Consider the following 72,089-nt stretch of genomic DNA (forward strand, 5'->3'; position numbering starts at 1 on the left):
TGCTCTATATAAATAAAGCACTGATTGGCCAGTGACCAGGCAGGAAGTATAGGCGGGACAAGGAGAGAAAAGAATTGAGGAAGGAGGAAGGAGAGGGAGACCAGCTGGAGCCACCGCCAAGACAAGGAAGATGTAAAGTACCGGTAAGCCACGAGCCATGTGGCAAAGTAAAGATTAATAGAAATGGGCTGAATATAAGAGTGAGAGCTAGACAATGATAGGCCTGAGCTAATGGCCAAGCAGTTTAAATAATGTAAGAGTCTGTGTGTTTATTTTATAAGTGGGCGATGGGAGCTGGAGAAAAATTATCCAGCTACAAAAAGTAAAATATACAATACTGGAAAAATTAATGAGTGTTTAAATCATTGATATTTCAGGGAAAATCAAATCACATGGAGTTCATATTATTAATGAATGTAAATGGGAGGGTAATTGATGAACTTATTTTTGTAGTTAGAGTATGAGAAAAATAAATAACCAAAAAATGGAGGAAAAGTTTTTGATCAATCTTAAAATGTACAATTTTTCACAAAAAGGAAACATAAAAAATATTTGAAATCAATATAACATTGTGAGAATTTTTAGAATAGTCACAAAGCAAATGTTATGTCCTTTAACATGAAACATGTTTATTAGGAATAAAGGACCTAATTGAAAACATTATGAACTCCAAATTATCAAGGAATATATTCTCCTGAAATTGAAATTTTTCTGTAAGGCAAAGAACACTGTCAAAAGGACAAAAATGGCCTCCTATGGAATGGGAAAATATCTTCACAAACTCCATAGCTGAAGGAGGGCTGATGTCCAAATTATATTTTAAAAATTTTCAGAAACCTAAATATAAAAAAACAAATATTCAATTAAATATGGGGTACAATCTAAATAGAAAATTCTCAACAGATGAATCTCAAATGGTTGGGAATCACTTAAAGAAATGTGCAACATTCTTAGCCATTAGGAAAACACATAGCAAAACAACACTAGTATTCTATCTTAAACTTTTCAGAATGGCTAAGATCAAAAACTCAACTGCAAGCTTGTAGCTAGAGTTTTTCTCTCCGGTCCCGCCAAGGCCCGGCAGTCCAGTAGCCCACTTATAAAATAAACATACAGATGCTTATATTATTTAAACTGCTCAGCCATTAGCTCAGGCCTACCATTGTCTAGCTCTTACTCTTATACTCAGCCCATTTCTGTTAATCTAAATGTGCCATGTGTTCCATGGCTTTACCTGCTGCCTTTACATGATGCTCCCTGGACAGCAGCTTGGCATCTCCTCTGCCTCTGCCTTCCTGTTCTCCTAATTCTCCTCTCTGCTAGTCCCGCCTATACTTCCTGCCTGGCTACTGGTCAATCAGTGTTTTATTTATCAATCAATCATCCACAGAACAAGCTCAAGCTGGTGAGGATGTGGAACAAGGGGAATTGCTCCATTGCTTGTTGGAGTGCAAACTTGTACAACCATTTTAGAAATCAGTATGGTGGTTTCTCATAATTGGGAATAGATCTACCCCAAGACTCACCTATAACACTCCTGGAAATACATCCAAAGATCCTACACTATATGACAAGGACACTTGGTTAACTATGTTCCCAGAAGCTTAATTCACAGTAGCTATGAACTAGAAACAACTAGATGTCCTTAAACTGAACAACAGATTAAGAAAATGAGGTACATTAACACAATGGAGTATTATTTGGCTGTTAAACAGAAACATCACGAAATTTGATGACAGATAGATGGAACTAGAAAAGATCATCCTGAGTGTGGTAACCTGGACCCAGGAAAACAAACATGGTTTGTGTTACCTTATAAGTGTATATTAGCCATAAAGGATAACGATGCTACAAGCCACAAACACAGAGAAGCTAAGTAACAAGGAGGGCTCAAGAGGGAAGGTGAGAAATATGCATTTGTTTCATGTTCTGAACACAACAAATACACTCATAATTGTATTGTTAAAATTGCATTTGACTTGTCATGTCAATTGTACATTGAAGTAAATATGAAAAAAATGATGCTCACACATGAGTAGAGAGATTGTCTGTTTGTAATCACTTAGAGGGGATATTATCATCCATTTACAAAACAACTTTAAAATGTACCTTAGCAGAAAACTAGGTGTCCTGCTCATTTTCATAACCAGAATTAATCTGAAAGGATATATATTTCCTTGAAATACATATATAATGTATATAAAATTGGAAAGATATACATAAGTGTAAGTCTTTTTTATATATATATATATATACACACATATATATATATCACTTTGTATGTATATATACATCCTGTTTACTTATCATTTTTAAAATTAGAACTACATGAAAGTAGAATAAATGTAAAGAATAATTCACAAAAATTACTCTAATGAGTTATATTCCTGGCCACACTTTCTATGTTCTTTTTTTTATGATTATCAGGAAGAATATGCACATGTGCATCCTATTAAAATATGAGGAAAATTAAACAAGAGGGCAAAACAAAATATTAATACTTTCTTCATGTAGTCACATAGATAGACTCCTATAAATGGATATTGATCACCATATTTGCTTTATCTGTTTCAGAATAAGTTGTCAAAACATAATATAGCTACCAACTTTTCCCCTCTGATTATTTCTCCTATGCTACATTTGCTGTGGTGAAGTCATAGCACTTCATCTAGCTTTCAATAAAAACACAATCATATCACAAGGACCTAAATTCATCATCACTCCTAATTGTCTATATTCTGATTCTGACTCTCTACCTGAACTTTGCTTCTGCATTTCCATTTTACAGCGTTGTGTTAAAAATTAGTATAAGCCATCTTCCTCCATTTCAGATCCCATGAATCTTACAGCCACAGAAAAGTATGCATGCAATAAAATGGATTGTACTTCCTTCACAAAGCATTATGTGTAGGCATTTCCCTTCAGCAGAGTCCAAGACCTTCTACTAACTTGCCTGCCACTGTCCTCTGGTCTTTACAAAACTAACTTAGATACTACCCACTGAGGTCACCATCAGCATCTATGTGACCTCTGGAATATATCTGTACCAGTTGTAAATAATTACAAACATAAGAATGAAATGGAGGAAATGGTACACAATTGACAGAATCTAAAAGATTACTAATCAAAATTATAGATAAAAACTGTAAGTCATTTTGTAAGCATTTGAAAAGAAATAGACCAAACTCCAAATTCTCATATTCTGACTTGCTAATCAGCACTAGCTACTACAGGCAGTCCCTGTCACTCTACCATCACAAAAGGACTCTGTAGTCACTGAAATGAATGCCATCATTTCTTCTCAAAGGAGAACAACTACCCTTGAAAATGGCCTAAAACAGTGAGACAAATTGTAAGATATTCCATCTGCATAGAAAGCCATGAGAATGTCCCACCATTGGACAGATAAAGGCACAGCAGAGGAACACAGAGAGGTTCAGAGCATCAAATGGGTAAAATAACATTAATTAAAACAAACTCTTTTTCTTTGAGAGAAGAATAAAGTGAACATGAAGACACACCTGGAAAAGAGTTTTATGACTATGAAAGAGGGAATGTCAGAATGGGAAAAAATTAAAGTCTTGTGAAATCAAACTTACTTGAGGATGATAAAATCTGAAAAATGAAAAGACATACATATTAAAAGTACTTACTCGCCAATACTCTCTGCTTCAGGTCTAAAATCAATTGTTTTACTGTCAAAAACATAAATAATTGGAACAAGTACAGCAATCAGCGCATTTCCATCTTGATATAAATAACTTTGTAATTCTGAATTGCATTGAGAAGCATCGAAGGAGGACAAAGGAACAAGATACTGCAGTAGCCAGAAAAGAAAAATCAAAGAGACCATTATAAAATAGACATGTCTTCCACACTGTAAGCATGGGGGTCAGGGAATCCCAATGTGTTCAGCAGCTACATATAGAGCTCATATTTTTGGGAAAACAAAAGTTTGTAATATTGTAGGTGTGTGAAGTCATCACTCTAATCACATACACTTTTTTGACATGTTCCATCTACACTCCATGGAGAATTTGAAAACCTTTCTTCTCTGAGACTTTCCATCTGAGACCTGGCATTCAAGATAAAAACAAGCTTCAAAAGACATTTGGGATCTTTTTTAACCACAGGCCCCATGATTTCATCTAAGAAGATAGACAGCAAGACCCCAGGGATGAAGCTTCTTGAACAGACTTGCCCAGAACTCTCTACCACAAAAGTTACATGAGACAGTGACTCAGGATGATGCAAAGACATTGCAAGGGAGGATGTCAAGGGAGATGAGATGAGAAACATCTTAAAAAATGTGCCAAACAGAATGGCCCAGTGAAAAGCAGTAGTGCATCCTGTTCTTTAAAACTTTTAAAATTGCCAGTCTAACTTGCCAATCTCCTGGAGGAATCTAAAAATATTTTTTATTTATTTTTACAAATCTTGCATGACTACGTACCAATATTTCCTCCATGTCTCTCTATACTCCAAAATATTTTTTGTCTCAATCCTGGAAAACTGACAGGCTGAATTCATGAATTCCTAATCAATGGTTCAATCAATGATGAGATTAGGTTTTCTGTTTACTTTTTGAACTCTGACCTATTGTGCTGTTGTGTGTTCTTTTCAATGTTGAATCGTTCAGTTAATATAAAATACTGATACCCCCTACATCCAGAGAAAGAGATTCAGCAACTGTTTTTGCTTTTCTATGAATGTGGAGTACTGAAAACACCCCTCCACTTTCCATTATTAATTAATTAATTTTTAGTTAATTAATTATTTTAATGAGAGTTTATATACTCACTCAACATGTATAAAATGTTCATTCAGAATACTTTAAATGAAGTTTATCTGAAGAGCAGAAAGTTCAATAATTGTGAATATAAAGTCTGAAAACATTATCATCCACACATTTACCTAACATCTCACCCATAGCTTCACATGGGTTCCATTCTACTAGTTTACAGATCCTAAGTGGCAAAGTTGAATGTATCATCTAGCTTCTAACCTGAGCACTGCCTCACACCTCTGCTATACAACTGCTATGTATTAAGGAACAAGTTCTGAATACAACAATGTCATTTATGACTGTCACAGAGGCCTGCAGTTTCATTGTATTGAAAATGGTTATAAATGACTCTAGACTTGTGTCTCCCAGATGGCTCGGTTAAGCCTCTAAGCACTAATACCTAAGACTCCTGATTGAAAATGGTCTATTTTATGAGGTGATCACTGTGTATAAGGCCATTATTGTTGGACTTGATGTGGTTGGAAAGACAAATAGGCCAGATAGAGAACATGGAGTTGAGAACTGCTGATATTTCATGACCTGACTCACAGAAAAACATAATGACTTTTACTCAGCGTTTCAGAGTATAAGCATGCCAGTTTGAATTTCTGTATTCCTGAGCTGTGGGAGAATAGATTTCTCACATTTTACAACACTCATATTTTGCTTGGTATTGGGCTGGTGCAAATTATTTTCAGCAAACATACTCCTAGATAATTTAAAACAAGCCATATTATTTTTCTTTATTACTGATATATTTTTTATTCTCATTTATTAGTTTATTATCTGATACTTGGGGCTTCATATTAGCACTAGGACTTAATATCCCTTCCTTTGATCTTACAACATATATGTTTATATTACAGTTCATATGTCAGTATTATAGAAATCAAAACAACTTACATTTTCATTACAGGTGGAAAGAAATGGGAAATTTGAACAAAGTGGACATTGAGATGAGAAAGAACTTAGAATCCCTGATGGAGAACAAAGATCTTTAGTTAGACTGTATCTAAATTATCATAAGTTTTTTATTAGCTTATAAAGTAATGAGTTTGCCTAGACTATTTCCACAGGAGCTTAGATTTTACTGATTCCTCTCCACGTCTTATATCCCTCTGCACATTGTTGGAACACTATTCTGCCCCATTATACCTATGTTATTCCATTTTAAATCTGTCCTGTTTCCACTACTTTCCTTAAAGATGTTTGATGTTCCATAGGGAGACTATTTCTTCTACTAAAAAAATTACTTAGTTACCATTTCTCCCTTTGAAATTTAGATAACAATTTCTCTTATACTTCAAGGACAGTATAAGACAGTGCAAGACTTCAGGGAGGAGATTTTCAAGATAGTTTTAACTCATGAGTCTCTAGAACTATTTCCAAAGTGTATGCTCTTTCAAGCAGCAGGAGCTTAAACTTGGTATTTTTGAAGTCTGTGGACAACACTGAACAACAGCTCAGCAATGTGTTTCTCATGGCAGATATTACAGCTTTTGTTAGGTGGTCTGTTACTCTTCAGAGGAGCCTTCCATCAAATGGAAAATTTCCATATGAACTACTTTTATATATTTAGATATTGACTTATATGCATTATGCATAGTTTATACAGATAGTTAATAATATGATTTCTTTTGAAGTTGGCAGAGATCCTAAAAATCATTTAGCCTTCTTCCTGCCCTTCTCTATTTGCCTCCCTGCCCATCCCAACTACAGCTCCCTCATCCCAGGTGAGCATATGAATTCACATTAAGTGCGACAGCATGCAGAAGCCTAGTACAAACACAGGAGCAATGAAATCCTTCCATCAGCTCAGGAACTGCTGGCATTTGATACTTGCTCAGGGAGAAGTAGTGTGAATTTTCTTAGGTTTGATATCCCCAGTACCTCAACTATTTTCCATGGGATTGCCAAGCAACCCAGACATACACGGACAAGTAGGGCAGAAAGTTAGGCTGGTGAAGATGGGGTTAGATCTAGAGTCCCTAGATCTAGATTGAGAGGATAAAAATTATCAAACCCCACTGAACAAAATTCACAAAGGTAACTAATAAAAATAAATAAGGAATTTCTTGATCTAGGTCAAATCTGGGGAGTTAAAGATGCAGTCACAGATTGTGACAAAGCTCCTGTCATTGGTAAAGAGATTAACATCATTAAACAGAAAACTTAAGCTCTGCACAATGAAAATATTTAGGGTCATGACAGAGTAAAACAGCATGTATAGAAGACACAAAATGAGAAAATGACAATTTCTTTGAAATATATTTGACTGAAAATTTTGATCATATAGGTAGATCCTTTCCAGAGAGTGATAAAATATACACATATTCTCAAGGATTATCACAAAGAGATTACTGTAACTTTGACCTATGCATCATTGTACATTTGAAGATGGTGGCAGGACACGTCAGAATTTTAGAAATGGTTTTGTGTTACAGGAAGCAAAAAGAGTTGCAAACATGAGGGATCCATGGAAGCGTGCAGCAAGGGTTCGTAATTCACTGACAAGTGGTGTGAGGAATGCCCACAGTCGTGTAATGAGGCCCTGAAATGATATTGCCTCTGGGATGTCTTTTGCTGAGGAAACCCATATGAATGATGTGGTGCTGATCCAAGACTGGGATAATGTGTGTTACAGAAGCTGATCTGAAGGTATAACACACACTAGTGGGGAATAGATCATCTCAATACTACTTTTTGGATGTTAGATGTAGATCTGAAATTCAGGGTCTTTGCTCAGTGGTGGTTTTCCTATCTTTAATTCAATTGTTTGTGGAACCCAGGTTCTGGAGATATATGGAGGCTCTGGGACTTTTAAAAGTTTGGACTTATGCAATGCACACGGTTACTATTCACAGACATTTGGAGAGTCTGTTGACCTCAGGCTCTGGCCTTCAGTCTCAGCTTTCTTGTCTTCTGCTACGTGAAGATTTGATGCCTCATGCTCTCACCACCTCGAGCTCACCTGCATCCTTCTGTGTCTACCCTGAAATAATGATATCTCTGCTAAAAAGGAAGCAAGATAAGCTAGCTTCCATTATATTGTTCAGTTCAGATATTTTTTTTTCATGAGAGTGAGAAGTAACTAATACAAATGAACAATTTTTTGCCCATATGTCTACAGAATCCTTCCATATGTGAACTGATTTATATGTAGCATTCTGTGAATATTAAAAAACTTGAATTCTAGAAGTGAATGTAGAAAGAATTTCCTTAACCTTAACCTTGGCATCTAATAATATAAATGCTTTGTTACAGCTGATGTCTCTCACCAAAGTAGTTACATGTGCTGTTACTAGATGAATAAATTTGTACATTGTTTATTTCATTTAGAGCTACAAATTTCCTTCCAGGGAGATAATTTTTCTAGATGTGTCTGTGCCACTACCGAGTGTTTATTAAATTTGAAAGTAAGAACATGAGTTTACTTTAAAAACAATTCCTACTTCTCTTGGTTCAAGTTTTCATAACGTTGGATACTTTTTTATTTATTTTATATTAATTAATTAAAAACATCAGATGCTTTAAGAAGAAAGAGAGAACTTCTTCAGCAAATCACTGCAGAGTCTTAGACATGCTTAGTAATTGAAAGGAAAATTTATTTTCTCCAGTAGAGTATCCCTGGGTATACAAATTGGGCCTCCTGGCTCTTGCACCTGGTTCCTCTCTGTCCCCTCTCCACTTCTGCCTTCTGCCTCTCCTCACATGGCTCAATCTGGATATGTCCACTCTGGACTCTCAAGATGTCTCTGGCTCTGCCCAGATTATGACCCCCAGAGAGACCACTAGAGACCAAGGATGTCCAGAATGCAACAGCAAGGTTTACTGCAAGGGCGCAGTACAACCCAGGCAGGGAACTCATCCACACATACTCGTGGCAGCAGGACTGAGAGGAGGACTTGCTCATCCCTTTGCAAGCTTAGCTTTTAAAGGTAAAAACCACAGAAACTACAAGGTTAGGGGTGCTGGTACGAGGACAATTCTGATTGGCTCAAATTCAAAAATTTAGGACTAGCTTTTTCCTCTGATTCTCAGATAAATTTTATTGGGAGATACAGTATATTGGGGGGCATAATGCATCACCACATTTCCCCTTTTTGTCTTAAAATAAAAAAGTTATAACCAATATGAGAAAAAATATGTACAAGATGTACAATAACTATATACACTATATTCAAGCAATAAATACATCAACAATGTCTAGTCCATTTGCACTTGACAAATTCAGTGAAAATATTCCATTATCTTTCCTGTTTTGGTGAGTTCAAAATGTACCTAATTCACTTTCTTTCCTAACTAATCTTCAACTGTAACTAACTAATCTTCAACTCCCTCAGAGACCCAAGAAGGAAATAATATTACCTAACAAAAATAAAAACAGGAAGTACATGCAAGCAACTTCCAAAATATTGTGAGTTGACAGAAACAGCCAGCTGCCTGGACAGTCACCTGAGGTTTCTCTGCAACATTGGGGCATCATCTTCGGCCTACAGACTTAGTATATGTGACAGACTCATTTGTGACGCAGGAGGTACACAAGGCCTACAGCTCAACCACACATTCAGTGTGGCCACTTCAGCGTGAGTATTCCATGTATCAGATAAACTTGAATTCTGCCAGTGTCCTGTCATCATTCGGGAATTAAATTCTAGAAATTGCTGGTATTTTTGGAATTCTGCTTCCCATTCTTCTCAGCTTGTGGGTGTCTTCATCTCTTTTATTAATTGCCAGTCTACCATTGAGAGGCCAGACTCCACCAGTCTAGTTACTCCTTCAAGAATAACTGCTCCAGCTACTGTTCCACTGCACACTAGGAACCATCAGCCCACTGCCTGTTCAGCTGACTTCAAAAGACAAGGCATTGTACCTTTTCTGGATTGCAAAGCCACTTCAGCAATGGTGCCATGTTGCCCTGGCCTCAGAGGATACCTGTTGCCAAAGCTGCAACCACACTTGTCTTGGCAAGGATCAGCAGTCTTTTGTTTTGTGTCCTGCTTGTCCATTTTGGACCGAATGCTGTCAGCTGTCCATGCAAACTCACTTTGTTGCCCAGTGGCTACCTTTTGCCACAGTGAAAGTAAACTCCATGTGGAGGTTCTTTAATGCCCATATCTTCTCTGAAGTAGATTGGTGCTGCCAGAAGCAGACAGGTTAAATAGTCATAACAAAAAAAAAATCTGTTATTAAAACATCTTAAATGCCATTTTCTGTAGATCTCTGAAGGGTTTGAAGACGACCTGTCTCTCTAAAATGTATCTCTGCTTGACCTTGAAAGCATACCTAATATGACTACAGGTTCAATTGTAATGACTAACTACTAAGTTCTATTTTTCATATAATAATTAGTTGGTAATAATAATTTTCAAAGATTAGCAAATTGCATTGCATTGTTAAATTAACTGTATAGGTATAATATCTTGAACAAAATTAGAAACATACGTACAATATATCAATCTCAAATTGGTATCAATATACATAATTTGTATACAATATACAAAAATCTAATTCAATGTAAAATATTTACAACTAGATATGATGTCAGGGACAAGGATAGAATCTCTAGTTAGTTGAAAAATACGGACCCCCATAAGACAGGGAACTAGATCATCTTACAGTCAGGTTGCCTAGCAACAGGACATTGAGGCAGAGCCCATAAGACAGGGAACTAGATCATCTTACAGTCAGGTTGCCTAGCAACAGGACATTGAGGCAGAGCCCTTGACCCTTTCACCCTGTAAACATCCTACACAAATATCCTGTTAGCTTGCCCCACCTTATGCAGATGACAGCTTCTTGCTCCCCCGCACCCTGCAGGAACTATATAAACCCTCTTGGAGAAAAATAAAGTGGCACCTTGATCAGAATCTAGACTTGGTGTATTTCCTTGTATCTCCTGTCTCTACATTCCGTCCTTAGGGTGGTCGAGAACCCGTTGTAGCCCTGCAGGGGGGGTAATGTGATAATCTACCTTTTATCTATATCGTATCTATATCCTCTCTTTTTTCTTTTCAGTGTAGACTCAATAATCTGCTCTTCATTCTATCATTACTATATCTTTTTTTCAGAGAAGACTCAATAATCTACGTCTTATCTATATCCTTTTTTTTTCTTTTTATTTTTTTTCCAAATCAGAACCTTAAATCTAATCTCCTTTGTTTAGCCTTTTTCCTGATCATTAACAATAACAACTTGTACACAATCATCCTAAACAATGACAATTATCCAAAATCCATAGAAAGACCAAAAACCACCTTCTCTATCTCTTGGGTTTGTGGGTGTCATGTTCTTAAAATTACTTCCTGCTGTTTGGGGGAAAGGCATTTTTAGGGGATCCTGAAAAGAAAAATTTTAGGTTAATTTCAAGTCCTGGGGGAGGTAGCTGTATCATTTGTTGTCCAGTATCTGCATAATGCAAAAGTGCAGGGCTTATTTCAAGTCCTTGTTCAAGTAGTCCGTGAGGCTGGATCATCTCAGCTAGCCTTCTCAAAATTATTCTGAGCAGTTTGTAGTCCACAGCTGATCTTTGGGTAATGTTTGTCAGCTTAATATTATTATTATCCATGTGGAATCAATACTGTGGGGCCCCAACATCTTTTTGGAGACTTTAAAGTCACTGTTATGTGTGGTCGTGATTCCCTGCAGAAAACTGATAGAGACTCACACAAAAAAACATGTACAGGCAGCTAGATTAAAAAACCTTTTTCTAGAATTAGTTATTACTCTATATGACCCGTAATATTATGACAAAAGTTTAGATAGATAGATAGATAGATAGATAGATAGATAGATAGATAGATAGATAGATATAGATATAGATACAGATATAGATATAGATATAGATATATTGATATACATTTCATACCTTAAGAAAAGTTTTAAAGAATCAAAATAGAACCAAAGAATTATGAGGTTAGTGGTAATAGAATAGTTACTTAATTTTGATTTTATTCTGTTCAATATCAGATGGCTCTTCTGACAGGATACAGAGATTTTGTGCTTTCCTTTTAACAAACATGCTTGGGTTTAGAGAAGGAGAAAGCCATTCTCCAATTCCAAACTCAACTTTAATTTTTAACTGAACTGGGACTACATAAAGACCATTTGTGTTAAAGTCTGTAGAAAACAGAAGAAACAAACATATAAGAAGACTTAAGAAATTTTATATGTGATATACCAAAAGGCCATTTTACTCTTTTTCTTAGGATCTTTATTTCTGGATGATTCATCCTTTTTCTTCAGATGTCTCATTTGTCCAGTGTTCTTCAGATTCTTTAGCCTTCATTCTCCTAAAAGACAAAAAGAAAAATATTTCCCCAAGCCTAACTTTTGGGAAGTTATATCTGATTAATTGAAAAGCATTTGTTTGTGATATAATTTAAATTAATTTAATTTAACTTAATTTAAATTGGATGATCTTGCTGGTTGATGAACTATCACCACTTTTAATTAAGAGGTCTCTCTTGTTCAAATCAAACATTTATCAATTTTGATGGTATCCATAGCTTTTCTTCTCCTGTAGAAACAAAAGAAAAACCCTGTCCCCAACATAATACGTATCCTGGTTGCCATTTTGAGGTCAGCACATGTATAAAGTATATAGGCTGATTTAATTCCATAATTTTTTCTATTGTCCAATATCTCTCTTCAGCTGTTGTTCTTTTCTCACTAGCATTGAGAAAATTCAAAGTTAATAGAGTATTACATAATCTATTTCTTGGGGGCTTCGTTATCCTTTTCTGTTTACTTAACATATCCTTTAGAGTTAGATTTGATCTTTCTATGACAGCTTGGCCTGTAGGATTATGTGGTATACCTATAACATGCTTTATATTGTAATAAGCAGAAAACATTTATTTTAGCAGAGACATATGCTGGAGCATTGTCAATTTTAATTTGTACAGGTATACCCATGATGGCCATAACTTCTAGCAAATGCATGATTACTGAATCAGCTTTTTCATAACTCAAACCAGTTGCCCATTGACATCCTGCATAAATATCTATAGTCTAATACACATATTTTAATTTATAAATTCTGCAAAGTGAAACACATCCATCTGCCAGATTTCCTTCCTCTGAGTACCTTTGGGTTACATTCTGCTGGTAGTGGAGTCTGGTTGTAAAAAGAACAAGTAGGACATTTTCTTACAAATTCCTTGGCATGTTGCCAGGTTATAGAAAAACCCTTTTATAAAACCTTACTATTGACATGTTGTTTTTCTGTGAAATTATGAGGCCTCCAGCACATTTTCCATCAATAGTTTATTGATATCATTACCTTGTGCTAGAGGGTCTGGCAGACACATATGGGGTAATATGTGAGTTATACATAAGGGATGCTTCCTAGTCCTGACTATATCTTGTAACTAAATAAATAATAAAGTTAATTCTGACTCATCTGGGATAAATTCTTCAGTCTCAATATGTAAGACCACTCTTTCAGCATACTGAGAGTAAGTAACTATGTTGAGAGGTTCTGAAAAATCCATTAATACCATCAGAATAGCATAGAATTCCAATTTTGTACCGAATTATAAGGACTTTTTTACCACTTTACTTAAAATTTTCTGCTTTGTAACCTGCCTTTCCTTGTTTGTTTGCATTCATATAAAATGTGTGGGCTCCAGATATGAGTGTTTCCCATATAATGTGAGGCAGAATGCAATTAGCTCTCTTTATAAGTTGAATTCTATCACTTTGGGGCTATTTGCTGTTAATCGCTCCAAAAGAATTACTGAAATCTCTTTGCCAAGTTTCATTTACTGCCTATAATTTGTCAATGTCATCTTTAGTTAAAGGTACTAAAATTTCTGCTTAGTCTAATCCTGCTAATTGACAAAGTCTTAATTTTGCTTTTAAAATCAAGTCAGAGATTTTTCCACATAAGTTTTTAATTTTTTACTCTGTTTATTTGGTAGAAATATCCATTACAATATAATATCTTCCCTCTGCATTAAAATTCCTATAGGAGAATGCTTAGAAGGTAACATAACCAAAATTCAATCAATCTTTGGATCCACAAGATCCACATGTCCCTCCTGTACTTTCTTTCTCACCAAGGCCAATTCTATCCCAGCTTCAGCAGATAATTCTCTTGGCTATTTAAGTCCTTGTCACCTTCTAAGGTTTTGAACAAATTTCTCAGTTCATCATTTTTTACTCCAACCATAGTTCATAGATGGGAAATGTCTCCTAATAATCTTTGAAAGTCATTAAGAGTCCATAATTGATATCTCCTAATTTGCACCTTTTGGGGTCAAATTTTTGTAGACCTATTTTATATCCTAAATAATTAATAGAATCTCCTTTTTGTATCTTTTCAGGAGCAATTTGTAATGCCCACTCAAGGCAAAATTTTTCTGTAATTCTTCAAACATTCTTTCTAAGTTATCTGCATTTGAATCAGCTAGTAAAATATTGTCCATGTAATGATAAATTATAAAATTATGAAATTATTTACATATTATGTCCAATAGATTTTGTACAAAATATTGGCATAGAGTTGGGCTATTTAACATCCTCTGTGGGAGAACCCTCCATTGATATCTCTTAACCAGTTGAGAATTATTATAAGTTGACACCATGGACTCAAATCATTCTCTGTCCTTTTCTTGTAAAACTATTAAGAATAAGCATTCTTTTAAATTGACAACTATAAGAAGCCATTCTTTAGGTAACAGAGTAGGCAAAGTAATTCAAGATTACACAGATTCCATTGGCTGAATTTCCTTGTTAATTGCTGTTACGTCTGTTATCATTCTCCATTTTCCAGATTTCTTTTTAATAACAAATATAGGAAAATTCCAAGTGCTGGTGGATTCCTTAATATGCTGAGCATTTAACTGCTCTTGTATCAGCTCTTCTAAAGCCCATAGTTTCTCTGTTGTTAAAGACCATTGCTGAACCCATACAGGCTTGTCTGTTAACCATTTTAAAGGTAGAGCTGTGGGTGTCTTTGAAATATCAACAGTTGTTGTTCCCTATTCTTGTACATCTGGATGGCCAGTGACTGCTCTTTATAATACCTCCTAATATTTCTCTCAGAAACATGTTACTTAATGGTTTGTTTCTGAGACTGGAGGAATGATGATCTGGGTATTCCATTGTTGTAATAAATCATGGCCCCAAAACTTCATAGCTATATTAGTCACATATGGCTTTAATTTTCCTTTCTTGTCTTCTGGCCCTGTACATTTGACCAATCTTGCACTCTGTTTCAAATGGGATAATGTTCTAGTCCCTAACAGCTAACCATTCACCTCCTGAAGAGAGTAATTTGTATGTCAAGATTCTGGTGTAATTCTTGTAACATCTGCACCTATGTCTACAAGACCTTCAATGAGAACAACATTTATTCATACTTTTAATTTTGGTATTTGTTCATTTATAGAAGCTTGCCAAAAAGTTCACTTTACAGTTTCTCATGAATTTTTTGTTCTCTCTGCTATAGATGTTCTATCACCTTGTGCAGTACTTTTCTTGCAATAGGCATGTGATTATTTAATTGCCCTAGAAATGGATTTCTTCTACAATGGCAGGAAAGGACTGAACTGAATTTGTCTTGGAGGCCTGCAAGAGCCCCCTTGGGGAGTTTCCCAACAACAAAGGCAAAGGATTACCTTGTCTGTCCCTTTTTGATATACATTCATTAGTTCAAAGTTTGCCTTTACCACATCTACTTGAAAATTCAGAAGAGATTGGAGTTCTGTTGCCATTGTTCTTGAAGAAATATTGTTCCTAGGAACTCTCTGTATACAGTTCCTTTTTTGGTGACCTTGTTTACTGCAATTAAAGCATCTGACATGATTATTTTTCTTCAAATCTCTGGAAATCATCTCTCCTATCAAATATCATCATGGTCATAAGATTCAATCTTAATTGTATCTTGGACCCATTTCTCTAAGGGGGCTGTGTAGCTAGAGTTTTCCTGCCTTGCCCACAGTCAGGATGAATCTCTCTCACCTGCCCGTCCCACAGCCGCTCAGACCCAACCAAGTAAACACAGAGACTTATATTGCTTACAAACTGTATGACCGTGGCAGGCTTCTTGCTAACTGTTCTTATAGCTTAAATTAATCCATTTCCATAAATCTATACCTTGCCACGTGGCTCATGGCTTACCGGCATCTTCACATGCTGCTTGTCCTGGTGGTGGCTGGCAGTGACCCTTTCTGCCTTCCTGTTCTTTCTTTTCTCCTCTCTGTTAGTCCCACCTATACTTCCTGCCTAGCCACTGGCCAATCAGTGTTTTATTTATTGACCAATCAGAGTAACACATTTGCCATATAGAACATCCCACAGCAGGGCTGATCTTGCCTTTTATGGCCAAATTATCCTTTTATGTGCTGCATTAAAATTCTCAAAAGTCAAGGACTCAATTATTATCTATCTAGCTCCTTTTTTTGGTATCATTCTATTTACTGCTGAATACAGCCTTGGTATGAAATCTGTGAAGGTTTCTTTTGGGCCCTGTATAACTTTTATAAATGACTCAATTTTCTTTCTGTCTTCTTGAATTCTGTGCCAAGCATTCAGAGCTGCCATTCTGCATAAAATTAGGATGTGATCATCATATAAAGATTGTCTTTGTATATCAGCAAAATCACCTTCTCCAAGAAGTTGATCTTGAGAAATTTAAATATCTGTATCCCTACCTCATTGTTCTATACCTTAGCCTCCTCTTTTAACCAGGTTCATTTAACTGGAATCAGTCACTGGGACAGCTGTATATAAATCTTTCCAGTCCTGATGGATAGTTTTTTTTCAAGTGGAACACAAGTTTAACATCTGCTTTACAAATGGAGAATGCATACCTATGGTGATATTTTATTAGTACTAAAATGTGATTTGTATGTTAAGAAATAAAGTTGCCCAGGGGTCAGAGCTATTAGCAAACCATAGCAGAAACTGGGCAGTGGTGGTGCACGCCTTTAATCCCAGCTCTTGGGAGACAGAGCTAGGCAGATATCTGTGTGTTCCAGGATACAGCTTGCATGGAGACACACTCCTTTAATCTTAATACCAACCATAGAAGACCTGGTGGTCTGTACAGACAGGCAGTGATGAGGCAGTCACGTGGTTGGGTTTACAACCAATGAGAAGGCAGAAGAGAAAGTCTATATAAAGACAAACACACAGGAAGTAGGTCTCTTGGCTGAAGAGGATAGCTGCAACATTGAAGGGTAAGGCTTTTAGCTCTGACCTCTTGGGCTTTCATCTTTGCATTGGCTCTGTGTTTCTTATTTAATAAGATGGTTACTTCTACACATACCATATGAGACTACAGCTTCTTTAAATCTCCTCAAATCTAACATTTCCACAGGAGTCCAATTAGTTCACACACAGCCTTGAGCATTTGGTAGTTCCTGTAAGGTTACCATATAGATTAATGTTGACTATTTGAAAACCTTAGGCTGTTTCTTTGTAACTGTATAATTCAATGCTGAGATAGGTTCACCTTTAAATTCTTCTGTCTGGGTCTGAATTTATCTATGACTTATTTTAACAAGTTTTTCTAAAACATTTACATTGGCACTCAAATTAACTAACCTTTTTAATGACAACACAAAAATAACCAAACATAATTATGTTAACATATTAATATTCACAATTGACATTATGCAACTCACATCAATATTAAATATCCTGTTATTCAATTGTTCCATTTTCAGACCACCTAATGTGTTATCAAACAGAGACCAAATTTCCTCCCTTGTAAAAATGCTTCACATTTTTTTAATGTGGAAAAAATTCTTTTAACTAATTTCTCCCTTTAAGATATCTTTATTGACTCATCAAGTCTGTTGACTGCATAGAACAGTAGAAGTCCTAGGTAATTTCAAAGTAGCTACCTAATGTGATGACAGTCCAAGATAGTAATCCAGAGAGAGTCCACCACCCTCCAGAAGAAAAAAAAACAAAGAAACTCTGGCTGTGTGCAGCTCCAGCCTGAGTTGTGCAGCTCATGAGCTGGCAGCACTGTAGGTCACAAGTGGTTTTTTAATGAATTCTTGCCACAATTGTTGGAATGCTAATTGTAGACAAATTGCTACATGAAATGAAAAATATGGAGCTACCTATAGGGGTGAAAACCTGAGAGATCATGGAAATAGGAAAAACCACAAGCTAACTTCATATCACCGACACCTCAGTCTCCAAAGGGAAACCTACTTCCTGTATTTCCATACCTATATGCCTTTCTATTCTGTTCTCTCATTGGCTCTCTCAGCCCAGCTACATCACTTCCTCTGTCACTTCCTGTCTGTCTGTACAGACATCCACACCTCTGTGGTTAGTGCTAGAATTAAATGTGTGTGTCACCATGTTTGGCTCTATTCCCCTGTGTAGCTTGAACTCACAGAGATCCAGAGAGATCCCTACCTCCCAAGTGATAGAATTAAAGGCATGTGCTACCATTGCCTTATGTCTATATTAAACATAGTGGATGTCTTTTTCGTCTGATCCTCAGATAAATTGTATTGGGGGACACAACAATCCCATCACCACAATGGGCTATCTATGTGCTGTGTGCTTGATATATTCTGGAGTCATCAAAGTATTCTTATCATCAAAATGATGGCATTCAACTAAGAAAAAACACGTGTATTTACATAGAAAGGGTTACTGATGACTTCAATAACATGAAGAGTTTCTGAGTTATGCATGACACTGTGTGATACAGAAGCCACAATACATTTTTGCACTGATCGAAGGCAGAAATCTAAGACAAATGACGTCTTTGAGGTATAGAACTGTGGAGAATTAGCTTCAGCATGAGCACCTCACTGCTTTCACAGCCCATTGAGTAGTGAGTATAACAGTAGGGGTAAGGCTGTAGATAAGATATTAGTCATAACCTTGCACAGCCTTGGTGAAGTGGGAAGGGGCTTGGACCTGCCTAGGCTCAGTGTGCTGGGCTCTGCTGACTCCCCATGGGAGACCTTGATTTGGGGGATGTGGGGATGTGGGGTGGCTTGGTAAAGAGGGCTGGGGGTGAGAGGAGGGAAGAGGGGGGATCTGAGGATAGTATGTGGAGTGAGTAGATAATTTCTTAATAAAGAAAAATGAAAAAAAGATATGATATAACAATGGTGTCATAGAACTAGTGTGAGTAGCCAAACAATGTGTGATTTGAATTAAGGCCAACAGCATAGATGGAACTCATACCTGAAACTCCTTCATAACCAAGAACCAGAGACTAGATATCCCAGAGACCAAAGATAAAAATCAAGCAATATTGGTCTGAAAAAAATATTAATAAAGTATTCCCATGATATTCTTTATACTCAAAAATTGGTGCCTTATCCAGTCATCATTAGAGAGGTTTCCTCCTACAACAGATGGGAACAAATAAAAACACCTATAGCCAGATGCTACAAAGAGAAACTCCTTGAAACACATAACTCTAAATAGAATGTCTCCATCAAATCTCTTCTCTCAGAGCTTAGGAAGAGGAGGCTGAAAGAGTTGGAGAGTCAGAGATGGAGGACATCAGAACAAGATGCTGTAAACCAATTGAGCAAAGCTCATATGAAATCACAGATATTGAACCATCATGCACAGGGCTGACAAGGGTCTGTAGCAGGTCCTCTGAGTATATTTTGTAGCTTTCAGCTTAGCATTTTTATGGGATTCTTGAGTGTGTGAATGAGTGATTATCTGATTCTTGTGCCTGCTCTTGGGCTTCTTTTCCTTTATTGGTTGCTTTGTCCAGTCTCAAAAATGATGGTTTTTGCTTTATCTTATTATGTTTTCATTTTTTAAAAAAAGAAAAGAAATGTGGAGTGAAACCCTAACATGAACTATAAGAGAACTGTCAGCAGTGTTGGCAGTGACTGCTAGAGATTGGGAGCAGAGGGGAACCATATCCAGCGGTGTTGAACCAATTAGTGTATGATGAAGATTATGTCAGGTTACATAATCAAAGCTAAAAGATTACCAAGTATATTAATGGATTCTCAATATCAGTGGTAATTTTAAAGGGGAATTAAGTAAGCAATATTTTTCTTTACATTTGTTAGCTTAGTAAGTGCTAGTGTGGAGGATAAGGATATAGGCTGAGAGGAATGTAAGCATGTATGGACTTGTGTATACCATCTGTGTAAACTGATACACTATAATAAAGAGCAAATTGGATTCTCAAAAGTTATATATATATATATATATATATATATATATATATATATATATATATTAGTCATATGGTAAATAGGAGTGCCAAGATAAAAGTTTTAGAAAAATCTTGTTAAAACAGATCATAGAGACATTGAGACCCAGACAGAAGAATTTAAAGGTGAAGCAATCTTAGCATTACATTATATGGTTACAGAGAAACAGCCTAAGGCTTTCAAACAGCCAACATTAATCGATCCAGTAACCTTACAGGAACCAAATGCTTAAGGCTGTATAAGACCTGACTGGACTCCTATGCAAATGTTACATTTGAGGAGATTCAAAGAAGCTAAAGTATCATATGGTATGAATTCCCTGTTTGTAAAGCAGATGCTAAACTTGTGATCAAGTAATAGGATTATCCCTCAAGACTGGAGAGATTTGGTTACAGCTGTCTTAGATACTGGTCCCCAATTACAGTGGAGGACCTGGTAGAAGGATGAGGCTAAGACCAGTGACCAATGAAGAAGGTCTAGAAGTATGGAAATTTTCCAAGCTCTACTTCTTGGAGAGGGATATAATGTTAATGTAGAAAGGCAATCTCTATATGATGACCACACCTTAGCTTTATGCCAAATGGCAGCCTTTAATGCTTGGGACAGAATTGAAGAAGTATGAAAGTAAATTGAGTCATTTACAAAAGTCACACAGCTCAAAAAAAACCTTCACTGATTTCTTACAAAGGCTTTCTCCAGCAGTAAATAGAATGATAAAATTCAGAAGACAGACAGATAATAATTGCATCTCTGGCTTTTGAAAATGCTAAGGCACAGTGCAAAGGGGTAATTAGGCCATTAGAGGCAAGATCAGCAGCCTTGGAGGAATGGATCCAAGATACAATTAATATTGAATCTCATGACCATGATGATACTTGGATAGGATAGGTGATTTTCATAAGTTTGAAGAAAAATAGTAATGTCAGATGTTTCAATTGTGGTAAACAAGGTCACCTAAAAAGGAATTGTAAATAGGGAGTTCCTAAAAACAATGTATCTTCAAGGAACAATAGGAACATAACACCCATCCCTTCTGGATTATGCAGAGGTTGTGGTAAGGGAAAAATTGGAATAACGAATGTAGCTCAACATAGGAGAGACAAGGGAATCCTTTACCTTTGTGAAACTCCCTGAGGGGCCTCTTGCAGGCCTCCATGACAAATTTCATTCAGTCCTTTCCTGACATAGAAGAAACTCTTTTCCAGAGCATGTAAAGAACCTAATGCCAATTGTCAAAAACCATACTTCTCTGGATGATAGAGCAGCTATAGAAGAGAGAACAAAAAAAATCAGGAGAAACTATAAATCAAAATTAGATTTGGAAACTCCCCAAAGTTAGGGTTGGGGAAAGATTTTGTGTTTGTCTTTCAGGAGAATAAAGGTGAAGGAATCTGAAGAATACTGGATAAATGAGACATCTGAAGAAAAATGACAAATCATCCAGAAAAATATCCCAAGAAAAAGAGTAAATTGGCCTATTGGTATATCACCTATCTAACAGGATAAAATTTCGTAAGTTTTCCTAAATGTTTGTTTCTGCTGTTCTCTACAGACACATAATGCAAATGGTTTTTATGTAGTCCCAATTCAATTCAAAATGAAAGCTGGTTTGGAATTGGAGCATGGCTCTCTCCTTCTCTAAACCCAAGCATGCTTGTTAAAACAAAATGTAAAATCTCTGTATCATGTCAGAAGGGCCACCTGATACAGGATTGTAGAAAAAACAAAAGTAAGGAACTATTCTGTTGCCACTAATCTCATAAATCACTGGTTTTATTTTGTCTCTTTAAAACTTTTCTTAATGTGTCAGAGACCAAACAAGGACCATGGAAAAGTACTAGCTAGGCCAGAGAACAAGCCCCTACCCTAAACCAAAGATAAAGAACAGGTCAGGCAGGTCAGGTAGCATAGCAACAGAACAATGGGCCCTGACCAGTGACCTTACCACCTAGCAGCCTCACGACTTGCACGACTTGCACGTAGCCCTTCACCTGCACATCCCCCTTCACCTGCACGTACAGCACGTCATGCACCCCTTCCCTCCTTCCCTCCCCCTCCCATGCTATATAAGCCTTGCTGAGGAGAATAAAATTTGCAGCTTGATCAGAACACACTGTCTTGCTGTCGTTCTCTTGTGTCTCCCCCATCCCTTTCATTCTCTCCCACAGGTGGGTCGCCCCCGTTGACACCCCGCTGGCCGGGGCAACTGGCGCCCAACGTGGTGGCTCGACCCTCGCCTCATCAGGAGTTGAACGTCCTTCTCCAGGAAAGCCCAGACGTCTGGTGGAGATTTTTGGTGATCGTCCGTTCAGACCGCCCGACTCGACGCCCCTTCTTGATGATCCGGAGGAGAGCGGGAAGGACGAGGTTAGTCTAAACTTAGGCTTAACCATGGGATGGGGAAGTTCTTCCCAATACCTTTTTCCTTAAGGGCTTTAAAGAGGCCCTCAAGACACGAGGGATAAGGGTTCATAAAAAAAAGACCTCAACAAATTCTTTAGTCACTTAGAGGACTGTTGTTCCTGGTTCCCCCAAGAAGAGATGGTTGATGTTAATGATATCCTAAAGGTTTATAAAAAAAAAAAAAAAAGAGAGACCCCTAAAAGGTGCCAACCTTGTAAAATTCATTTACTGTCAGACTATGATAAGCGGCAGAGATTCTAATCCCTCCCTTTTAGAGAAAAACCTGCAGTTACTTCATTCAGGGTCTTACAAGGAGGTAACACAAAATTATCAAACTACAAGACCTCCTGAGAGTGTAAACTAGAGTTAATGAAGTTCACTATGTTCTCCGTAGCAGCCTACAAACAGGTTATTTTTTTGTGCTCAAACTAAATGGATCTAAGGACCAACTTGAGCCTATACTTCTAAATTGCTAACTAGGAGCTCACTCCAGCAGCCATCATTTAAATAACAATGCAAGCGCCACAGCCAGAGCCGGTTTAAAAACTAATGGCAATTCCCAGCTCTACTAAAAAAATGTCTTTTTCTCTCTCTTTCTTTTTTTTGGGTTGACTTTTAAGTTCTTGGTAATTTACAAAAATCTTGGCCAAGTACAAGAACTTCGATTAACCCATTTCAAAAAAACAGGTCCTGCTTAGGGGACGCCCTGCTACGACCTGTATGGATTCATCAGACCCCTGAAGACTTGGGGGTTGGAATCCTAAACATCTGCTTTCTTCCCTCTGAACCTAACTATCTGCTATCTGCATCTCAGCTCACTTCTGCCTGTGAGTCGTCTCCACCTTTCTCCTCACCTTGCCATTTCTGGTGGCTATCTGGCTTGATACAGACTGGGTGCAGCTGCTACAAAAAAAAAATCCTCCTTTGTTTTACTGTTTTACTGTGCTTATCTCATTTCATGATACTCCTTAAAGGATTTATTAATGTGTTACTCTCCTCATATATTATATTTTTGAATAAGAGTTCCTGTTTCTGTATTAAAATAACTTCAGTACAAACTTAATATTTTTAAGGCTAAACCTGACAGGTATAAAACCTAAGTTCTAAGTTTATAAAGACAACTAACTTATATTGTTAAGAATAACTTTACTTTAATTAAAGATAATTAAGAAATAAAACTTGTTGATTGATTGGCTGACCTAAACTGTAAACTGTTAAGGATAAGTTGTACTTAAGCTATAAGCTATTAGAGATAATTATTAGGATACTAATTAAGGGTTAATCATCATAAATGATCAAATCTTCTAATGTATGCAAAATCATATTTATATACATGCTAAGTATGCTAAGTTTCATATAATCAATTCATTACTTAGCCCCCTAGCATTTAAAATGTTTAAGCTTTGGACAAAACTGCCATACCCCTTATTGCCAGGATTTTGTCCAAACTATGCATTGAGATCATTTAGATTATATTCCCATTTACCAGGCCTAAAAGATAATTTGCCTTGCTATCCAAATTCATAGAAAAGGTAGCTTGCCAAACAGATTTCAAAATAAACTTTGACTGTTCCTTTATTTAAAGGAATTCACCACATTAGCTGCTCTCAGTAATCAATCACCTATATCTCCTGATGAATTAAATACAAAAATGCTTTTAGATGTAAGTAAAGTTTTTATAAGGATATAAATGATTAGATATAAGGAATGTTTAAGAACATTAAGAAATAGTTTATTATATGTGTAATGCAAGTCATTGGAATAGAGAAATATAACACATAACACATAAACATCTAGATATGTTATAAATGATACATAAATCTCAATAAGTAACCTAAAGATATTGAGGATGTATGCCTAAGTTAGATCTATGGATAAGGTTTTTATTGAGGTCTGAGATAGATACATAGGCTTTAAAAATAAACTTATGTATACCTTAATACAAAAGTCTATGGACTTCCTCAGAGGGGACACTGGGGCTAATTATAGGCCGTAGCTCCTCGGCTGTACAAGGTTGCTCCAGGGATGTGCGATTCTGACTTTACTGGAGAGATTAAGATCATTGTACAATTCAGATTCATACAGGGCAGCGCCTAAGGGAGCTGCTGGTATGGATTCTAATGATATGGCCTTCTGGGTTCAGGAAATTAAATATTCCAAACAACTAAACACTTAAAATACAGGGAAAGAAGAGAATTGGCTTGCTAGACATAAGCATGGATGTTTCTTATATTTCAAAAAAAGATTGGCCAAGTACTTAAGACAACTATTACTTCTTCATCTCTTACAGGCCTAGGTCAAGCTAATGATGTAGCCAGAAGGTCAGGAAAATCTAATGCTCCTATCTGGATCAAACAATGGCTTTTAAATGCTGAGAAAATTATAATTGCTACTTGTCTGGTGGAGAAAAAACTTAAATATTGGACATATAAAGTCCCCCACCAGCCCTTAAATCACCCCAATATCTTTTTATTTAGGAAAATCAGGCTTATAGACTGTTACAGGTCCTTAAAAATTAAATAAAATTTATTAAAGCCAAGGAAAGTCTCACAGCCTGGCTTGCCATCTCCCAGAAAAAAAATAAATAAATAAAAAATAGTCATAGATATACAAGATTGCTTCTTTACCATACCCTCAACCTAAAGATTGTCAGCATTTCACTTTTAACATGGCCTACCATGATGGAGGCCAAAGCTGACATATAGAGCAGGAAATGCGAGTTCTGTTTATCCAGGACTCATTCACTGAGCAAAGTTCCTCATTATATATACAGATTAACTATCAAAACTGTCAATTATAGCTTCCTCACAGTCCCCCAACCTATATGTATGTATACATGTATATGTATATACATATATCTTACAATACATTTATTGTACAGATGATATTATATTTATATCAAACTATGAAACTTGTGAGTCTATAGAATGGCAACTAGCTCTACAGGATATACTGACACCTTTTCATATGTCTTTCCAACAATTATAAATTCTCTCCCTATGGAAGCTCACCCAAGAGGCTTATGTCCTTATGATTTATGGTTATGAAATAAAAAATAATACACCATTTATTTCACTGTTTTTTTAATTTTAGGAATACCTTGAGCTCATATATAGACAACAGCCTTACATATACTTCAAGAGCTCTTAAGAATTGGTGCTTAATTTTTCATATCCCCCACTACAGGTATTACTCATCACCACCAGGCCAAGTCACAAAGTTGCACCTAAGCCTCTATGATCTCCTCACTGATATTTAAAAAGGTCCTGATGTTTTCATAATGTCAGGAGGAGGATACATGTCTTTATAGGACATTGACCGACCTTTATGAATCCTGGATTGCCTGGTCACACCATATATTGGCAGCTGCAGGACAAAGGCGCTCTAAAGCTGCCAGTCTAAATACAGGCTGTTATTTACCTCTAGATTCTTAAATATTGAGCCTTGAATATGAATAAATTGATACAATTCCAGATCCTTTTGATGAACTGTTCATCAAAACTTATAGAAATATGATTAGAAATAATAATTCTGTTCTAAATGTATTTTATCAATTTTTGTCAAAATATATATGAGACTTGAGAGATACATAAATGATACATTTCAGATTTCATTCTCTGGCTACTCTGAAGTTTTGTTGAGGCTCCAAGGACTCATAATTTTGCTCTGAAAAAGTTCACCACTGTTATATTGCTAACATGTCTAAGATTTTGTCTATTAAGAAGGTTCTCATAAGCTTCAGGAGATCACGCCGGCGGTGATGGCGTGCGATCAACATTTGCCAACACCCACAAGCCAAGAAGGACTGGGAGGAATACAACATGACTACAGTTTATATCTCCCACTTACAAATTTTCTTTTTCTTCTCTGGGGGTGGGGTCAGACTGCCCACAATTGCAAAATTTACTGGAGGGAGGAAAGCGTAGGATGTCCCAACCCGTGACTGCAGTCACTCTGGCTGTCCTCCTGGGGGTCGGGGCTGCAGGAGCCGGTACTGGCATAGCTTCCCTGGTTTTATGTAATCAACATTATTCAGAGCTTAGAATTTCCATAGATGAAGATATAGGTAGGGCAGCTTGAGCGAGGCATTTCCGCCCTTGAATCCTCCCTCACCTCCCTTTCAGAGGTGGTCCTCCAAAACCGCCGAGGGCTCAACTTCCTCTTTTTACAGCAAGGAGGTCTCTGTGCTGCTCTTAAGGAAGAGTGCTGCTTTTATACTGATCACACAGGAGTAGCAAGAGATAGCATGGCCAAGGTCCGGGAAGGCTTAGAGAAGCGCAGAAAAGAAAGAGATCAAGAGCTAGGCTGGTTCCAAAATTGGTTCTCTGCATCTCCCTGGCTAACCACCCTCCTGCCGTCCCTTCTGGGACCCTTGGTTGGCCTCATTCTTGTTTTGACATTCGGCCCTTGGGCCTTGTCTCGACTAACTCGATTTGTGCGCGGTCAGCTGGCCGAACTTCAGGCAAAACAAATTCAGGTTCATTACCATCGCCTCGATCTCCATGATCGTGGTCTCGATGAACCAGATACAGACTCCATATCAGCACAGGCCCGTCCGCCCAGGGGAGGATGCACCTGTGCCTGGGAGCTGGAGCCCACTGCATAGGGGATTGAGGGTGCAGCTGGGACTGCAGAAGGCAGGGAGACTAAAGTGCTCCACCATCCTGGGTGCCTTGGATGACATGCTCTATTGCATGGCGGTTATGCAGACCCTATACCCTTTCCTCCCGAATTCAAACCCGCCCCCTGTAAAAACTGCATCGTTCCAGCCTCCTTCGGGGCATGTGGGGACGCCTGCATGGACCGACAGCTAATAATGGAACTTATCAGGGATAGAGCCTCTGTCACCTCTCTCCCGTCATGGCAAAAACATTTGGGCCTCCTTTCTTTGTTTTGCTATACATATAAAAGGGGGAGATGTCAGAGACCAAACAAGGACCATGGAAAAGTACTAGCTAGGCCAGAGAACAAGCCCCTACCCTAAACCAAAGATAAAGAACAGGTCAGGCAGGTCAGGTAGCATAGCAACAGAACAATGGGCCCTGACCAGTGACCTTACCACCTAGCAGCCTCACGACTTGCACGACTTGCACGTAGCCCTTCACCTGCACATCCCCCTTCACCTGCACGTACAGCACGTCGTGCACCCCTTCCCTCCTTCCCTCCCCCTCCCATGCTATATAAGCCTTGCTGAGGAGAATAAAATTTGCAGCTTGATCAGAACACACTGTCTTGCTGTCGTTCTCTTGTGTCTCCCCCATCCCTTTCATTCTCTCCCACAGGTGGGTCGCCCCCGTTGACACCCCGCTGGCCGGGGCATTAATATATGAATTTCATATCAAAATTAATATATATATTACACTTTTATCATGACATTAATGGTTATATAGAGTACTAACCCATCCTAGAAAAAGTCTTCATCTTGCTTCCTGTACCTGATTTCATGTTAGAGTCTCTATCAGTTTTCTGAAGATATCTATGACCACGACTAACATTGACTTTGAAATCTCCAAAAGGTGATGGGTTCCCACAATGATGATTCCATCAGGATGATGATAATATCACTTAGATGACAAACACCACCCAAAGATCAGCTTTGGACTACAAGCTCCCCAGGACAATTTTGAGGTGGTTAGGTGAGATGATCCAGCCTCACAGGCTATTCAAGGAAGGACTTGAGACAAGCCCTGTGCTTTCTCCTCCTGACAGCATCAATACACTTCAGAGAAGATGATGGGCAACGAAGAAACTCCATATGGAGTTTACTGTCTTTGTGGCAAGTTTGCTGCTGGGCAAGAAAATGCCCTTGCTTTGACTGCTGACAGTATGCTGTCCAAAATGGACAAACAGGACAGAAAAGAAAGGACAGTCAAATCTTGCCAAGGTAGGTATGCCCTTTAGAAAATCCTGCTTCACAGATGAGTCTGTCAGATATTCTAGGCCTGTAGGCCAAAGAAGGATGCCCCAATGTTGCAGAGAAAACTTCTATAACTCTAGCTGGAACTTTTCCTGTGTCCCCCCTAGTCCTCAGATGCTCAGACCCAAGTAAAAACACAGAAACTTATATTAGTTAAAAATGCTTGGCCATTAGCTCAGGCTAACTAGTGACAAACTCTTTCACTTAAACTCAGCCCATTTCTGTTAATCTGTACGTCACCATGTGTCCCATGGCTATACCTGTGTGCCATTACATGCTGCTCCCTGGACAGTTGGCTGGCATCTCCTGACTCAGTCTTCCTCTTCCCAGAATTCTTGTCTGCTTATCCTGCTATATACTTCCTGCCTTCAGCGTTTTATTAAACCAATGTAAAAAAAAAAAAAAAAGCATTATCCCACAGCATTTCTCCTTTTCTGTTTAGTTAAAAGGAAAGTTTCAACTTTCACATAATGAAATTACGTATACCAAAACAGTTACCAAGCGAGAATTACAGTTATAATATCTAGTCTATTTGTATTTGGTAAAATAAAAGAAAATATTCTAAAGTTTTATATCTAATTTGTCTTTTAACATAACCAAGGAAAGTTATAATTGTAACTATCTAGTCTTCAACTACATCAAAGACCCCAGAAGGATATAATATTATTTAAGTAAACTGGAAGAGCATTGTAGCAACTTCCAAAAATCTAGAATTATAGAGACAACTGGCTATCTAGACAGTCACCCAAAGTTCTTCTGCAATGCTGGGGCATCCATCTTCAGCTCACAGCCCTAGAGTCTCACAGTCACTTCTCTCTGTGTCCTGAAGAATGTCTGGCAGTTTCTTCTGTGAAGCAAGAACCTGAAGGACCATCTTGCCTTGCAAAGTTCAGTGGCCATCTTTCTATGGGTCCTGCATGTCCAGTCAATACATTTTGTCAATCAGTCCAGGCAAGAAATTTCTTGCCCAAATGGGATCGGTGAAGGTCTTTTCCCATTCTGTAGGCTGTCAGTTCGTCTTCTTGACCATTGTCCTTGTCTTACAAAAGCTTCACAGTTTCAAGAGGTCCCATTTATTAATTGTTGCTCACAGTACCTGTGCTACTGGTGTTATATTTAGGAAATAGTCTCCTGTTCCAATGCATTCAAGACTGTTTCCTGCTTTCACTTCTGTCAAGTTCAGTGTAACTGGATTTATGTTGAGGTCTTTGAGCCACTTGGACTTGAATTTTGTGAATGGTGACAGATATGGATTTATTTGTAATCTCCTACATGTTGGCATCCAGTTATGCCAGCACCATTTGTTGAAGATGCTTTCTTTTTACCATTGTACAGTTTTGGTTTCTTTTTCAAAAAGCAGGTGTTCATACATGTGTGGATTAATTTCAGGGTCTTCAATTCAATTCCATTGGTCCACATGTTGGTTTTTATGCCAATAAGAAGCTGTTTTTATTACTGTAGCTCTATAGTAGAGCTTTAAGTCAGGCATCATTCTCCCTTCAGAGGTTTCTTTATTGTACAGGATTCTTTTAGCTATCCTGTTGTTGTTTTTTTTTTCATATGAAGTTGAGTATTGTTCTTTCCAAGTCTGTGAAGAATTGTGTTGGGATTTTAATGGAGATTGCATTTGAATGTGGAGATTGCTTTTGGTAAGATTGCCATTATTTACTATGTTAATCCTACCTATCCTTGAACATGGGAGATCTTTCTATTTTTTGATATCTTCTTCAATATCTTTCTTCAGAGGCTCAAAGTTCATATTATACAGGTCCTTTACTTGCTTAGTTAGAGTTATACCAAGGTATTTTGTATTATTTGTGGCTATTGCAAAGGGTGATGTTTCTCTGATTTATTTCTCAGCCCATTTATAAGTTGTATATAGAAAGGCTACTGATTTTTTTTAGTTAATCTTGTATCCTGCCACATTATTGAAAGAGTTTATCAGCTGTAGGAGTTTGCCAGTAAAATTTTTGGCACCACTTATGTATGCTATTATACCGCATGCAAATAGTGAAAGTTTGACTTCTTTTCCAATTGCTATCCATTTGATCTTCTTTTGTTGTCTTTGTGCTCTAGCTAGAATTTGAAGTACAATATTGAATAAACATAGGGAGAGTGGACGGCCTTGTCTTGTTCCATATTTTAGTGGAACTCGCTTTAAGTTTCTATCTATTTAATTTGATGTTGGCTGTTGGCTTGCTGTAAATTGCCTTTATTATGTTTAGGTATGTTCCTTGCATTCCTGATCTCTCTAGGGCCTTTATCATGAAGGGATGTTGGGTTTTATCAAAGTCTTTTTCAGTATCTAATGAGATGATCATGTGTTTTTTTTTCTTTCAGTTTGTTAAAATGGTGTATTACATTGACAGATTTTTATATGATGAACCATCCTTGCATCCCTGGAATAACGCCTACATGGTCATGGTGGATAATTTTTTGATGTGTTCTTGGATTCAGTTTGCAAATATTTTATTGAGCATTTTTGTATCAATGTTCATGAGGAAGATTTTCTGTAATTCCCTTTCTTTGTTGCATCTTTGTGTGGTTTCGGAATCAGGTAACTGTAGCCTCAAAAGAGTTTGGTAATGTTCCTTCTGTTTCTATTGTGTGGAACAATTTGAAGAGTACTGTGATTGGCTCTTCTTCAAAAATTTGGTAGACGTCTGAGCTGAAACCAACTGGTCCTGGGCTTTTTTTTTCCTTTGGTTGGGAGACTTTTAATGACTGTTTCTATTTCTTGGGAGTTATTGGTCTATTTAAATAGCTTATGTGGTCTTGATTTAACTTTGGTATGTGGTACCTATCCAGAATATCATCTATTTCTTTCAGATTTTCCAATTTTATGGAGTACAAGTTTTTGAAGTATGACCTGAAGATTCTCTGGATTTCCTCATTGTCTGTTGTTATGTCTCACTTTTCATTTCTGATTTTGTTAATTTGGATGTTCTCTCTCTGCCTTTTGGTTAATTTGGATAAGGGATTATCTATCTTGTTTATTTTTTTTAAAGAACCAACACTTTGTTTCATTAATTCTTTGTATTGTTCTCATTGTTTCTATTTATTGATTTCAGACCTTAATTTGATTATTTCTTAGTATCTATTCCTCCTGGGTGAGTTTGCTTCTTTTTGTTCTAGAGCCTTCAGTTGTGCTGTTAAGTCACTAGTGTGAGATTTCACCATCTACATTGTGTGGGCATGTAGTGCTATGAATTTTCCTCTTAGCGCTGCTTTCATAGTGTCCCATAAGTTTTGGTATCTTAGAAACTTCCCTTCAGGTTAGAGGACAGAGCCAGCCTCTAGATTACATATACAGGCCAGGCAGTGGTTGCACACACCTTTAATCATTTAAGCACTTGAAATGTCATGCCTTTCCTTGGGAAGCAAACATGCTTTAATCATAGGAAGTAATATGGCAGGGCAAAGAAAAGTATATGAGGTGTGAGGAAACAGGTACTCTCTCTCTCTTTAGGCTGAGGATTTCATTGAGGTAAGAACTATGCACTTGGCTGGCTGTGTGTATTTCTAATCTTTCAGCTTTCACATTGGTATCTGGCTCTGGGTTTTTATTAAAAGACCATCTAAAATGTGAACAACATCATCCCAAGGCTCTTTGGTCTTTGACTGATCCATATACTGTCCCAGTGGGTCCCTGATTATAGTACTCTATGAATTGTGAACAAATGGATTCCCTGTGTTCATAAATCTAGTCTGCCTAGTAGAAAGAAACGCTGTCACAGAAAATTGATCCACTAGGTTGACATGTACCAGCACTACATGTCTCTCATTTGAAATGCAACGCCAGGCTTTCAGAAATAGGGCTCTTTTCATGGATGCTTTATCCTGTGTGGGTCCTCCAATCTAATATCTCCTGATTTCCATTTGGGAGATGTAGGCTGTTTCTTCCTTCTCTCTGCATTACCTTTCTGGTTTCCACTTTAAATGGGTCCTGACTCTTCTTTATGGATTTCATTGTCCTTCCTTTTAGGCACTCCAAGGAACAGACTCTCTCATTTGTCACTCAGACCCTTTCTACTTATCTTGTATCATGGAAATGCTGTCTGAGACTTCCATCTACACTGAGACTTCTCAGCTTTTTGTTTTCATTTTCTTATGACTATAAATGTGAGTCCAACATTATTACCCATTGTCTTTAGGCTGCAGACTTCCAATGTTTTTGCATTGTGATCTCAATCACAATCAAGTATTTAATATCCAATCAATTATGTATTATATTCCTTATAAATTTATATTTGCAACACTATGTAAATAGTATCTCATTTTAAGTTATGCAAAAAGATACATTTATTCAGACTAGGTGGAGACTAACACTGAGAGAAACTATTGGCCAAAGTACATGGAATAATAGTGGATAATGGGTCCACTATCTCTTTGGTTATTCCCATTGTGATCTTGACTCCCCTTGCTCCTATAATCCCTCCTCTCTCTCTTCAACTGAACTCTAGGAGCTCGGCCAAGTACGTAGCTGTGGGTCTATGCATCTGTTTCTGCCGAGGACAATTTCAAAAGCCATGCCATATTGCCTGCCAGAGTTAAGTTTCTGTTGTCCAGTATTGAGCCACTAACCAGAAACTTTTGACATGCCTGAACAAGTCCTGAGTTATTAGAAAATAACTTAACATTTCCTTATCTTTCTGCTACAGTGACCATTAGTAACAATGTTTTGTGGTTAGGTTGCTTGGTTGGGTTGCTTGGCAACTCAACAGTCCCCTGATCTTTTCCCAAAGAAAGTTTCCTGGTCTGCTTACTATAAAACCCACCTGAGAAAAATAAAATTTTGCAGCTTGATCAGAATACTGTCTTGCTGTCAATTCTTTGTGTCTCTTGTTCCGCCATTCGCCATTCCCCCTTCTAGGGTCTCTGCTGAAGATCCCGCTGGCCGGGACATGTTTCCTTCAGACACTGAATGTAGGTTCTATGATGACAATTGTGGTAGCATCAGTCTGAGTACAGGGCAAGGCTAGTTCATGCACCATCTCCAATATTGCTATGAGTCTTAGCTGGGGACATTCTTGTGGGTTCCTGAGGATTTCCCTAGCACCAGATTTCTCCCTAACCCCATAATGGCTCACTCTGTCAAGATATCTCTTTCATTGATCTTTATTTCTGTCCCTCCCTATACTCGGCCATCTTGGAACTTCATGTTCCTAACCCCTATTTCCACTCCTCTACTCCCCTCTTCCAGTTTACCCAGGAGATCTTAAGCCTTCCTAGAGTGATCCATGCATGTCTATTTTAGGGTCCTCCTTTTTTCCTAGCTTTTATGGGGTTGTGGGATGTAGCCTGTTTACCATTTGCTTTGTATTTAATATTTACTTACAAGTGAGTACATACTGTGTTTGTCTTTCTGGGTCTCAATTAAGCTAGTAGGAGCCCAAGGACAGTGGACTGACAGCTGGGGAGCCTGCATAGGACCACACTAAGCCATCTCAATGAGGATGACATTTGTGTGGCTTGATCTGTGTGTGGGTCCCCTGGCAGTGTGACCAGAACTCATCCTGTGTACATGAACTAGCTTTTGTAGAGCCCATTCCCTATGGTGCCATGACTTACTCAGCCTTGATGCAGTGGGGAGGGCTTGGGCCTGGCCCAACTTGGTATGCCAGCCTGTGTTGAATACCCAAAGGAGACCTTACACCCTATGATAAGTTGGTGGTAGTGGGATGGGGGGAGTTTGGGGGAACAGGAAAAAGGGAGAGAAGGGATGTACATAGAGTGGGTTGTATGTAAAATGAAAAAAATTAAATAAATAAGCAAATCTTTTAAAGAAAGAGTGGATAATGGCCAGTATTTGAGACATTTACATTGTATCTCTTTCTTAAAGGTTAAGAGATTATTGTGAAGGAGTGGAAACATTAAAAGGGACAGAAATGGTTGATAACTACTAGGAAACAGTTTCCTCAGTACACAGCAAGGCAGCTGAGCATATGAACTCACATTAAGTGTGACAACCTGCACATGCCTTTTGCAAGCACACAGGAAAACAAATCCCTGCTTTGAGATTGGAGGTAGCCATGAAGATATCAGTAGCTGGAGAGTAATTGGCATTTGACACATGTGTGGAGAGAAGTGGTGAGAATTTTCTTCAAGAGTTATACCCTGGGTTACTCGACTATGTTCCAGTGGAATGCAATCCAAATGTATCTATGGACAGGACTTATATTACTTGATGGTTGAAAACTATGGCAGAAAGTTCATAGGATACAGATCGATGTTAGAACTAATATAACTGGAGGAATGGGAAGAAAATCTACAGTACCCACTAAACACAATTCCCAAAGAACTAATAAAGAGAAGTAACTATTTTCTTAATCTTGGTTCAAACACAATGATTTAAAGGTGTAGTCATTTTTTTACAAAGCTCCTGGAATTGGAAAAGAGGGGAATACCACTAGACAGAAAACTTTTTTGAAGCACAGTGTAAATATTTAGGTTCCCCTCCGGTAAAAACAGCACCCATAGAAGACTCAAAATGAGAATATACCAAAAAAAAAAAAAAAAAAGCCGGGTGGTGGTGGCGCATGCCTTTGATCCCAGCACTCGGGAGGCAGAGCCAGGCGGATCTCTGTGAGTTCGAGGCCAGCCTGGGCTACCAAGTGAGTTCCAGGAAAAGGCGCAAAGCTACACATAGAAACCCTGTCTCGAAAAACCAAAAAAAAAAAAAAAAGAGAGAGAGAGAGAATATACCAATAGCTTTAGAATGTATTTTACTGGAAATGCTGGCCAAATGAATCCCTGCTAGCAACTGACCAAATACAGACACATTCACACGGCTATCACAAAGATACTATTGTTGCTATGACCCAAGACATTGGTGGAAATTTTAAGATGGTGACAGGATATGAAAGCATTGAAAGTGGTTTTTTGTTGCAGGAGTTAAAAAGAATTGCCAATAGGAGGATTCCATGAAGCTTGTATCAAGGTTTCATAATTAATTGACAATGGTCGAAGGCTGTGGGATGACTCATCCCTAACGGGCTTGAGGGCCAGAAGGCTCAAACAAGTAAAAAGATACTTTCTGAGAGCAAGCCTGGGTCTGCCTGATGGTTTTAGCAACAACAGCTGAAACATGATCTGGAGATGACCTGGACCAATGAGAGGCAGCCATGTCACACCAACAGATGCATATTCATCAGACCTCCCCCCAGGGTCGGGTGGAGGGTATATAAGGCTTGCCTCTTCCTGAATAAACTGAGCTTGTTGTTTCGACATTCTCCCAGAGTCTGTGTGGTTTGACTCTGCGCCTACTTGGCCCTCACCCCCAAAGGGAACAACAACAAGGACCCTGCTACAGAAGGCAGGGGCAGAATCCTGATAGGAGGGACGGCCTGAGAGCATATTGCTTCTAGGATGTCTTTTGCTGAGGAAAGCAATATGCCTGCAATGGAGCTGAACCCACCCAGAAGTAATGTGTGTTATAGCAAGCAGACCTGATGTTATGGGATGTTGCTGCATGGACCAGATCATTTCAATATTAGTCTTAGATATTGGGTCTGAAATGTGGAGTATTTTATTGATGACTGCTGTCTAATTCAGTCTTTTGTGATACTGAGTTTCTGGTAAGATGAGGAGACTGTAGGATTTTAATGAGTTTGAGACTATATGGTGAAAGTAGGCCATTAATTCAAAGATTTTTGAAGGTTCAACCTACCTTAGGCTCTAGCCTTCAGTCTCAGGTTCCTTGTCCTCTACTATGAAGAGCTGATACACCCAAAACTCACTACCTGTAGCTCACCTGAATCCTATATGTCTTTCTTTTAATAATGATGATATCTCATAAACACCATGAAGAAAAATAAGCCTGTCTGCTATTCCTTTTTCATTTCAGGTCAATTTTTTCACAGGAAAGAGAGAAGCAACAAATCAAAATCATGAACAATCATATATTCATAAATCAATGCAGTCCTTGTACATGTGACCTGATATGTAAGTTGGACTCTTTTGGAATATTGGAATGCGTAAACTGGAGAGTCTCTTATTAAAGAAATATGTTAGCTTAAACTATGAAGATTGAGTGTAATTATCTTTCCTTTAGGTGTTTCCTCTCACCACAATAGTTGTGCTTGTTATTATAATAAATGTGATCATTGCATATTTTGAAAAAATTTTAACTAGAGCCCCATGTTAACTTTAGAGAGATAATCTGTCTAGGTTTAATTTCCCATAAAAGTTATGTATTACATTTTAAGGAAAGATCATGAGTTCATTTAAAAGACAATTTCCACTTGTCTTATGACCAATTTTTCATTGCTATAGATGCTTTATGAAGAAAATTCTAATTTCTTCAGTTAATCACTACAGAAACATAAACCTGCTTAGGAAATGAAAGGAAACATTTGTTTTCTCCATTGAGGTTTCTCAGGGTACAGAAACCACAAAGAAGGCCTGCACCATCCCATAGATGGCAACAGAAAAGGAACTCACGGGGATTTGTGAGTTTTCAATTTTTTGTTTGTTTGTTTCCTATTATGGATTGTTTTATTTACTTATGTATATATTTTACATGTCTGTGAGTTTTTACTGAGAGAGAAAGAGAGAGCATGTACTTTTAGGTGGGTAGAAAGTTGGGTAAGGTCTGGGAGTAATGAGGGAAAGAAATTTATGATAAGAATATAGTGTATGAAAAAATCTATTTTCAATAAACAAGAAAATTTAAAAATTGAAATTATTATACCTCGGAAGTTTTAGGGCTCATAATTCTCTTTTTTAAAATAGTTTAGCTAATATCATTTGCTTATATATTATGGTTTCTAATTATGTTTTTTATGTCTTTTTTATCTTTCCTTTTCATTTATAGAAAATATCTTTTTTTCTTACATGGTATATCCTAATTACACTTTTCCCAAACTCTTCTTCTCTGTGTTCCTCCCCATCACTCCTCCTTCTCAGAACAAACTCCATTCTGTCTCTAATTAGAAAACAATCAGGATTCCAAGGGATACTTATAAAATATAATACAAGATAATGTCATATGAAGCAAAACCTAACATATCAGAATACTGCACAAAAGGAAAATTACCCAAGAAAGCACATGGAAACATATAGACACAGAGACCCACTTATTCACACTCTCAGGAATCTCATAATATCATGAATCTAGAAGCCATAATACATACACAAAATACATAATATAAAATAAAAGAGAAAAAATGAAAAGCTCTGAGAGGACATTATGATACAGGGAAGCTGCAAAGACACCATTGACTCTATTTTCTCTTGGCAATCTAGTGCTAATTTTGCACCCTATATTTACAAGAACTTTTTTGTTGCCTTAATGAGACTCTCTTAGACAATACTAGACTTTCATTGGTAATTTCCTAGTAATTGCAAATAGCTGTTGGGTTAGGAATGAAGGAATGTGAACACTTCCCATTTCAGCTCTGGGGTCCCAATTGTTAAGGACCAATGCAGGCCCTGTGTATGTTACCTCAGTCTCTGAGAATGCATATGTGCATTTATCTTTTGGATGCAGAGGGTCTTGTTCTCATGGTATCCTCTATCCCTTCTGCCTCCAACACTCTTTCTGTCTAATTTGCCACAGTGTTCCCTAGGTCCTGAGGGGAGGGATTAGATGGAGGCACACAGTTTAGGGCTGCAAATTCCAAGGTCTATCATTCTCAGCATAATGTCTGGCTCAGGGTCTCTATAATGGCTCTCATCTGCTTCAGGAGGAAGCTTCTTTGACAATGGTTGAGGAAGACACTGATGTGTTCCAGAATGTCATTAGTAGTCATTTTATTGCTATGTTCCATTACTAGAAGTGTAGTATTTGGTTTTACCCTAGGTCCTTGAGCTGTCTAGCTTCAGATGTATTGACACAGGAAAACAGTGTCAGGTATGTTTTCCATTTCATGGATTGGACCAAGAGTCAAATCAGATGTTGATTGGTTACTCCCCTAAGATGTATGTCACTATTGCAGTAGCTTATGTTGCAGGTTGTATACCTGTGTGTGAATGTATGTTTGTGTGTATGTGTTTGTGTCTGCATTTCCAAGTATTCTACATACTTTATATTGTTTTGTTTATTTGTTTGTTTGTTTGTTTTGTTCTAGTTGAGTTTTTGCTGTCTGTTTTCTAAAGAGAGAAGAAAAGAAGCCATTAAGTGTTTGTTTGGAATTTAAGGAGAATCTGGGAGGAAATGAGAGAGGACAAACTATGATCACAAAATATTATACATGAAAATGAATTTTTAAAAGTCACTCTGATGACTTGTTCTGAAAGACAGGATCTGGCTTGTTTTTAATTTAATTATAGTTATAGTTATAATTTACCATCCTCCTTATTTTTGGAAGTTTAACAGCTAGTGAGCCATAAAAAGACTGATTACAAATAACAAGATACAAGTCACACAGTACATAATGTCTTAGACATTTTTGCAAATACACAAGAACTAACAAGAGTCAGAAATGTTATTCCCAAAGAATTACATAAGTTTTAATAAATGTTGATAAAAAATGGAGAAATGATTACTCATATATATGCAGAAGTTACATAATATACAATTTCATTTGATAGAATGTAGAGTAGTTTTTCAAAATTGAAGTATTATGAATGACTGAGTACACAAATCATTTGGATATCTTTTGTCAAAGAAAGACATTGATTAAGGTTCTACAGAAGTGGTTACAGCAGGAATTTTCACGTTCTTCAGAGATTTAACAGTAACATCATGGAACTGATTGTATAATATCTAATTTCTGGTATCTGATTTGGGTTGTATTAAGAAATAATTTGGTCTTGATTCAACTCTAGTATGCCGCTCATTATGAAATTAATTATTTAGCAGAGTAATATATTCATGACCAAATTATATTCATTTTAAAAATATGCCTTCCTTCATAGAAAAAGCATACATGAAACGTAAGCACGATGAATTTAAAAATCATACCAAGAGCATAAAAAACACATGGATACCTATAAAAACATTTGGTTCTATTAAGGCAAAGTTATGCAGTGTTGAAGAGGTAAAGAATATATACATGTCCCATTCATCTTCTCTATAATATTAGTTGAGATAGACCATGAATTTTATGGAAATAGCTTTTCTAATTTAGAGAAATATGTAAAAATATTACACAAAGAAAGAATAAAGATGAATTTCATCAATAAATGACAGCAATAAATGTAAAATCTTAAATTGCTATATAATCTCTGACAATTGGATTTGTGCTATACAGGCTTGAACTGTTCTATGTAACTCAGAAATACATGGAATAAGCTGTGAGACCCATTTTTCCTCTAGGAGGTACTTTGTTCCTGACATGATAAAGCACATTCCTATGTGGTCTGAACAAAATAATATAGCACTTGGGGAAAAAGATGCAACCTAGGAGACCTGCACTGGAAGCCAAGATGGAAAAGACTTCCGTGGCCACCATGAGTTTCCCCTTGGTGCTGTGGTAGACAGGCAGGAAGGTGACCCACACACTGAAGAACACCAACATGCTGAAAGTCATGAACTTGGCTTCATTGAATGTGTCAGGCAGGTTCCTGGACAGGTAAGCCATAGTGTAGCTCCCAAGTGCCATGGAGCAGAGGTATGCCAGGACAGAATGGAAGGCAACAGTGGAGCCCTTGTTGCATATAATAATTATGTGTCCGTGTTCAGAGTAAGCATCTGAGTCAATAAAGGGAGGAGAGGTACTCAGCCAAACTCCACAGAGCACAAGCTGGATGAGGGTGCAGACGGGAATGATGAGGTTAGGAGCCCTTGATATCATTATCCACCTTATCAGTCTACCTGGAACTGTGACCTTGAAAGCCAGAACCACAGTAATAGATTTGGCCAAGACTGTGGAGTGAGCCACTGTGAACAAAACTGCAAATGTGCTCTGCTGCAGGATACAGCTGGCTGTGGTGGGATGGCCAATGAATAGCAATGGACAGAGAAAACTGAACATCAGAGTGATGAGCAGGATATAAGAGAGAGCCTGATTGTTGGCCTTGACAATGGGAGTGTGGTGGTACTTCACAAAGACACCAAGAACACCAACTGTTAGTGCAGAGAAGCCGAGGGCCAAGTAGGTGAGTGCCTTCCCCAAAGTGTCTTCATAAGATAGAAAAGTCACTGCTTTCTGGAGACAGTGATTCTGCTCTGTGTTTGCATAATGACTTTCTGGACACCTCACACAATGATCCATATCTACTCAGGAATAAAATTTATTGTGAGTCTCTGCTCAGGTTACCCTTTTATCTCAAACCAATTCACAGCATCAGCCCTCTGACTTTTAACCACATTTCCTTTATTGTTCGAGACTCAATTAAATCAGTGGTCAGTAGTGAAAATTCTCAAATTCTCTTTATCAATTATTCCACAACGATACTGCCTATCTTCTTTGTTGGACACAAAGTGAACAAATCTAGCCTTTCCATGATTATACTTCTATATATTTTTAATTATGTGATCATTTGTATCTGTTCTTTGTATGTTTCATAAATTATTGAATTAAATTACATAAACCTAACTTGATTATAGTTAGACCTCCTTCTGAATTCCTTTGTGTGACTTTTTCATGTGAGCTAAGTATATGATTACGTGCTTTGAAATTTCTTTCTTCTAATGTTTTCTCAGTCTTAATATCAAAATCTACCTATTTCTAAAGAATTTATTGAATACTCCAATGTGTTCATTCTCTGATGGTACTTGTATGAATGAGAATTATTAGATTCCTGAGAGATGTAAAAACTCCCCTTGTGAAACTATTTAATCATATCCAGGAAGAAATGAACTATTTAACAGATAGATGTAAAACTCTTGTTTAGACTTAGTTGATAATGGAATAATTCGTGATACTCTATCATTTATAATTTTTGTGTTACATTTTGAATTCAAAAGATATAAGTATCATGTATTTATTACACTTTTTCTTTAAAATATTTTCATTTCATACTTCATTTAAATATTTCAAATTTTTCCAAAGTAGAATTTGCTATTTAATTGGTGTTTAAAATTCTAATTAAAAATCTATTGAATTCATCTTCTTGCTAGTGTCTATAGAGTCTTTTATTCCATTATCAGCATTTTATTTGTTTCTTTCAGATATGCCTTCCTGCTGTGCTCAGACTCTCAAGGGAATCTGTCTCTACTATATCCCATGTGTTTACTTCTATTGGTTTCTAACAAATCATGAATGATTCATCAGCACAACCCCATGTATTCTTTAGTGAAAGCATGGGTTATATAAGTTATGACAAATATTTTATAGAGACATAAACATGAGTCTTTTAAATGTACATACGTCTCATATTATAGGATTGAAAGTATAGGATTCACTCTTTTGAAATATTTAGCATTTATATTTTATTTTCTTCTTTCTTACTAATAATATTTTTAAGTGTCTTCTTAAACTGCAACCATGCACCAAGGCTAAGCAAAGTGTCTCAGCATAGGCTCTAGGTTCCAAAAAGCCAGCTCATGCACTAAGGACAGGTCCTGGTCCCACTGCCTGGGGGCCCTAAACAGTTCAAGCTCATCAACTTGAACTGATGGTTCAAGGGCCTGGTTCAGTTCCATGGGGGCTCCTCAGCTATTGGTTCACAGTTCATGTGTTTCCGCTAGTATGGCTATTTGTCCCTGTGCTTTTTCCAATCATGGTCTTGATATTGGAGGGCTGGGGAGAGGAAGGAGGGAGGACAGGATAATCCATGGCTGATATGTAAAATTAAATTAATTATAAAATAAAAATATTTATAAAAAAAGAAATAATAAAAAAAAGAGTTAGTTAAAAAAAAAACTGCGATTCCTGGGCACCAGCCACTCCGGGAAAGACCTGCTCAACTTGCCCCCAGGTTCTGGCCACCGGGCAGGTTCCCTTCTAGCCCCACCGGGAAGGACCCCCTTCTCCAAGACCGCCGGCAGACCCTTCAATCTCCACGCCCTGCCCCCACGCCCATCCACCGGAGACCCCAGCTACTTCTTGAGACTTAGAGACCAGCCCCCAGCTCCCATCCTGCCCTAGACTTCCTTACTGGATGAGAGCTCCCATCCTGCCACAGACTTCCCTTCTGGACCAGAGAGAGAGAAACAAGAGCTCCCATCCTGCCCCGGACTTCCCTTCTTGACAAGAGCACCCATCCTGCTCAGGACTTCCCTTCTGGACAAGAGTGCCCATCCTGCCCCGGATTTCCTGTCTGGACAAGAGCTCCCATACTGCCCTGGACTTCCCATCTAGACAAGAGCTCCCATCCTGCCCCGGAGTTCCAATTTGGACAAGAGAGCTACCATCTGGACAAGAGAGAGAGACTTCCTGAATCTGTCAGCTCTGTCTGAAACAAGTGTGCTGATAAGACCAAGAACGAACCACAAGGAGATGGGCAGACATCAAAGCAGAAATACATACAACAAAATGAAGAGCAATAAGGCAACACCAGGACCTAGCCCTCCTCCAACATCTAGACCTGAACATCAAAAATTGGAAGAAGCAGAAGAAAACAGCCTTATGAATGACATCATGAAGAAGGTAGAGGCTTGTGTAGAGGAAAAGAAAAAATGGGAAGAACGCTGTAAACAACTAGAGGAAAGGGCAAACAAATTAGAAGAAAACAATAAAGTCCTGGAAGAAAACAATAAAGTACTGAAAGAAAATCAAGAAAAAGAAATGAAACAAATGAAGGAAACAGTCCAAGACCTGAAAAGGGAAATAGAAAAAATGAAGAAGACACAAACAGAGGGAATGCTGGAAATAGAAAAGCTAAGTAAACGATCAGGAACTTGAGATGCAAGTATAACCAACAGAATTCAAGAGATGGAAGAGAGCATCTCTGGTGTGGAAGATACAGTAGAAGAAATAGTTTCATCAGTCAAAAAAAATACTAAAGCCAACAAAGTCATGAAACAAAACGTCCAAGAAATTTGAGACACCAAGAAAGGACCAAACCTATGAATAATAGGGGTAGAAGAAGAAGAATACCAACCCAAAGGCACAGAAAATATATTCAACGAAATCATAGAAAAAACGTTCCCAACTTAAAGAAGGCAATGCCTATGAAGATACAAGAAGCCTATAGAACACCAAACAGACTAAACCCCCCCCAAAAAAGTCCCCTCACCACATAATAATTAAACAACTAAACGTACAGAATAAAGAAAGAATATTAAGAGCAGCAAAGGAAAAAAGCCAAGTGACTTATAAAGGCAAACCCATCAGAATAACACCCAATTTCTCAATGGAGACTTTGAAAGTCAGAAGGACCTGGACAGATGTAATGCAGACACTAAGAGACCATGCATGCCAGCCTAGACTAATATACCCAGCAAAACTTGCAATCATCATAGATGGAGTGAACAAGACATTCCAAGACAAAGCCAGATTTAAACAATACTTATCCACAAACCCAGCCCTACAGAAAGCACTAGAAGGAAAATTCCAACCTAAGGAAGTCAGATACACCCTCGAAAACACAGGCAATAGATAAAGCCACAGCAGTAAACCCCAACGAAGAGAAGTACACACACATCACCACCAAAAAATAACAGGAATGAACAATCACTGGTCATTAATATCCATTAATATCAATGGACTTAATTCACCTATAAAAAGACATAGGCTTACAGAATGGATACGAAAGCAAGACCCATATTTCTGCTGCATACAAGAAACACATCTCAAATTCAAAGATAGACACTACCTAAAAATAAAAGGCTGGGAAAAGACTTTCCAATCAAATGATCTTAAGAAACAAGCGGGTGTAGCCATCCTGATATCCAGCAAAATAGACTTCAAACTAAAATCAATCAAAAGAGATCAAGAAGGGCATTAAATACTCATCACAGGAAAGATCCACCAAGATGAAGTCTCAATTCTGAACATTTATGCCCCAAACACAAGTGCACCCACATATGTAAAAGAAACATTACTAAAGCTTAAACCACATATAAAACCCCACACATTAATAGTGGGAGACCTCAACACCCCACTTTCACCACTGGACAGATCTCCCAAATTGAAACTTAACAGAAAAATAAAGGACTTAACTGATGTCATGACTCAAATGGACTTAATCGACATCTAAGAAATAAGAAAAAAAGAAATAAAGAAAGAAATTAAAGACTTCCTAGAGATCAACGAAAATGAAGACATCACATATCCAAACCTATGGGACACTATGAAAGCAGTACTAAGAGGGAAATTCATAGCACTAAATTCCCACATAAAGAAGTTGGAGAAATCTCACACTAGTGACTTAACAACACACCTGAAATCTCTAGAACAAGAAGAAGCAAAGTCTCCCAGGAAAAATAGACACCAGGAAATTATCAAAGTGAGAGCTGAAATCAATAAAATGGAAACAAAGAGAACAATATACAAAATTAATGAAACAAAGAGTTGGTTCTTTGAGAAAATCAACAAGATAGACAAGGCCTTATCCAAACTAAACAAAACACAGAGAGAGAGCATCCAAATCAACAAAATCAGGAATGAAAAGGGGGACATAACAACAGACAAAGAGAAAATTCAGAGAATCATCAGGTCATACTTCAAAAACCTCTACTCCACAAAACTGGAAAATCGGAAAGAAATGGATAATTTTCTGGATAGGAACAACATACGTAAGCTAAATCAAGACCAGATAAACTATTTAAATAGTCCAATAACCCCTAAGGAAATAGAAACAGTCATTAAAATTCTCCCAACCAAAAAAAGCCCAGGACCAGATGGTTTCAGTGCAGAATTCTACCAGATCTTCAAAGCAGAGGTAATACCAATACTCTCTAAATTGTTCCACACAATAGAAACAGAAGGAACATTACCAAACTCCTATGAGGCTACAATTACCCTGATTCCTAAACCAAACAAAAATACAACAAAGAAAGAGAACTACAGACCGATCTCCCTCATGAACATTGATGCAAAAATACTCAATAAAATACTGGCAAACAGACTCCAAGAACACATCAAAACAATTATCCACCATGATCAAGTAGGCTTCATTCCAGGGATGCAAGGGTGGTTCAACATACGAAAGTCCATCAATGTAATACACCATATAAACAAACTCAAAGAAAAAAAAAACACATGATAATCTCACTAGATGCGGAAAAGGCATTTGACAAAATCCAACACCCCTTCATGATAAAGGTCTTAGAGCGATCAGGAATACAGAGAACATACCTAAACATACTAAAGGTAGTTTACAGCAAGCCAACAGCCAACATCAAATTGAATGGAGAGAAATTCAAAGCAATTCCACTAAAATCAGGAACAAAGCAAGGCTGTCCGCTCTCCCCATACTTATTCAATATAGTACTTGAAGTTCTAGCCAGAGCAATAAGACAACATAAGGAGATTAAGGGGATACAAATGGGAAAGGAAGAAGTCAAGCTTTCCCTATTTGCAGATGACATGATAGTATACATGAGTAAACCCAAAGATTCCACAAAGAACTGATACAGCTTATAAACACCTTCAGCAACATAGCAGGATACAAGATCAACTCAAAAAAATCAGTAGCCCTCCTATATACAATGGACAAAGAAGCTGAGAAGGAAATCAGAGATACATCACCCTTTACAATAGCCACAAATGATATAAAATACCTTGGGGTAACACTAACCAAGCAAGTGAAGGACCTATATGATAAAAACTTTAAGTCCCTGTAAAAAGAAATTGAAGAAGATGTCAGGAAATGGAAAGATCTCCCATGCTCATGGATAGGCAGGACTAACATAGTAAAAGTGGCAATCTTACCCAAAGCAATCTACAGATTCAATGCAATCCCCATCAAAATACCAACACAGTTCTTCACAGACCTGGAAAGAATAATACTCAACTACATATGGAAAAACAAAAAACCCAGGATAGCCAAAAGAATCCTGTACAATAACACAACCTCTGGAGGCATCACGATCACTGACTTCAAGTTCTACTATAGAGCTACAGTAATAAAAATAGCTTGGTACTGGCATAAAAACCGACATGTGGACCAATGGAATCGAATTGAAGACCCTGACATAAATCCGCACACCTATGAACATATAATTTTGACAAAGAAGCCAAAACTATACAATGGAAAAAAGAAAGAATCTTCAACAAATGTTGCTGGCATAACTGGATATCAACATGTAGAAGGCTCAAATAGATCCATATCTATCACCCTGCACAAAACTTAAGTCCAAGTGGATCAAGGACCTCAACATAAATCCAGCTACTCTGAACCTGCTAGAAGAGAAAGTAGGAAGTAGTCTTGAACGCATTGCATAGAGGATCACTTCCTAAATATAACACCAGTAGCACAGACACTGAGACATACAATCAATCAATGGGACCTCTTGAAACTGAGAAGCTTTTGTAGAGCAAAGGATATGCTCAACAAGGCAAAGCGACAGCCTACAGAGTGGGAAAAGTTCTTCACCAACCCCACATCTGACAGAGGAATGATATCCAGAATATATAAGGAACTCAAGAAATTAGACATCAAAATGCCCAACAGTCCAATTAAGAAATGGGCTATGGAACTAAACAGAGAATTCTCAACAGAGGAAACTCAAATGGCTGAAAGACATTTAAGGAATTGCTCAACATTCCTAATCATCAGGGAAATGCAAATCAGAACAACTCTGAGATACCACCTTACACCTGTCAGAATGACTAAGATCAAAAACACTGAATACAGGCTTATGCTGGAGAGGATGTGGAGCTAGGGGAACTCTCCTCCACTGCTGGTGGGAATGCAAGCTTGTACAACCACTTTGGAAATCAATATGGCGCTTTCTTAGAAAATTGAGAATCCATCTCCCCCAAGATCCAGCTATACCACTCTTGGGCATATACCCAAGGAATGCTCAATCATACCACAAGGGCACTTGTTCAGCTATGTTCATATCAGCATTGTTTGTAATAGCCAGAGCCTGGAAACAACCTGGATGCCCTTCAACTGAAGAATGGATAAACAAAATGTGGTACATATACACAATGGAATACTACTCACCAGAGAAAAACAATGACATCATGAGGTTTGCAGGCAAATGGATGGATCCAGAAAAAATCATCCTGAGTGAGGTAACCCAGACTCAGAAAGACAAACGTGGTATGTACTCACTCATAGGAGGATACTAGATGTAAAACAAAGATGACTAGACTGCTACTCACATTGCCAGCGAGGCTACCTGGAAAACAGGACCCCAAGAGGGACGCGGGGATCACCCAATGATGGAGAAATGGAAGAGATCTACATGAACAGCCTGGATATGAGTGGGGGTAATGAGGGGTGAAGATCGAGGGAAAGAGAGCTTGGGGGAGCAGGAGATCCCAGCTGGATCAACAACAGAGAGGAAGAATAAGGAATGGGAGACCATGGTAAATGAAGACCGCATGAGAATAGGAAGAAGCAAAGTGCTAGAGAGGCCCACAGAAATCCACAAAGATACCCCCACAACAGACTGCTGGCAATGGTCGAGAGACAGCAAGAACTGACCTACTCTAGTGATAGGATGGCCAAACACCTAATTGTCATGCTAGGAACCCCATCCAAAGACTGAGGGATCTGGATGCAGAGATCCATGGCTAGGCCCTGGGTGGAGCTCTGAGAGTCCAATTGGTGAGAAAGAGGAGGGTTTATGTGAGGGAGAATTGTTGAGACCAAGGTTGGATAAAGCACAGGGACAAATAGCCAAACGAATGGAAACACATGAACTATGAACCAATGGCTGAGGGGTCCCCAACTGGATCAGGCCCTCTGAATGGGTGAGATGGTTGGCTTGATCTGTTTGGGAGGCTTCCAGGCAGTGGGACCGGGTCCTGTGCTCATTGCATGAGTTGGCTGTTTGAAACCTGGGGCCTATGCAGGGTCGCTTGGCTCGGCCTGCGAGGAGGGGACTGGACTTGCCTGGACTGGGTCTACCGGGTTGGTCTCAGTCCTCGGGGGAGGCTTTGCCCTGGAGGAGGTGGGAATGGGGGGTGGGGTGGAGGGAGAGGGGAGCCAGAGGGGGGGGAAAAGGGGGTATCCATGGCTGATGTGTAGAACTGAATTGTATTGCAAAATAAAAAAAATCAACTCAAAAAAATAAACTCTTCAAGGAAAATTTAAAAAAAAAAAACAGAAAGAAAAAAAACTGCAACCATGCAGGATTTGATATTGATGTTTTAGTTTCCACTAATGAATATAATTATCATATGCATGAACTTATCATGTTCCCAGTGTACACAAAGCACCTGTATGAACAATAAGTCTTTGATGGTCTGTAGAATCAGTCTTAATATGTACATTTTAAATTAGGTAATTTAAAGCAACCAAAAAATTACAAGTTTTATCTTTAAGAATTAAAGTTAAAACATCTGAGTGTTCAGGAAACCCATTGTGTTACTCAAAATATTCCAATTAATATATGAAAAATCTCATTAGACAAAAATGTTAAGGTTGAGGGATCCTCTTAGATTCTCTCTCCATGTTCAATATTGTGTCTGTGTGTGCTCCTCACATTTAATATTGTCAATTGTCTCATGCCTATTTCCTCTTCCTTGGATATATTCTGACATAAGGTTCCTCTACTTTGTCCACCTATTCCTGGAAAAGAGGGTCCTTCAAATTTAATGCCCTGCCTTATTCTGAGAACAAGGGTATGCATCTATGCATGGATTATTCATAACAGTATCATTAATGGAAGTGATGATGTGTCATTTCAACTAGCTGTCACAAGGCATTGTCCCATAATTTACCTCTTCTATGTTTAATAATGCTATCATTAACTTTTTATAAAAATAGAGTCAATTGTATACAATGAGATAATGACTACTTATCACAATCATTAGTTTATGTTATTCAAATTAACAAAGAAAGGATACAAATCTAGATTCAAATTTATGATACATAGCAAATATTGATTTAAAATCAATTTTGTTCAATGTAAGATTCTCTTAATAGATTATTGACATATCTACCTAGTGGATATATTCTGGTACACAACAAGTTTTAGATCTTTAATACCTATGTTACTGAAGGATATCCCTCTCCATGGAAGTTAGCTTGAAGTTTCTAGAACTCACATGGGGATGGAGGAAAAAAGGGAAGAAAAGATACTCATTAAGTGAACACTGAATGTTATTTATAGGGGAAATAAAAAAGATGAAAGTAGACAAATGGATCTGTGGTTCAGGATACTGTTACTCTTAAGGAGGACCTGGTTTCAGTTGTAAGCACCTATAGGGATGTCAATGCTATCTGTGCCTCCACCTCCAGGAGATCTGATGCCCTCTTCTAACTTTGATATGCACTAAGCAAGTACATGTGTACATACATGCAATGCAGGCAAAACACTCACAAATAAAACAAAATGAAAAAGAATCTAAAATAAAACATTTTTAAACATGTCCACAGGTAAATCAAATATGACATTTCTGATCACATCTGATGAACCTAGAATCATGACTAAAATTATGCAAATGAAGGTCATAAGGATCCAGTCCTTAAATTAATGTGTGCTAACTATGAACTGAATATTATTTGAAATACAAGAAAAGTCATTGATTCACAGAGTATTTGTGTGTACATGCATGCTTTTGTGTGTGTGTGTGTGTGTGTGTGTGTGTGTGTGTGTGTGTGCGCGCGCATGTGTGTATGTGTGTTAAATGCCATGGTAAAATAAAGCAGACTACTCTGTGATCAGTAAAGTTGTTCTCTGAAAGGAACAATGGCTATAGTGAATCAAATACATGAATCAAGTAGGAGTTTTTATGACCTGAGCACCAAATGATGATAAAATGAACCAAAATATTATTACTTCTAACTGAAAGAATCACAGGACTTATCTCTCTCTAAATTACAGAACTTGTCCATCTGCTTAAACATTTCAGAACACTGTGAAGAGGTGGGAAATATCCCAGTAACACTGACACTTACATGTCTCATTGGAAATCTCATTGTCTGGACAATGAATACAATCATAGCAGCAGGCAACCTTGCCCTCCTGGGGTGATTTTCTGAATCCAGGAACACAGCTCTCACTGCACACAGAACGAGGAAGCTGAGAATTATAAAGTGAAGAGAAAATACTCAGGAGTGTATAGTTTTAAAACAATAAAAGCATTATTTCTCAATATTGAACAATGAGATGACAAGTTTTTATAATTATTCCTTTTCAGAATCTTGATTTACTGCATTGCTTCTAATTTAAATATAGTATACCAATGAAGATCAATGTGTTTAAACAATGATCTAAAGACAATTGAAATCTGAATCATTGTGAAAATATAAGAGGTTGGGCAAAATAAGAAATTTGCTGAGTGTTTAAATGGGCAACTCTAATGCCATCCTGATCTTGTTGTATACTTCCTGACAGCTGGAGTGAGAGCATGTTTGTTTCCCAATGACGATGTTTAATTCACATTTGTTTATTTGACAGGACTCAGAATTACCATATGAACTAGTCCTTGTACCTTTCTATGAGAGATGATCTACATTAGGGTACCTGAAGTAGGAAGATGTATTTTATAATTAGATAGCACAATTTTATTGGCTGCTATTAAGAACTGAAAAAAAAAAGCGTCTGAAGAGAGTGTTCATATCTATCTTTTTCCTGACTGAAGATACAACATGATTCACTTTCTCAGGTTCTTCTCAACATGATTGACTGAATCATTATGAACTGCTCATGCTAAGTGTGGCCCAATAAAGTCTATGTTCATAAGTTATGTAATCATGTTTTTTTTAGTGTTTGACAAATTGCTTCCTTATTCAAGAGGAAGACATGTAATTAACACATGCACGTGTGCCCTCTATGCGATAGTGCATGGCCAGGTGCCTGAAAGCAAAATGACCATGCACTGATATTTCCTGATCAGGGAGTCAAATACTACTCTTGTCAGGTGGTTTCAGGACAGGAATGAAAACTTAATAAATAGACACTGTACTTATTACTGGAAAAAGGTAACCACAGAAAACAGCTTGGATAAATAAACAAGCCCATTATTCGGTATAAGTCAACAAATACTTTCTCATATAACAGTAGTTATTGTTAGTACAGACGGGCACTGAGTAAGGAACCAACAATCATTACATCCACAAACAAATGTCTATTGACATAAGGATCAAAACAATGAGATAAGATCCAGCCCACCTCTGTAAATGCTATAGGCCACTGTATCATATGGTCAGACAGAAACAGTTCTTGGCCCTGTGGGGCTTTTTGAGAAAATGTTCCAACTTTTATCTTTTGTCTGAGACCATCTGGAAAATTCCAGAGGTTAAGAATATCATATTCTGCATCTAATTTCCTTTGTGAATCCAAAACCATAATTTTTCCAGCACCATTTTTGTAATGGATAGTCTTGAGATAAGGGTGAAGCTATAAGAAATGCAGAATTTTATGATGAATTTATTTCCATAAAGGTTCAACAGAACCCAATGAATCAATAGCTCTCATTGTCCCAGATCCCTGACATTAATTGCAAGCTATACCAAGCTATCAACATTTTAATGGATGAAGACTAAATATGAATATATCATGTTTCTAGACTGTTATTTCAAAAGAAAGAATTCACACACACATAGAGAATAACAAGCAGACACACAAAAATATTTACTCCATGAATGTTGATTCCAGAAAATTTTACAATCTTGAAATATTTAATCTACTCAAAAGTTTCAGTATGTAAATTGTGGTGTTTATGTACAAAATGTAATAAAATGGTCTGATAGGAAACATAACCATAGATTCAGAATTTGAACTATATGGATTTAGTAGCATTTGACCATTTAGGATCTAATTCTCCTATCTCTGTTTTGAAATATACTTAGAGATAATGAGGTTTCAGTTGAGCATAGTATCATGAGCAGATTCTGAGGCTAATTGTAACACAAAGTAGATAATGACATACACACATTTAAATCTTTTTATTTCGACCCATTCATCATGAACATGCCATATGTGTCTGCAAAGACTTCTTGATGATGAATAACATACAGTCTCTCAGGTGCTTTCTGGTAAAACCTGCCACAGTATTATGTATTGTGAGCTTTTTGAAAACCTCAGTCTATCACAAGGCTATTGATAAAATATACAGGAAGAGAAATTACCTCCCAATGGTAGGTATTTACCTCCCCATTTCCATGAGGGTGAATTTCCACTTGTTTCAGAGTCATCTCATGGAGACTGTGAGCCACAGCATATACAGAATTATATACATTGTAACTCTCTTCACTCATGTCCATTTCCAAAGCATTTCCAGGCAACATTTCCAAGGAAGCATTGGGTAGACAGTTAACCAAACTTTTACAATCAGGTCCAGAAAAAGAGCAATTGAAATATCTCTTCCACAAAAGAGCAAGGATATGGTCTTCTGGATATGTGGAAGGCTTGTATATCTGGATAAACTTCCTAAAATCAGAAATCTCAGCATGGTGTTGTGCAAAAATGAGACTCCCATGGAATGGATCAAATATGAAAAAAGGAACATCAGTAGATACATCCCATTGAGACTTAATGATCCAGACTTTCCAAGTAATTGAGTGTATACTTATATATAGTATTATACCATATAAAGATTTAGTGACATCATAAATGAAAATCACATTTGCAGATGATTTCAGGATCTGCCTATAACTTGTTCTGGATTTGTAGCCAGAGTTAATCCAGTTGTCAGGAATCATTTCTACAAAAGCTACACACACTCTGTTCCTGTCCATCTCTCCTCTCACATGTGATAGAATCTCAGCCCCATTGTGGTCATCTATGAGAACCAGTCCCACCCATGTCCAGCTGAAATGAACCATCAAAATCACAATGCCATGTGACAGAAATGTGTCCCTGGGTGCTGTCTGGTAGAGAGAAGAAAACTGGCCTCTGTCACTAAGAATAGTGTCAAATCGCCCAAAAGTAAGCTGAAGGAAATTTAAAATAGGAAACAAGAAGGAAAACATTGACACATAGCATAGTCTTACACCTGAAGTGACACTTTGGGTTGGTACATACTGACTTTTACTCATGGTGTTTTAAGCTCCCATCCTGTTTCTGAAGACATTTATAAAGAATTCCTCACAAGACACAAAGTTTTCTAAACACCTTTTATAGGCTCCAACCTCTTCCTCTTCTCTATCTCAAACAAAGTATATGAGGACATATATCCAGATGAATGTCACAGCCTCACTTCTTTACATTTGAAAACACCTGAAATGTCTGCAGTTTAATATGGGTTTCTTGTTCACTCACAGCCATGTCTCTTACCTGTGGATATTTGTAGAGATTCAGTAGTCTCCCAACATGTGCATATGTTTCCCATGCTGTTCCTGTAAGTAAAGCAGCAGCCTTGTTCTCCCTTCTACATGTGTAATTGGGAATGTTTATTCCCATTCCTGTGAGGAAAAGTAAAGTTTCCTGCAGAATATCCAGTTGATTGCTTTTGACATTATAGAGCTCAAATCCTAGAGATGTGTTGGGTAAAATGTGAGTGTTCCTGTTGATCTCCTCAATGGCAAATATGAAGGCCAAAGAAAACTGGTAGCTCCTAAATTTGAACCTGGAGAGAAAGATTGTCAGTATGTATTATGGGGACTCACATCTTATCTAACAGTATGATGCTGTATCACAATCTGATGATATGGTACCAAAGGCTTGTATACTGTCAGTGTTATACATCTACAAATAATAATTTTTGTCATTAAGGTAATGATTATAATTTGAATGCCACGGTATATAGTAAAAAATGTTTTAATTACCTAAAAGCCTCCAGTATATCTAAAATTTTTGGACACAAAAATTGACTTGAACTGATATCAGCCTTGGAATCTCTAGTATGGGAAAACGCACATAAAAACCTCATAATTCTTTGATACTTTAGTAAAATAACCAGGAGAGGAAAACTTCCATCCTTAAAGGCTCTCCTGTTCTCTACTATATAAACTCCAATGCTCCCACACCACATTCACTCTGTGTGTACATAGATGGAGACTGCAGCCTTCTGTTCTTCTGAATAAGGACCTGTTCTTCTGAATAAGGACCACTGATGCTTATGGGGATGTCTGCCTGTGTCACATGCATCAAGTCCAAAGTAATCCTGGATATGAACCTGGTAGGGGTTAGGTTTTCTACACCCACACATATCTTTCTGAACAACCTTTCCTTTCTCCCATTGCCATCTCCCTCTCCTTTCTGAGAGCCATACAATGAATCAGAATGACTGAGTGAGCTTCCTATAGTTTAACAGCCTACAGTCATAACTTGAATCCTCTGGGGTACTGTGTGCTAGGACTTTGTATTTTCCACCATCTTCCTGCCTCATTCTTTATCCCTTCAGTGTGTTCTTACCTCCCACACAAAGTGGATTACACAACCTGGAATGCCCTGATGATAGATGTAATTACATTACTCTGCAGCTGAGTTCAACTTGAACAAAAAAATATGGCCTTGATTATTGGACACATGACTTGTGGATCCTCATCAAGATGGAAGCAACCATGTGATTTGGCAGCTAACTTTACTAGTGATATCATAAAGAAAGCATATGCCATGTGACTTCTTGGGACAATCTGAAATGGTGGCCACCATGATATGCCATGGTCCCATTGAGTCCAGTAGAATCCCCATACTCATTTTATATGTGACCATGGAGAAAATGTCAGAACTCTATGTTGTTTATTTTGTTTTATTTTTAATGTTTTTACCTGTGTTTTGTTTTTAACATTAATAGGTTATTAAGTGATAAAATTACTAGCTTCTACAGAGATCCTAATATGAATTTACAGATCTCAACAAAGACTCTAAGGATGAATTGCCATTTGACAGACAAGCTGTAGCCTGGAAAGCACAACTATGTAGGCTCTATTGCGTCTCACTGCTAATTCTGAGTGGTAAGTCCAAGCCTACTTTCCTCTAACTGAGATAAAATGTCCTTTGCCTCTCATGCTCCTTTGTTCTCTGAATGTCTGTTTTTGTTTCTGCCAAAACTAACATGTTTACTAAAGATCTCTTGTTGTTTCCCTTTTACAATGAAAAAGATAAAAATCTAATCCCAACAAGCAATCATTATAAAATCTTGGTTTATTAGAGTTTGAGGCCAGCCTGGGCTACCAAGTGAGTTCCAGGAAAGGTGCAAAGCTACACAGAGAAACCCTGTCTCGAAAAAACCAAAAATAATAATAATAATAATAATAATAATAATAATAACATGTTTACTAAAGATCTCTTGTTTCCCTTTTACAATGAAAAAGATAAAAATCTAATCCCAACAAGCAATCATTATAAAATCTTGGTTTATTAGAATTTTCTTTTGTATTAATTATGTATAGACTGTCCATGTGAAATCATGGTTTGTTGTTCACATTATGTATTTAAAAAAAATTATAAGCAAATGCTCCTGAAAAGTAAAATTATTGACTTGGCCTTCATTCAATTTGTTCATAGTAATACTAAACTTACTATAATCTTAAATAAAATATGTACATAATCAACCTGACCACATAGGTACAATAAATAGAAATGAGTATGTTCCTGAATACTACTTTGGAATAACTAACCTGAGGTTTTTACATATAAATTTAATGTGTACTTTTAAGTCAAAGACATATGGAATCATACAGTTCTGGTCAAAATGATATCTCCTTGATGCTTACCCCAACTCTAGTTCTACAATATGGTTCATATCCCTTAAATTTATCAATTACTTTTAAGATATTATTGTTCCTAAACCAGTATATGTTACTGATATTGGAAAATTGCCATCCTTTATGTGCAAATAAGTTATATCTGTTCTTTAAAATGTGAGATATATATATATACATAATATGCATACATATATGAAATCACATATAGAAATTAATATTTTAATGATTGTAAATGAAGAGCAGAGAAATATAGAAATATAAAATTGTTTACCTAAAAGAATAAACGCTGTCAGTCATCAGCTCCAAAGGTTAACTTCTAACAGCATATCTCTGCTTTCAGCCAGCTCCTTTGTCAATAGCCAAGGATTAACTTTTAACCTCCTGGCCGCATATAGCCAACAACTGCCTGGACCAAAGTTAACTTTTAATAGTTGTTTCTATGTGACTTCTAGCATGTGTCCCATGCTTATGTTTCTATGTGACTCCCAGCATGCAACCCATGCTTGATGCTTACTTTTTCTATAAAAAGGGGCTTGAAACCCACCCCCTTTGAGACAGCTCCAGATTGTGAACTCTGGTTGTGGTCTCAACTAGCGGATAAACATATGTTCCCCTTGGTGATCTTCATTTCTTTCTTTGATTTTCTTCTAGAATAAAGTTTGCTTCTGGTTTAATAGATGTTGGTGTTCTCTCCCTCATTATATTGCAATCACAGACCCAACAATAATGATATTTCCCAACAATGAAGCCTCATTAAAACAAATAAATGAAGAAATATGTGTTTGAAGATCCAACACAGGGATTTTTTTTCCTATCTGATAAGTTAAACAACAGCTACCTTAATACCTTCAAATGACAAAAATAACCACAGAGGGACATCTTAATAATTAATGCAACTTTAAAAAATAAGATGATGACTTGATTATATTTTAAGAGGTGGGAAGGGAATACTACCTATGAAATGATAAATTATCGTCATACATACTGAATAAAGAATTTTCAGTGTCACCAGTTCTGGATCACTGCACATTCATCAGAAAGACCTTACTTATTTTCTGTAAGTAAGGCTCATGAATCCATGGGTCCCGATGATGAACATTTATAATTATGAAAGTTGGTGTTATTGAGAACTTAAAGAGAAGGGACAGACACTACTTGAAGCTTCCCCATTGAAGGAATATTCTCACAATACATAATAAATTTATTTGTTAAACCTCCTATATCTCATGGTCTGTTCATTTGGATATTAATCACATCAAAAGGATGTATGATAGTGTGTCCATTTGTCAAAGGATGGACTTGCAATGGCTATTCTTTGTTATCTACCTCATTATATATAATCTGGATCTTAGAGGTAGGGAAACATTCTTTTAATCCTGATATTTTACTCACTTCCTTAATCTTGAGTGTTAGGCTGGAAGACATAACTTTAATGGAGATCATATATAATGGATGCCTATATAAGGACATGGAAGAAGGAAACTTTTGCCTTTTGCCTGCTTGCTATCACCCCACTACCAATTCCATTTCTTCAATGGCATTAGAACCTATATATTCTGGATTCCAAATATGTATCAAGATATGTGGCTTCAAAATTTCTAACCCTGGGATGTACCTTGATCCTCTTTATAATGTATTCAAAGAACTATATGTATACATGCAAACATGTGCAAAGTTAAAAAAGTATCCAGAGTTGTAATACACACAATAAAAACTACACTGCCAACAGAGATAAAATAAATATTAATGAGTAGAATAAAATAAAAAAAACATGTAATTAGGGAAAATATATTCATAGAATATATATTTATATATTTATATATAGATATATATAATATATTCATAGAATTTGGAAGCTGGTTAAAATAACCTATACCATATTGTCCACAAATTCAACACACACATACACACACACACACACACACACACACACACACACACACCCCTCATGCATTTGAAGATCTAGAAAGGAAAAGAATGTTTTCATCATGAAGAAATGGTTAATATTTTGATGAAATGTATATGTAGTTATGTAAACATATTGAAACAAATGTAAATTTATACTGAAAAATAAAAAATAAAATGTATTTAAATTATAAAATAAAACAAAAGTAATATAAAACGAAAAATGATAACATTATTCACAGTGACAGAAAATCTCCATGACTGAATGCTGAGTTATCTGGAGATGAAACCAGAAGTGGAATTACTGTTTCCTATGTCATTTTATTTCTATTTTTAAAGTTGATGAATGCTCAAAATGATTTCCAGAATATCTCTATACAATTTAATGCCCACCTACATCAAATAAGGGTTTCTCTTTTCCTACAGACTTTTAAATACTTATGATTAGATTTCTTGATGATAAACCATTATACTGGGGTAAGCTGATATTTCTAGATAGTTGTAATTATATTTACACCCCAATGGTACAAATACTTTTTAAACAAAGAGGAAAATGAGGAGTTAAGGACAAACTGTCTATACAAAAGGCAGCTGACAGGCTGTGTATCAACATACAGTAGAGTGAAAAGGGACCATTATCCTCTATCTTGTATAGGAATTGATTCAATATGATCATAGTCCTTAGCTTAAAACATGAAGCACTGAATGTGATAGGAGAATGCACAACTAATAATTATCAAGACATTAGTGTAAGGAAGAACCTACTGAAGAGAATGCCAATGTTACAGAAATCAGCCTCGGATATCATAAGATGGAAGCACACTAAATGAAAATGCAACTACAAAAAAAAAGAAAAAAATATTCTGTACATGAAGAAAACTATTAATCAAAACACCATACAATGGGAGAAAACACATTCCATTTGTTCTTTAGATGCTAGACTAGTGTCAAAACATTTCAATTAAATAAAGAAGTTATAAATTAAGGAAATAAACCCTCCAACCAACAAATGGGTAATGGCATGAACAGATCCTGTACCCAAAAAAAAAAACACATACAGCTAGAACCTACTTTACGAAGTTTTCAACATCACTGATCATCAGGCAAATTCAAAACTAAAAAAAAAAATATATAAGCCTTGATTGTTTCCAATATTTTGAGTAGTTTGATAATGTTTCAAGATACAAAGATCAATGAGCAGGAAGAGACAAAGAGCAAAAATGTCCACTATGGATTTCTGAATGTTTCCAATGCCCATCATTTCCTTTGAAAAAATCGAAAGATATAGAATATGTTAGAAATTCAGTAAAAAGGATAAAATAAAGACTGGAAAAATGAATGTGTGTTTAAACCATTGATATTTCAGAGGACATTGAATGATATGCAGTTCATATTATTAATAAAGGTAAATGGAGTAGAAAATTTGACATACTTATGTCTGTATCTTGTGAGTATAAATGAGAAAAATAAAAAATAAAGATAAGAATGGAAGGCTTTTGATCAGTCTTGTAATTCATATTTTTATTTTCACAAAAAGAAATGTAAAAACTATTGGAAATGAACATAATATTATGAGAATTTTTATAATAACCACACAGCAAATTTTGTGTCCTTTAACATGAAACATGATTATTAGAAAGAAGGTATCTAATTAGAAACATTATGAAGTCCAAATTATCATTTAATATATTCTCTATGAAACTGAAATCCTTCTGTAAGGCAAAGGACACTGTCAAAAATACAAAACAGCCATCTACAGAATGGGAGATCTTCACCAACTCCACATCTGACAGAGGACTAATATCCAAAATATATTAAAACTCAGGAAACTAGATATTGAGATACCAAAAAATACAATACAAAAATGTGGTACCACCTAAACAGAGATTGTCAACAGAGGATCTCTTAAAGAAATATTCATCATCCTTAGTCGTCAAGCAAAGGCAAATCAGAAGAACATTGGTCTTCTATCTTACACATATCAGAAATTTGGCTAATATCAAAAACTCAAGTGATCGCTCATGCTGGTGAGAATGTGGTGCTACGGAAACACTGAAAAATTCTTGTGGGGGTGCAAAATTGTACAGCCACTTTGGAAATCAATATGTTGGTGTCTCAGAAAATTAGGAATAGATGTAGATCAAGACCCAGCTATACCACTCCTGGAAATAAACCCAAAGAATGCTCCACTGTACCACAATGTCATTTGCTCAACTATGTTCATAGCAGTTCTATTTGTAATAGACATAAACTGGAAACAACTTAGGTGCCTTTCAACCTATGAATGACTGAAGAAATTGTAGTACATTATCATAATAGAGTATTACTCAGCGGGTAAAAAAAAATAACATCATGAAATTTGCTGACAAATGGATGGAATTAGAAAAGATTATCCTGAGTGAGGTAACTTGGACCCAGAAAGACAAACATGGCATGTACTCACTTATAAGTGGATATTAGCTATAAATGAGAACTATGCTACAATCCACAGACCCATAGAAGCTAAGTAACAAGGAGGGCTCAAGGGGATGTGAGGAAGCATACATTTGTTTCAGTTTCTGAACACAACAGATATACTTGTAACTGTTCAAATGCCATTTTGACATACCATGCCAACTTTACCGTTAATTTTTTTGAAAAAAAATGATGCTCACAGATGAGTAGAGAGATTCTCTGTTTGTAGTCTCTTAGAAGGAATATTGTAGTCCATTCATAAAATAACTTCAAAATGTACCTGACAAGAAAACATTGTCATTGTGGCTCATATGAATTAATATGTATTAATATGAAGAAAATATTTTTCATGTAATATATGTGTGTGTGTGTATACCTGGTAATAAATATGTATCCACTTATTAAGTTTTAATATATTTATATGTGTATATGTATATATCATGATATACATGTATATAGTGTTTACCTATACTCTTTTAAGTAAGACTTCACAAATGTAAAATAAAATTGAGATTAAGACAATGAAGTATTATTGTAATGGAATATATTCCTGGCCACACATTATATGTTCTTTTTCTTATGATTATCAGAAAGATCAGGCCTGTGTGCATGGAATCGTAATGTGAGGAAAATCAGGTATTAGGAAAAAACTAAAAAAACCACTTTCCACATATAGTCACATAGGCACACTCTTGTAAATGGATATCTGTCATCATATTTGTTGTATATATTTCAGACAAACCTGTCAATACATACTTATATCTATCATATTTTCCTCCTTGATAATTTTTCCTGCTCTATATTACCAGAGCTGATGACTTAACACTACATCCAGGTTTCAGCAAAACACAATTGTATCACAAGAATCTAAATTTATCTTCACTCCTAATTGTCTATCTGATGACTCTCTACCTATACCTTGCTTCTGCATTTCCATTTTAGAGAGTTTTGTTCTAAATTGAATGCAAGCCATCTTCCTCCATTTCAGACCTTAATAAGTTGATTCTATAGCTACAGAAATGTCTGCATGTAATAAAAAAATCTTACATCCTTCACAAAGAATCCTACATAGATATTTCTCTCTAGCAGAGTCCACTCAATTCTACCGATTTGTCTGCCATGCCCTCTAATCCTACAGACATCAAACTAAGAAACAACCCTCAGAGGTCACCAACAACATCTATGTGTCTTGCAGAACATACATATACCAGTTGTAAATAATTGGAAATACTGGAATGAAATGGAGAGAATGGTGCAAATTGACAAAACTAAAAGATTACTAATCAGAATTATAGACAAAAATTTAAGTCATTTTGAAATCACTTTAGCAGATGAGGTCCCAACTCCAGATTCTCATATTCTGACTTCCCAAACAGCAGCAGCTAGCACAGGCAGTCCCATGTCAGTCTACCACCACATAAGGAGTCTGTAGTCACTGCAATCAATGGCATTATTTCTTCTCAATGAGAACAACTATACTTTGAAAATTGCCCCCAAAAAACTGTAAACTTTTTAAAAAATATTTTGTCTGCAGAGAAACCCAAAAATGTCTCACCACTGAACAACTAAATGCAAGGCAGAGGAATGTGGAGAGATTCAGAGTATCAAATGTGTAAAATAACATGAATTCATACATAGTCTTCTTTCTTGAGAGTAAAAAAGGGAACATGAAGACACACATGAAAAAAAAGTTTTGTGAATTCAAGAGAGGGAATGCCAGGATGGGAAATTAAAGTTAAATTCATGTGAATCCAAATTTACTTGAAGACAATGAAATCTGAATTCTGGAAAGGAATAAATTTTAAAAGCACTTACTCTATTGTCTTTTTATCTTCACATCTGAAATCATATGTTTTCATGCAATATTCATTAAAAAGTGTAAAAAGTGCAGCAATCATCACATTTCCATCACTATGTAAAGTGCTTAGTGCTTTGGAATCGCACTGAAAAGCATCAAAAGAGGAAAAAGGAACAAGAATCTGCAGGAGCAAGAAAAGAAAAACCCGAGAGAACATCGTAAAATACAAGTGTCTGCCACAGTAAGAATGGGGACATAGATCCCAGCGTGTTCAGCAGCCACATATAGAGAACATGTATTTGTGAGTACAAGAGTTTGTACTATTTTTGGTGACTGACATCATCACTCTAATCACAGATATTTTTGACAGGCCTATTCTACACTCCATGGACAATTTTGGACAATTTTCTTCCCTGAGACTTCCCTTCTGAGACCCTGCACTCAAGATAAAAACAAGTTTCAAAACTCATTTGGGATCTTCTTTATCCACAGGCCCCATGACTTCATCTAGGAAGACAGAACAGCAAGACTCCAGTGATGACTCCTCTTGAATGGACTTGTCAAGAACACTCTATCACAAAAGTTACATGAGACAGTGACTCAGGATGATGCAAAGACCTTGCAAGGGAGGATGCCAGGGGAGATCAGAAGGAAAACATCCTGGAAAATGTCCCAACCAGACATGACTCAGTGAAAATCAGTAGGATTCCCTACTCTTTAAAACTGATTGTTGCCTATACCAATCTAACTTATCAATGGCCTGGAGGGGGTCTAGAAACACTTTTTGTACAAATCTTGCAAGTCTGTATATTTTTTCCATGTCTCCCTGTATTCCAAATGTTTTCTTTGCCAACCCTGGGAAACTGATAGGCTGAATTCATGAAATTCAAATCAATGGCTCAATAAAAGATGAGACTAAACTTTCTGTTTACATCTTGAACTCAGATGTACTTTGCTATTGTGTTTTTTCAATGTTGAATTGTTCATTTAATATAAAATCCTGATCCCTTTCTACATCCAGAGAAAAGATTCAGCCACTACTTATGTTTTCTTTGAATGTGAAGTATTTACTGCACCCCTTCTTTTTCCCTAAGTCCATAAATAATAGCTTATATACTTCATGCATCATGTATAAAATGCTCATTTGTAATATTTTAAATGAAGTTTATCTTAGGAGCAGAATGTGTCATGATTGTAAATTTAATTTCACATATGCAAATATACATAACATGTTAGCCATAACTGCACTAAGGTTCCTTTACAGGACCTAAGTGGTAAAGTTGAATATACCAACTAGCTTCTAACCTGAGCACTGCCGCATACATCAATATTCATCTTCTGAAGAAAGGAGCAAGTTCTGAAAATAGAAATATTTATTGACTGTCACAGGAGCTTGTACTTTCATCATCCTGACAATGGTTATAAATAACTTTAGACTTGTGTCTCCCAGATGACTCTGTTAAGTGTCTAGGCCCTGATTCCCATGACTCCCGGTTGAAAATGTGTAATTTTATGAGGTGATCAGTGTAGATAAGGTCATTATGGTTGGACCTGATGTCACTGGAAAGACTGATGGCCATGATGGAGAATATGGAAGCTAGGACTACTGAGACATCATGATTTGGCACTCAGGGAAACCAGAGTTTCCTGAGTATCAGAGGTTCAGAGTATCAGCAGATCCAGGGAAACATGGAGCTTGAATTTCTGTGTTCCAGGGAGAATATAGTTCTCATGTGTTAAAAAACTCATGTTTGGTTCAGTTTTGTAGCATTAACAGAACAAAGCACTATGTACATAGATGGGTGGGCTGGTGCAAATATTTTTCAGAAAACAATCTGCTGAGTAACACAGAAAACACCACACAATTCTTGTATATGACTGATATATTTTTGATCTCATTTCTTGTTTTATTGTCTGATACTTGGGAGTTCACATTATCACTAGGATATAAGTCCCTTCCTATGATCTGCCACATGTATGTTTAACTTACAATCCATGTCAGTATGATAGAAATCAAAACACTTTATATTTTCATTAGAATGGGGAGAAAATTGTGGAAATTTGAACTAAGTGGACAATGATATGAGAGGGGTCTTAGAAATTTTGATGCAGAACAATGGCCTTGAGTCAGGCTGTTTCTGAGTTAATGTTACTGTTTATTTAAATTAGCTTATAAGGTAATGGGTTCATTAGAGTATTTCTGCAAAGGTTAGATTTATTGGTTCTCCTTACCATTTTCTAACTATCTAGACATCTTAGAAGTACCCTTCTGCCTCATTTCACCTACATCCTTCCATTTTAAATGTGTCCTATTTCCAGTTCTTTCTTTAAAGCTGTGTGCTCTTCCCTAGGGGAGACTATTTTTTCTGCAATCAGAATTCCTTACATACCATTTCTTCTTTTGAACCTTACAGAAAAACTTCTCTTACACTGAAGCAGGGCTTTAGGGTGATTTCCAGAATATGTTTAATTCAGATTGTCTGGATGCTATTTCTAAAATGTATCTTCTTTTTGGTAGTGGGAACTTAAATTCTAATATTTTAGAAGTTTCTTGGATAAAAATTTTGGAATTTGTTTCTCATGACAGGAGTTAACATTCTTTAGGTGCTCTGTTGCTCTTCAGATGGACATTCAGTCAGATGAGAAATTTCCATATGCAATATATATGCATTGACTTATATCCATTTATATATTTTGTATAGACAGTTAATAGCATGATTCCTTTTTAAATTATCACATTTCCTGTCATGTAACCGTCCTTCATGCCCCTTCTGTATTTACCTCCCTCCCTATCCCAAATAAAGTCACCCCATCCCATTTCATCATTTCCTTTCGGATCATGGGTGTACTGCTCTTCCTCTTTATGCCCCCCCACACTGCAATGTTTGTTTTCTTTTTTCCTGATTTCTCTTTTGCTTCAAGTCACGGATTCTTATCTGAAGATGTGGAGCTATGACCCCCAAAAAGGGTATTGAAGAAAGTAGTACAGGATGTGATTTGAATACAGAAGACATTCAATTTGAACCCCATCGCCATCATGACAAAATGTTCAAATTTAAGACACTTTCAAAATTAATTTCATTAGGTCAGAGACATCTCATCAAAATATCACAGGCTAGAAAACTGAACATTAAGTAAAAACCATAAAAACAGAATGATATTTTTGTAGTCAGTGTACACCAATCCCTCAATTAAATATCTAAAAATATTTAAATTCCAGTGCATGCTGCTCATGATCAACTGGGCAGATAAGATGTCACAGTGATAGAGAAATATGAAGCCAATACTTTATCATCTGTTTATGTGAAGGATTTTCAATTTATTGAATCTTGATGTGCAAAATGCTGGATGAAAACCCGAAGTTATATCCAAAGTGATTTACTGAGCAAAGTAGGCCACCATGTAACAGTACATTTTAGTCAACCCTCAAATAACAACACAGAGACTCATTCATTATGAAAGATTAGCCTATAACTTACATTTGTTCCTAACTAGTTCTTATACCTTAAATTCATCTATTTCTATTAATCTATATGCTTCCATGTGGCTTGTGGCTGTTACTATTCCTCTTTCATATCTTGCTTGTTCTGCTTCCTGGTGTCTCTCCCCTCATCCCAGAACCAAGAGCAAACCTAAATTCTAGTCTCTGCCCTTCCTTCCTGTTCATCTTCTCAATCCAAACTGTTGGCTTGTCTATGGCCAATTCCACTCAATTTGATTCAAAAGGTATAACTTTATTGTGTGGTATCAGAAGTGTCAGAGTGTGATCAAAATATCTCACAACACCAACCTATGACTTCTCATGCTTTGTATTTTTATTTGCATAAGACTACAAAAGTGGGGCTGGAGAGATGGCTTAGCGGTTAAGAGCACTGACTGCTCTTCCAGAGGTCCTGAGTTCAATTCCCAGCAACCACATGGTGGCTCACAACCACCTGTAATGAGATCTGGTGCCCTCTTCTGGCCTGCAGGGACACATACAGGCAGAATACTGTATACATAATAAATAAAATTTAAAAAAAGACTACAAAAGTGAAGACAATACTGTTACCTGTTCTCTTTAGGCTGCTGATACCCAAATTATTTTTACATTGTGAGCTCAATTACAATAAAGTATTTAATTTCCAAACAAATAGGTGTTATATTCCAAACTGCAAGAACAGTGATCTCAGAATTAACTAACATGAAAGAAAGATTCTCTTTGGAGCAGATAGTAACTAATACAGAGACAAAAAAATTGATCAAGGTACATTGCATAAGTGTAGAGAATGGTCAGTCATAAGTGAGACATTTACTTCACATCTACTCCCCACAAGGCTCCTGGATCATTGTGAAAGTGTAGAAAGATTATAAGAGTCACTGGCATTTGTTTTACGATAAGGAAACAGTTTCTTGGTCCAGAAGAAGGCAGTTGAGCATATGAACTCACATTAAGTGTGACAGAATGCATGTGCCTAATACAAGCACAGAGGTGACTAAATACCTGTATTAAGATGGGAGGTAGCAATGAAGACCTACCACTGACTGAGGAACTACTGTCATTTGATACATCTTTGCTAGGACTAATGCAAATTTTCTCAAAGAAAAATACCCTTGATATCTCTACTGTGTTCCATGGGATTTACAAATAATTCAGACATATATGGACAAGACCTATTAAATGATGTTTGAAAAATAGGGCACAAAGTTAAGCTGATAAAGATAGAGGTTAGATCAAGAGTCCCTAAATTGAGGTGAAGAATATCATCAAACCCACTAAATGAAATTCACAAAGGGTTAATAAAAATGAAGAATTACTTTATCTTGTGTAAAATTTAGGGAGGTAAAGCTGCAGCCAAAGTTGTTGCAAAGCTCCTGTAATTGGTAAACAGAATACAATCATTGAACAGAAAACAAACGCTCTGCACAAGGAAAATATTTACGATCTGGACGGGGTGAAACAGCACCTATAGAATATTCAAAATGAGAAAATGACAATTCCTTTGAAATATAGTTGACTGAGAATGCTGATCAAATATAACTATGCATGAGCCTAATGAAATATAGACATATTCCCATGGATTATCACAAAGAGATTACTATAACTTTGACCCATGCACCAGGTATAATTTTAGACACTGGCAGAACATGTCAGAAGTTTAGAAATGGTTCTGTGGTACAGGAATGAAAAAGACTTACTAACATGAGGGATCCAAGGAAGCTTGTATCAAGGATTCATAATTCACTAACAAGTCGTGTGAGGCATGCCCATAGTCCTGTAAGGGTACTCTTAAATGATATTGTATCTGGAATGTCTTTTGCTGAGAAAAACCATATGAATGTTGTGGTGCTCATCCAAGACTTAGGTAATGTATGTCCAGAAGCTGATTTGAAGGTATGAGATGCTCTAGCTTGGACTAGATCATCCCAATAGTACTCTTAGATGCTGGATTTAGACCTGAGATTCAGGGTCTTTGCTCATTTCCTTCTTTTCTGGCTTAATTCAGTCTTTTTTGGTACCCAGGTTCTGGTGGTACATGGAGGCTGTAGTGCTGTTAAGGTTTTGAGCCTATATAATGGAAGTATGTTATTAGTCACAGATGTTTGAAAGTTCTACCGACCTCAGATTTTGGCCTTCATTATCAGTTTTCTTGTCCACTATGATTTTAGGAGATGATAACACATGCTCTCACCACCTAGAGCTTATCTTGCTCTTGCTGTGTCTGCCCTGCAATAATGATGATATCTCTCCTGAAAGGGAAGCAAAATAGGCTTATCTTTCCTTACATGTTTTAAAAATCAGGTAATTATTTTCAGAGAAGAGTGAAGTAACTAATATAAAAGAAGAAAAATTTTTTGCTCATAATTCAACACAATCTTTCACACATGTACTGATGTTTATGTTCGATTCATTACAAAAATGAACATACTTGAATTTGAGAGGTGCATGTAAAAAGATGTTCCTTAGCTTTAAGCTTGGCATCTTAGAGCATAAATACTTTGTTATAGCTGATGACTCTCACCAAAAGTTGATGCACATGCTGTTACTAGAAAAATAAATTTGACCATTGCTTATTTTATTTAGAGAATTTCCTTCTAGGGCTCCTTTAAGATGAAACTTCCTGGTTCATGCTGGTAGCATGGATGGCTTTTTTGAGAGGCCCTGCTACCAAACACTCAGATGGGTTTTATGAGCAGCAGAGTGCTGCTCAGGGGCATCATGAGCCCAGAAGCTCCTCAGAGTTGTGGTGATGAATGTGACTCTCGATGGTGCTTTCACCAAACCCTGGGCTCTTAGATCACCAGGCAGGAGGAGCCAACAGCCAGAACAGAGTTGGAGGCCCTACCCATGCCCAGCCATGGAGGTTAGCACTTTAAAACTCATGCAGTCAGAAAAAGGTTGAGGTTATGAAGTAAATAAGGATTTCAGAGGGGGGGAAGCTCTAAAAGTGTTACAGTGTGTTTTAAAATGTTAGTATGCTTGAAATTATAAAGAGAAAAGTATATAAAAGTTGTTTAGGAATAATAAAGTCCTTAAAAGGGGAGTAATATAATATAAAATAAGTCATGTAAAGATGGAAATGCACAGAGTCTTGATACTGTATATTATTGTGTTCTCTTTGAATTAATTTCTGGATTGCTAAGGAAGGATCAATAGCTGCTAAGAGACATTGATTATAAATGCTACTTGATTGAAGCAACCTACATATTTTTTAAATTTTCTTGACCTCAAAGTAGAAATCAAAAGATATGTTACTTTGTGAAAGAGGTTCTGCTTTTATTTCCACAGAAACTAAAACACTATGGATTCATTCAAAGTTAAGAAAATCTGGTTTGACTGAGGAAGAACCCCTGAAAATCCTGATTGCAGATATAAAGAAATAATCCTAAAAGAACTGCAAGACATGTGTTGTATATTTTACCTGGTCAAACACAAAACAAAATGTCATGTTTGACTGACATGTGTACAATACATATTTTTTACCTCTATTGTTACACATATGTAGGTTACCTTTAAAAATTTATGTATTTTCAGAACAAGTAGACCAAACATCATTGAAAAATGAGTGGCCCAGCTGGTCAAGAATGTTAAAATGCCTCTGTTGAAGTTTTCTCAGAGTTCTGCATCCAGAACAGCATCAATGCTGCTGGCTGGAATTATCCAGCCTCACACAGTACTCCCATGAGGACTTGACCATAGTCCTGAATTCTCTCATGTCCCCAAAAGATTACCAGTGGCCCCAAACAAGAGAAAGTTCCCTGGAGAACTATGCCCACTTTCCCAGAAGACTGGTTATGGATGTTTGTCAAAATTTAAGAGGGATTGTTTACAAGATGTTATGGGTAATAGTAAAAAAAAAAGATAAAGAAAAATATTCAATTCAGAGATCTCTTTCTAAAGGGAAAAAGTAGGGATATGATATAGAAACAATGGAACAAAATGATAGATTATTGTAGCTGAAAGTTTTCCTGTGCCCACCCTTCTCCTGTATCCTAAAATCCTGCAGCTGCTCAGACCCAAATGAACACACAGAGGCTTATATTAATTATGAACTATATGGCCTATTGGCTCAGGCTTCTTGCTAGCTAGATCTCACATCTTAAATTAACCCATTTCTACAAATTTATACTTTGCCCCATGACTTGTGGCTTACTGGTGTCTTTACATGTTGCTTGTCATGGTGGAAGCTGGCAATGTCTTCTTTGCTCTGCCTTTCAATTTCCTCCTCTCTAGTTAGAATGTTCCGCCAAACCTTATTCTGCCTCACAATTGGCCAAACAGCTTTATTTATTAACCAATCAGATCAACATATTTTCACAGCATACAAAGAGACATTCTCCCATCACTTCCCCTTTTCTTTCTAAACAAAAAGGTTTTAACTTTAAACTAGTAAATTACATATATCAAGCAAGAATTACAGTTACAATATCTAGTCTATCAGTATTTTGTAAAATTAAAAAAAATATTTTATCTATCCTATATTTGTGAGTCATGAATCTACTTTAATTTAAAAACTAATTGTTAATCTCAAATAATTTTACATTGGTATGTATTTTAGTTTATTAATACAAATTTAAAGTTATTTGTGCTGTGCTGTATGTTTCTACTCCTGTCTGGGATAATGTACTTTGGCAGCTCATTTAAAATTTAATATAAAATAATTAAGAAATATAAATTAATGGTTTCTATAATAGTCAAATTTATACTCATGTTAGGTATGTTTTCAAGGTCATTCACAGATGTATTTCAATATCTAGTCTTCAAAAACTACAATGAACTACAGAGTATGGAATTTAATATATTTAATAAACTAAGGCTTTTCATGACATTGACACATCTGCTTCTGGCAACACCAATCTATGTCAGAGAAGATGATGGACATCAAAGAAACTCTGTATGGAGTTTCTTTCTTTTATGGCAAACGCTAGCCATGTGGGCAAAGAAACTGCCATTGTGTCAATTGCTGACAATATACTGTCCAAACTGGACTAGCAGGATGCAAGAAAAGGGACTACTGAAATTTGCCAAGACAAGGTAGGACTTTCCTTCAGAATTCCTTGCTTCACAGGAACATCTGTCAAATATACTAGGTCTACAGGCAAAAGATGGATGCCCCATTGTTAAAGAAGAACTTTGAGTGACTGTACAGATAGTGAGATGTCCCTGTTGATGCATAACTTTTCACACTTCTGGGGTCTTTTATGGAGTTGAAGACTAGACAGTCATAGTTATATTTTTCCTTAGTTAGGATAGTATGTGAATTTGTTACAAAACCTTAGACTCACAAGATAGTATAGATAATCTTCTCCAATGTAATCTCACGGGGTATACAAATGTGGGTCACTGGCTGCTGCACATGGTTCCCTCCCTCTCCCTTCTCTCCCACATCTCCTCGCATGGCTCAGTATGATCATGTCCAATCTGGACTCTCCCATTTTCTCTGCCTTTGTCTATGCTGTTACACATATCTATAATAAAATTTCCCTTCCAGCATATTGAGCACCAGTCAAGTCCTTTTCTTTATTGTTTCTTTTTTCATTCATATAATATATACATATGAACTATATACTATATAATATATGTTAATATATAAAATAAATTATAAGATTGAAAAATGAAGAGCTCTGACAGGATATTATAATAAAACCAACCTGTAAAGATGCCATTGATTTTGGTTATTTTTGCCACCCAGTTCTGGATTTGCAGCCTAGTCATTTTTCTACGAGCAAGGGGCATAAACATTATGATGGGGAATCCTACAGAGACAACCAAAACAAGGCAGTTGGAACTCATGAACTTTAGACCAACAACTGTGAAGCCTTCATGTGATCTGACTAGTACTTCATAAACTAAACAGTTATGTAGCTTGATCTAATTAAGGGTCCCTCTGGCAGTAGGATCTGGATCCAACCCTGGTTAGCAGCCTAATCTTAAAACTAGTTTATTTCTCCAGTGAGACTCCCTTACAGAAAATAAGATTTTTATTTGCAAGTGGTTACCAATTGAAGATAGCTACAGGGCAAAGAAATGTGTGACTTTCAGCAAAGACCCCATCTGGGCCATGCTACCTTGGCCACTGTGAGTTTATATGTGCATCGACCCTGTTGATCTAGAAGGCCTTGTTTTCTTGGAGTCTATTTTATTTATTTACATATTTATTTATTTATTTATTTATTTATTTATTTATTTATTTATTTATTATAATCTAATTTAATTTTACATATCAGCCACGGATTCCCCTCTTCTCCCACCTCCCACCTCCATGACCCCCCTGACGCCCCCCCTGCATTCACCCCAGCCCACTCCCCATTCCCATCTCCTTCAGGGCAAAGACTTCCCTGAGGATTGAGTTCAACTTGGTAGACTCAATCCAGGCAGGTCCAGTCCCCTCATCCCAGGCTGAGCCAAGTGTCCCCATATAAGCCCCAGGTTTCAAACAGCCACTCATGCACTGAGTACAGGACCCAGTCCCATTGCCTGTATGCCTCCCAAAAAGATCAAGCTAATCAACTGTCTCCCTTATCCAGAGGGCCTGATCCAGTTGGGGGCTCCTCAGCTATTGGTTCATAGTTCATGTGTTTCCATTCGTTTGGCTATTTGTCCCTGTGCTTTATCCACCCTTG

At 36.9% G+C, this 72,089-nt stretch overlaps 1 protein-coding gene across 1 annotated transcript; it reads right to left on the reverse strand.

The window, feature by feature from the left end:
- Positions 1–39,495: 39,495 nt before the first annotated feature.
- LOC131897935 (vomeronasal type-2 receptor 116-like) lies at positions 39,496–55,866 on the reverse strand. Its single transcript, XM_059248967.1, has 6 exons — positions 55,838–55,866; positions 53,454–53,745; positions 52,307–53,110; positions 51,348–51,575; positions 50,132–50,255; positions 39,496–40,439 (listed from the first exon to the last, which is right to left on the reverse strand). The coding sequence occupies exons 1-6, from the start codon at positions 55,864–55,866 to the stop codon at positions 39,496–39,498; spliced, it is 2,421 nt and encodes an 806-aa protein (XP_059104950.1).
- Positions 55,867–72,089: the final 16,223 nt, after the last annotated feature.

The sequence above is a fragment of the Peromyscus eremicus genome, chromosome 23 (genome assembly GCF_949786415.1).
Source record: "Peromyscus eremicus chromosome 23, PerEre_H2_v1, whole genome shotgun sequence".
NCBI classification, from domain to species: domain Eukaryota; kingdom Metazoa; phylum Chordata; class Mammalia; order Rodentia; family Cricetidae; genus Peromyscus; species Peromyscus eremicus.

Bases quoted from the DNA above. Each gene is read 5' to 3' on its own strand.
- LOC131897935 (XM_059248967.1), bottom strand. From the start codon at position 55,866: ATGAACCATATTGTAGAACTAGAGTTGGG. The intron at 53,111-53,453 runs GTAAGAGACATG...AATTTCCTTCAG, and splicing joins ATCTCTACAAATATCCACAG to CTTACTTTTGGGCGATTTGA. The intron at 51,576-52,306 runs GTAATTTCTCTT...CATTTCTTATAG, and splicing joins TAAATACCTACCATTGGGAG to CTTCACCCTTATCTCAAGAC.